The sequence below is a fragment of the Manis pentadactyla genome, chromosome 2 (assembly GCF_030020395.1).
Source record: "Manis pentadactyla isolate mManPen7 chromosome 2, mManPen7.hap1, whole genome shotgun sequence".
Taxonomy (NCBI): Eukaryota; Metazoa; Chordata; class Mammalia; order Pholidota; family Manidae; genus Manis; species Manis pentadactyla.
This window is the reverse complement of record NC_080020.1, coordinates 166,345,853-166,417,941: the sequence shown is the minus strand read 5'-3', so window position 1 is coordinate 166,417,941 and position 72,089 is coordinate 166,345,853.

Sequence of the window (72,089 nt, the reverse complement as noted above, 5' to 3'; positions counted from 1 at the left end):
TGAACTCTGCTGTGGAAACAGTAGGCATTTCATACTGATATGCCAAGCTTTCTACTTTTATAAAGTGCCTTGGGTTTGCTCTGACCTTTCTGCATGGGAGAGAACCTTGCATTCCTAATTCTCTTGGATTCTTTTTTTAATCTAGGGAAATGTGTTTCTTGATTAAGTGCAAGATCAAGTGTATCTTCTTCCTAAATTAATGGTTCTCTCGACCAGAGTGCTCACTCATTTGTTAATGCTCCAAAAGGAAATGTGCATTTCTCAGACTCCATAAATCATATAAACAGGATTTTATATTCACCATTTAAATGGGGATAAATCATAACTTATCTGCAGTATCTTTGGTTTGTACTGAAAATACATGTCTGTGGATGTGCCCAGGACTTTAGGTAACTCTATCAACTCCTCAGGACCTCAGTCCTTTGTTTCATCCTTTACCCTAATCAGGGCCATCAATTGTTAATGCAGGTATCATAATTTAGAATATCAACATCTTCAAAAAATATATCCAAATATTCCAGTCATCCAATTCCTCTCTAACTCATTGCCTATATTTTGTGAGTCCTTCCAAACTTGATTAAAGTTAACATTAACTTTTCATATTTAGTTTACTTACAAATTAAAATCAATTAGCATTTAATTCTCTTTTGTCATCCTAGCAAAATACTGTGTTTACCTCACAATTAATGTGTATTTGTGAATGTGTATAAGCATATATCATGCATCTGTGTTGTGCTGTCACTCTCATTCTGTGCTGTGTGCCCTTTTTCGTTGTACAATTTTTAACTCCTAATTGATGAAGACTAAAATAAAAAGGTCAAATATGCATTATAATATAAAAGAATGTGCTGTGTCTCCAGAATTAACTATAGGTAAAACTAGCATATCTCTGTTATCATTAATATGAATTCAAGCCTTTCTCATGAGAATCTAATAAAAGGTTACAAATGTGCTTTAACTCTTATGCCAGTTTTGGCTGTATTCCAAGATTCTGTCATACTCAGTAGGAAGGAGTATGGCAATTGATAATTGATTGGTGAGGTTGTGATTTTATAATAAAAAATATATATTTTGTCTTTGTCCTGTTTCTGATACTGAGCTCCTAAGACCCTTGGAATTTTTCTAAGTGATGAGAGCAATAAGGGTGTTTTTTTTTTGTTGTTAGGTTAATGAGGCAACCTTAGGATGCAGGGCTGGTTGCCAGAAAAAATAACCATATGATGATTAGAGGATTGAGAGTGAAAGTTCCAACCCTGACCTCCAGGAAGGGGTGAGGTGCCAAATAAAAAAAAAAGGACAGGGTTCAGAGAGCTTCCAGGTTGGTCAGAGAGAGTGGCACACTTAGAGAGGGCATGGAAGCTCCAAGCCCTTTTCCCATATCTTGCCCTATGCACCTCTTCTATCTGTTCCTGAGTTATATCATTTTATAATTAACTGATAATCTAATAAATAGAATATTTCTGTGAATTCAGTGAGTCAGTCTAGCAAATTAATGGAAACCAAGGAGAGGGTCATTGAAACTTCCAATCTATAGCCAATCAGTTAGAAATCCAATCTATTACCTAGACTTGTGATTAGCATCTGCAGTGGAGGGCAGTTTTTTGGAACTGAACACTTATCCTGTGGAATCTGATGCTATCTGTGAATAGGTAGTGTCAGAATTGAGTTGAATTACAGAACACCCAGCTGGTGTCAGAGAATTGCTTGGTTATGTGGAGAAGACTCCTGCACACATTGTTATTAGAATCAGAATTGTCAGAGGTCTACTGTGGGCTCCAGAGTGATGAGCACATGAATGCCCTGCATTGGTTGTAGCTTGGTTAGTCCATCACTGCAGCTGGATGAGTGCTGCAGATCAGAGTGTTACTGCAGTAAATGTTTCAGTTGTAGAAATGAGGTTATTAAAACAGGGAAAAAAGAAACAAGCAATTCTGGGCATATTATAGACTCTCCAAATGTATACTGCCTTGTATTTCATATTCACAAAAGCCCTTTGAGATCAATCATTATTGACATTTGAACAATGAGAGAAAACAAGCTTTGAAGAACAGATAGTTATTCAGCTAGTAAGGGCAGGTCTTCAATTTAAACCTGAATTTAATTGTCTTTAAACATTATGCTCTCCTAATGTTAACAGGGCTTTGGGCAACCACAGATCTTTTAAGATTTATGTTCAGTTGTGAATGAAGACAAAATTGAGAATTATGGGCTGAGAAAAAAGTCCTTGGGTCTGCAAAAAGTTTTGAGATATGGGGCATCTGTAATCATTACCACAATCAATCTCATAGAGTATTTTGGTTATCCCAAAAAGAAACACTACCCATTAGCAATCATTCCCTATTTTCCCCCAACTCTCCAATCTTAGGCAACCACTAATCTACTCTCCTTCTCTGTAGATTTGCATATTTTGGGCATTTGATCTAAGCAAAATCATAGTATAGGTTGTTCTTTTGTGATTAGCATCCTTCGCTTAGCATGTTTTTAAGGTTCATGCATATCACACCATCTATCAGTGCTTCATTCCATTTTATAAATAAATAATACTCCATTGTATGAGTATGCTACATTATTTTTCATCCATTATCATCCATTATTGATGGACATCAGGGTTGTTTGTACTTTTTGGCTTTTGTGAATAATGTTATTATGAACATTTGTGTATAAATTTTTTTATGCATGAAAGAATATAGTTTCAATTATATTGGATGTATATAACAAGGAACAGAATTGCCAGTTCATATGGTAACTCTTTGTTTAATCTTTTGAGGAATTGCCAGATCATTTTCCAAAACAACTGTGCAGTTTTACATTTCTGCTAGTAGTGTGTGAGGTTTCCAAGTTTTCCATATTCTCATCTGAGCTAGAAAATAATCATTCTAGTTTGTCTGAAGTATTGTGTTACTGTGATTTTGACTTAAATTTTCCTATTGGCTAACATTATTGAGCATCTTTGTACATATTTATTGAAATATGTAGCTTTAGATTATAGCTTACTATTGAAATTTTTATATAACAATGTACATAAAGGACTTAGGGCAATGGGTTTCTGGTATACAGTAGCCTTCCAATGAAAAAAAAGCTACTCTATTTTTCCTGTCTCCTTAGCTGTGATATTTCTCTTCAGCAGTCACTTTAAGACTAGGAATTATTTAAGTCTTCAGACTTAATAATTTATTAGAAATTGCTTAACTTTCAATAGGATATGCTTACACTTAAGCTTTGTTTAATCTAATATGCTCAATTTTAAGCTCTGTTAACTATATAGCATAAACAGTAATTAAAGATGGGCATAAGTATCAATTGTTCACGTCTGCATTCAGTTACATAATTGGTATTTTTGTAAAATTTTGCATTACTATTTTATATATTGAGATAAAACAGTAGTAGTTATCATCCACATAGATTGCAGTACAATTTTGCCCAGAAACCATTTGAAAACCTCAGCTCACCCCCTTTAAAACCTTCCAGAGAATGGATACTCTTTGTATAATAGTAAAGATGATCATATTTTATTGTTTATTCAATATGTTCCTAGTATTATGCTAAAGCCCTTTACTTCTGCTCTTGCAATTAATATTTACAAAGACTCTATAAGGCTGATATTATTATCTTAACTTAGAGTTGATGGAATTGAGATTCAGAGAGGCTAATTTACTTCTTACTGTCCCACAAGCCTTTAAATAGCACTTGCCCCCATTCTATGGTGTCTTCCTTTCTTCTAAAAATCCAAATTAACTATTTTAGCACCCCCCAGATTCAGTATCTCATATAAACTTCTTTAACAATTTAACCCACAGAATCATAAAACTTCTTCATTCAATAAAAGCTTCATTGAGCCTTTTATTAGGTACTAGATGCCACTTATATGCTATGGACAAGAAGGCAAATAAAACATTATGACTGTCATACTGGTATAAGATACAAACTTGGAAGAAGTGTGAAAATAGAGAAGATGTATTACAGAAAATGGAGGGTCACTTTAAGCTCCAGGAAGGCAAGAATCTATACCTGCTTTACTCAGTCTCATATCAGTACCTGAGCAATGTCTGGCAGGTAGTGGGTGTGATAAACTCATAGTGACTTGAATTAAGTATTTTTAAAATCTCTAGGGCTAAGAGAGAGAGATTGATGCTGGTGATTTTGAATTCATTACTAAAGGATAGATTTGGGGCAGTGAATGGCAGAAATAGGGAATGGCACTTCAAAAAAAAGTCAGAGGCTCAGAGGCATAAATGTGTTATGTTATGCTATGTACATTTGAATGTCTGCAGCAAAAAACTGGAATGAATAGCCAGAAATTAGACTGCCAAAGTGTCTGTTCAGGAAAGGTCTTGCATATCAATTTTGGGAGCTTGGGTTTTATCTTAAAAGCATTAGGGAATCACTGAAGTGTTTTAAACAGAAAATTGAAAGATGATATTTATAATTTAATGGATCATCTCAACAGTCCTGTGTAAGACAGATTAAAATGGGAAAACAATTCAGGGAAACTGAATGGCAATTAGCTTAGCTGCTACAAGAAAATACTATTGATTGGGCGGCTTAAACAACAGACATTTTTTCTCACAGTTCATGAGGCTGAGAAGTCCAAGAAGACTAAGAGCAAGACCAAAAACAGCTTTAGTTTTCTAAAGCTCTCCCATCCTGCAGTTGGTCACCTTCTTGCCATGTCCTCCAGTGGCAGAAGGAGGAACTCTGGAGTCTCTTCCTCTTTCTGTCAGAGCACTAAACCCAGTTAGGGCTCCACCTTCATGACCTCATCTACAACTAATTAACTCCCAAAGGTCTTACCTCCTAATACCATTGCATTGGCGGTTAGGCCTCCAACACAGGAATTTGGGGAGGACACAAATATTCACTCCACAACAGGAAATTTTTACACTACTTTTGATTAAAATTAATAAGGACCAAAGCAGGTAAGATGAATTAAAGACTGATAAAGGGGCATGAACTTAAGAGAAATTGGTAACTGATCAGATGTTTTTGTAAGGTTTCTAGCTAACTTGTTATTGTCACTAACATTTACCAAGGTAGATCATAATAAGGAATTAGATGTTTTATTTTTTCTTCTTGTTTTCTGAGGGTAAGGATTCATGTGAATATGATGAGCTTAACTTTAAGTTTGAGTTTAAGCTTGCTGAGGGTCATTATTATAGATAGGCAATAGAACTTTCTATTTGTCTAATCAATCAGTGAACAGATACATATCTAAGACCTGAAGTCATCCTCTTAATCAAATGTTTTTCTCAGAATACTATCCATTTTATGATGACATATATTGAGTTTTGAAATAGGGTGAAAATACCTTAAGGACAAATATACTTCATTTCTTCATTTCTTTTGGTTTCCATATTACAAATAGAAATCAATATATCTTCTGAATACCTGCTGAATTGGAGAAGTCTGTGCTTTCCAGGATAAATGATAGTAAGATATTAACTGGTCACATTTGTACAATGCCCTGTGGTTATAAAACACCTTCTACATTTATTATCACATTTGGAATTCAATCTTTGCAACAGTGTCATGTACAACAATAGGTGGACCTGGTATTATCCCCTTATTGCAACAAACCAAATAAACAAACAGCAACAAAAGAACAAAAGGCATTGAAAATTTAAGGGTTTTATTGTTAAAGAAGCAGAACAAAACTTAAGACCATGTCTTATGCTTCCCCTGTATTTCCTTCATTAGCTTTTGCCTTACTTACATTCCTGAAATATATTTTTTCTCCATTCTTTCACCACATTCAAATGTTCTTTCACCCATCTATTGTCATCCTGTTGCTTCCAATACATTAAATAAGTTTGAACCTCAAGTAAGACTCAAGCCTTAAATTCAAAGCTGTTGATTTTAGAAGGCTGGACCTTCATAACTTATATAAAACATTATAACAGGTTTTTTTTCCCCTTGACTACAAATGAGAGAGAAAACTTTGTTCTTTGAGAGAGACATAGTAATGACATCTATCTATAAGAGTTGTACCCTGACTTAACCTATAGATTTCCATTTGTAAGAAGAGTAGAAGCTGTGATAATTACAGACAATAGATTGATGTTTTTTCTGTTTTTTTGTCATCAACAGTAAAGTGCCTCTTTTCCAGTAATATAACCAAATGTTGGCATTTTAACCTTTTTAATTCTTAAACCGATCAACAATTTCTTTTATTTATTTATTTATTTATTTTTATTAAAGGGTAGTTGACACACAGTATTACATTAGTTTCAGGTGTACAACACAGTGATTCAACATTTATATACATGATAATTCTAGGTACCAGCTATCACCATACAAAGTTGTTACAATATTTTGACTATATTCCTTATGCTATACATTACATCCCGGTTACTTATTTATTTTACAATTGGAAGTGTGTTTATATATATATATTTTTGAGAGGGCATCTCTCATATTTATTGATCAAATGGTTGTTAACAACAATAAAATTCTGTATAGGGGGGTCAATACTCAATGCACAATCATTAATCCACCCCAAGCCTAATTTTAGTCAGTCTCCAATCTTCTGATGCATAACGAACAAGTTCTTACATGGAGTACAAATTCTTACATGGTGAATAAGTTACATGGTGAACAGTACAAGGGCAGCAGTCATCACAGAAGCTTTCGGTTTTGTTCATGCATTATGAACTATAAACAGTTCAAATATGAATATTCGTTTGATTTTTAAACTTGATTTATATGTGGATACCACATTTCTCTCTTTATTATTATTATTTTTAATAAAATGCTGAAGTGGTAGGTAGATACGAGATAAAGGTAGAAAACAGAGTTTAGTGTTGTAAGAGAGCAAATGTAGATGATCAGGTGTGTGCCTGTAGACTATGTGTTAATCTGAGCTAGACAAGGGCAATAAAACATCCATGTATGCAGAAGATTTCTCTCAGAACATGAGGGGGGAGGTTCTAAGCCTCACCTCTGCTGATCCCCATTTTCTCACCTGATGGCCCCCTGCGACTGTGCCTGTCTTAGGTTGTTCCTCCCTTGAGGAATCTTACCCGTCTCTGGCTAACCAGTCAACTTCCGGGGCCATACAGGGAAATGTTAAGTTGGTAAGTGAGAGAGAAGCCTTATTGTTTGAAAAGGTTAGCTTTTTACTTCTTTGCATATTTATGCCCTGTGGCTTCTATGCCCAGCATTTGTCTTGAGGTGTCTTTACCACTTGGAAGAATTATGATACTCGGTAAATTTGACATGTGGCATGACTTCTATTTAAAGGTTGTAATTAGGTAGGAAGAAGAAAAGCTATAGAAGTAGCAGGCAGAAGAAAACCTGGGAAGATTGATTATTTCTTTGACATATCTTCTTGTAGAGTAACTTCAGCATGGATAGGTTTTAAACTACTAATTAAATTGTGCACACACATTAACATAATAGGAGTACAGTTATGTAACCAAAGCATACCTGTAATTACCAGCCATCTCCAGTGAAACCAAGAAAACCAGTTAGGCACCTTAGGCATTTGTGAAAACTTATCTATGATATGGTGGATATTGTCCGAATGAACTTAAACAGTCTGAGAGAATTCAGATAAACTAGAACAACCCATTCCTGGGGACTGTTCATATCCCATATGTTCTTTTAACAATAAATAGTTTGTGGTTGTAAGATTTTGGAGTGCTACAATTTGCACTTCTCCTAATTCTTGGTTGAGTTCCAACAGTATAGATCCAGTCAAATTTGTTGTTTTACTGTATGCACAGGCCAGCTTAGATATCTCCTTCATCATTCCCATGGCAAGTCCAGGAACTGGTGGGATGAGTGCATCTACACCTGTGGCAGTGCGTGGATCTTTGTTGGGGTTTTTTTTTTGCTGATCATCTTCTGTCATGAGTCTTCTAGAGAGTGCTGATGTTGGAAGTTCTTTTTCATATCGTATCTTAGTTCATTTTCGGGGTAGCCAAATTAGGTTTTGATCCTCTGTATAAACACAAACAGACCCTTTGCCTACACTTTTATATGCCCTTTATATCATTGTGTAGAACTCATTGGAGGTCACCACACAGGAACTGCTTTTTCTTTTTTTTCTTTTTCTTTTTTTTTTTATCATTAATCTACACTTACATGACGAATACATTGTTTACTAGGCTCTCCCCTATACCAGGTCCCCCCTATATGCTCCTTTACAGTCACTGTCCATCAGCGTAGCAAAATGTTGTAGAATCACTACTTGTCTTCTCTGTGTTGTACAGCCCTCCCCTTTCTCCCACCCCCCTATGGATGCTAATCTTAAAACCCCTCTTTTTCTACTCCCACTTATCCCTCCCTACCCACCCATCCTCCCCAGTCTCTTTCCCTTTGGTACCTGTTGGTCCATTCTTGAGTTCTGTGATTCTGCTGCTGTTTTGTTCCTTCAGTTTTTTCTTTGTTCTTATACTCCACAGATGAGTGAAATCATTTGGTATTTCTCTTTCTCTGCTTGGCTTGTTTCACTGAGCATAATACCCTCCAGCTCCATCCATGTTGCTGCAAATGGTAGGATTTGCCCTTTTCTTATGGCTGAGTAGTATTCCATTGTGTATATGTACCACATCTTCTTTATCCATTCATCTATAGATGGACATTTAGGTTGCTTCCAGTTCTTGGCTATTGTAAATAGTGCTGAAATAAACAGGGGTACATTGGTCTTTCTCATACTTGATTGCTGCAATCTTAGGGTAAATTCCTAGGAGTGCAATTCTTGGGTCAAATGGTAGGTCTCTTTTGAGCATTTTGATGTACCTCCATACTGCTTTCCACAATGGTTGAACTATTTTACATTCCCAACAGCAGGGTAGGAAGGTTCCCCTTTCTCCACAGCCTCACCAATATTTGTTGTTGTTTGTCTTTTGGATGGCAGCCATCCTTACTGGTGTGAAGTGATACCTCATTGTAGTTTTAATTTGCATTTCTCTGATAATTAGGAATGTGGAGCATCTTTTCATGTGTCTGTAGGCCATCTGTATTTCTTTTTTGGAGAACTGTCTGTTCAGTTCCTCTGCCCATTTTTTAATTGGGTTATTTGTTTTTTGTTTGTTGAGGCGTGTGAGCTCTTTATATATTCCGGACGTCAAGCCTTTATCGGATGTGTCATTTTCAAATATATTCTCCCATACTGTAGGGTTCCTTTTTGTTCTATTGATGGTGTCTTTTGCTGTACAGAAGCTTTTCAGCTTAATATAGTCCCACTTGTTCATTTTTGCTGTTGTTTTCCTTCCCAGGGAGATATGTTCAAGAAGAGGTCACTCATGTTTATGTCTAAGAGGTTTTTGCCTATGTTTTCTTCCAAGAGTTTAATGGTTTCATGACTTACATTCAGGTCTTTGATCCATTTTGAGTTTACTTTTGTATATGGGGTTAGACAATGGTCCAGTTTCATTCTCCTACATGTAGCTGTCCAGTTTTGCCAGCACCATCTGTTGAAGAGACTGTCATTTCGCCATTGTATGTCCATGGCTCCTTTATCAAATATTAATTGACCATATATGTCTGGGTTAATGTCTGGATTGTCTAGTCTGTTCCATTGTTCTGTGGCTCTGTTCTTGTGCCAGTACCAAATTGTCTTGATTACTATGGATTTATAATAGAGCTTGAAGTTGGGGAGTGAGATCCCCCCTACGTTATTCTTCTTTCTCAGGATTGCTTTGGCTATTCGGGGTCTTTTGTGTTTCCATATGAATTTTTGAATTATTTGTTCCAGTTCGTTGAAGAATGTTGCTGGTAGTTTCATAAAGATTGCATCAAATCTGTATATTGCATTGGGCAGGATGGCCATTTTGACGATATTAATTCTTCCTAGCCACGAGCATGGGATGCATTTCCATCTGTTAGTGTCCACTTTAATTTCTCTTAAGAGTGACTTGTAGTTTTCAGAGTATAAGTCTTTCACTTCTTTGGTTAGGTTTATTCCTAGGTATTTGATTTCTTTTGATGCAATTGTGAATGGAGTTGTTTTCCTGATTTCTCTTTCTGTTGGTTCATTGTTGGTATATAGGAAAGCCACAGATTTCTGTGTGTTGATTTTGTATCCTGCAACTTTGCTGTATTCCGATATCAGTTCTAGTTGTTCTGGGGTGGAGTCTTAGGGTTTTTTTATGTACAGTATCAAGTCATCTGCAAATAGTGACAGTTTAACTTCTTCTTTACCAATCTGGATTCCTTGTATTTTTTTGTTTAGTCTGATTGCCGTGGCTAGGACTGCCAGTACTATGTTAAATAACAGTCAGGAGAGTGGGCATCCCTGTCTAGTTCCCGATCTCAGCGGAAATGATTTCAGCTTCTCGCTGCTCAATATAATGTTGGCTGTGGGTTTTTCATAGATGGCCTTTATTATGTTGAGGTACTTGCCCTCTATTCCCATTTTGCTGAGAGTTTTTATCATGAATGGATGTTGAACTCTGTCAGATGCTTTTTCAGAATCTATGGAGATGATCATGTGGTTTTTGTCTTTCTTTTTGTTGATGTGGTGGATGATGATGATGGACTTTCGAATGTTGTGCCATCCTTGCATCCCTGGGATGAATCCTACTTGGTCATGTTGTACGATCCTTTTGATTTATTTTTGAATTCGGTTTGCTAAAATTTTGTTGAGTATTTTTGCGTCTACGTTCATCAGGGATATTGGTCTCTGGTTTTCTTTTTTGGTGGTGTCTTTGCCTGGTTTTGGTGTTAGGGTGATGTTAGCTTCATAGAATGAGTTTGGGAGTATCCCCTCCTCTTCTATTTCTTGGAAAACTTTAAGGAGAATGGGTATTATGTCTTCTCTGTATGTCTGATAAAATTCCGAGGTAAATCCATCTGGCCCGGGGGTTTTGTTCTTTGGTAGTTTTTTGATTACCGCTTCAATTTCGTTTTGGTAATTGGTCTGTTTAGATTTTCTGTTTCTTTTTGGGTCAGTCTTGGAAGGTTGTATTTTTCTAGGAAGTTGTCCATTTCTCCTAGGTTTCCCAGCTTGTTAGCATATAGGTTTTCATAGTAGTCTCTAATAATTCTTTGTATTTCTGCGAGGTCCATCGTGACTTTTCCTTTCTCGTTTCTGATACTGTTGATTTGTGTTGACTCTCTTTTCCTCTTAATAAGTCTGGCTAGAGGCTTATCTATTTTGTTTACTTTCTCGAAGAACCAGTTCTTGGTTTCATTGATTTTTGCTTTTGTTTTATTCTTCTCAATTTTTTAAATTTCTTCTCTGATCTTTGTTATGTCCCTCCTTCTGCTGACCTTAGGCCTCATTTGTTCTTCTTTTTCCAATTTCGATAATTGTGACATTAGACTGTTCATTTGGGCTTGTTCTTCCTTTTTTAAATATGCTTGGATTGCTGTATACTTTCCTCTTAAGACTGCTTTTGCTGTGTCCCAAAGATGTTGGGGCTTAGTGTTGTTGTTGTCATTTGTTTCCATATATTGCTGGATCTCCATTTTGATTTGGTCATTGATCCATTGATTATTTAGGAGCGTATTGTTTAGCCTTCATGTGTTTGTGAGCCTTTTTGCTTTCTTTGAACAGTTTATTTCTAGTTTTATGCCTTTGTGGTCTGAAAAGTTGGTTGGTAGGATTTCAATCTTTTAGAATTTACTGAGGCTCTTTTTGTGGCCTAGTATGTGGTCTACTCTGGAGAATGTTCCATGTGCACTTGAGAAGAATGTGTATCCTATTGCTTTTGGATGTAGAGTTCTGTAGATGTCTATTACGTCTATCTGTTCTAGTATGTTGTTCAGTGCCTCTGTGTCCTTACTTATTTTTCTTTCTGGTGGATCTGTCCTTTGGAGTGAGTGGTGTGTTGAAGTCTCCTAGAATGAATGCATTGCATTCTATTTCCTCCTTTAGTTCTATTAATATTTGTTTCAGGTATGTTGGTGCTCCTGTATTGGGTGCATATATATTTATAATGGTTATATCCTCTTGTTGGACTGAGCCCTTTATCATTATGTAATGTCCTTCTTTGTCTTTTGTTACTTTCTTTATTTTGAAGTCTGTTTTGTCTGATACCAGAATTGCAACACCTGCTTTCTTCTCTCTGTTGTTTGCTTGAAATATCTTTTTCCATCCCTTGACTTTAAGTCTGTGCGCGTCTTTGGGTTTGAGGTGAGTCTCTTGTAAGCAGCATATGGATGGATCATGCTTTTTTATCCATTCTATTACTCTGTGACTTTTGATTGGTGCATTCAGTCCATTTACATTTAGGGTGATTATTGAAAGGTTTGAATTTATTGCCATTGCAGGCTTTAAATTTGTGGTGACCAAAGGTTTAGGGTTAGCTTCTTTACTATCTCACTGTCTAACTTAACTCGCTTGTTGAGCTATTATGAACACGGTCTGATGATTCTTTATTTCTCTCCCTTCTTATTCTTCCTCCTCCCTTCTTCATATGTTGGGTGTTTTGTTCTGTGCTCTTTCTAGGAGTGCTCCCATCTAGAGCAGTCCCTGTAAGATGCCCTGTAGAGGTGGTTTGTGGGAGGCAAATTCCCTCAACTTTTGCTTGTCTGAGAATTGTTTAATCCCTCCTTCATATTTAAAAGATATTCGTGCTGAATACAGTAGTCTTGGTTCAAGGCCCTTCTGTTTCATTGCATTAAGTATATCATGCCATTCTCTTCTGGCCTGTAGGGTTTCTGTTGAGAAGTCTGATCATAGCCTGATGGGTTTTCCTTTGTAGATAAACTTTTTTTTCTCTCTGGCTGCCTTTAATCCTTTGTCTTTGTCTTTGATCTTTGCCATTTTAATTATTATGTGTCTTGGTTTTGCCCTCCTTGGATCCCTTGTCATTGGATTTCTGTGTACCTCTGTCGTCTGAGAGGCCATTTCTTCCCCTAGTTTGGGCAATTATTTCTTCAAGGACATTTTCTATCCATTTTTCTCTCTCTACTTCTTCTGGTATACCTATAATTCGTATATTGTTCCTTTTCGATTGGTCACTCAGCTCTCTTAAAATTCTTTCATTCCTGGAGATCCTTTTATCTCTCTCTGCATCAGCTTCTCTGCGTTCCTGTTCTCTGTTTTCTAGTCCATTAATGGTCTCTTGCATCTTGTCAATTCTGTTTTGAAGTCCTTCCAGAGCTTGTTTTATTTCTGTATTCTCCTTCCTTAGTTCTTGCATATTTCTCTGCAAGTCCATCAGCATGGTTATGACTTTTGTTTTGAATTCTTTTTCAGGAAGACTGGCTAAATCTATCTCCCAGGTTCCTTCTCAGGGGAAGATGTAGCAGATGCCAAAGCTGTCTGGGTTAGTCTTGTCTGGATCATATTTTTTTGCCTTTTCATGTTGACAGGTGCTATTGACTGTCAGCTGGGAGGGCCAAACTTTTCACTTGCTACTGGCCTTTCTTTACTGGGACAACTGCGACCCGTAGTGGCTTGTGTTGGGTAATTGCGTGTAGACTGGGTCTTTGTGTCTTGCCTGGCCGGAATGGAGGAATTTCCCTTTCTGTGGGCGGGGTTTGTCTCAGGCTTCTTCTCTGCTTTCGCAGCCCCGGAGGGGTAATGAATGGGGGGGCTGTTTGGCTGTTTACCTCCGTGAGGGGTCTCAGAGCTGTTGCCCAGGGGGTTAGTGCACCCGGTTTTCCCTGTAATTTCCAGCTGCTGGACTATGACCTGTGTTGTTTCCGTCAAGCTGTTAAGTCCCTGTCCCTTTAAGACTTTCAAAAAGCCCCCGCTTTTCTTTGTCACAGGGGCATCAGCTTCGGCACCCACTCAGAGGTCTTGTTGCCCTGTTCCCCCAGTATCCAGGGCCCCCCGCCCACGCACTGTGTCTGTGCTCTGGCCCGGATGGCTGGGGCTGGGTGTTCGGCAGTCCTGGGCTCTGTCTCCCTCCCGCTCTGCCTATTCTTCTCCCGCCGGGAGCTGGGGGGAGGGGCGCTCGGGTCCCGCCGGGCCGGGGCTTGTATCTTACCCCCTTCGCGAGGCGCTGGGTTCTCACTGGTGTAGCTGCAGTCTGGCCACTGTCCTGCGTCTTCTGGTCTCTCTTTTAGGGCTAGTTGTGTTTGTTGTATTTTCAAAAGTATATATGTTTTTGGGAGGAGATTCCCACTGTCCTACTCATGCCGCCATGTTGGCTCCGCCTCCCCGATCAACAATTTTATTGTTTTTGCAAGTACATTATTTTCATCTGATTATTGGAGATTTTGTGTCTGCTGTTGAAATTTTCCAAATGATATCATGCCCTATTTATCTATGGGTATAAACCATTCTTTGATATGTACAAGTACCTCATATTTGTTAGAGCAACATTTTCACATACAGAAGTGTCTCTTCCTTGTTTTCTTGTGTTTTAATTTTGTTTCTTCTTTGGACACATGCAAATTTTATATTTTCTTTGTTTCTTTTTGGTTTTCATGACATCTTAAAAACACATCAAACTCTAATATTATAAAAATATTTATGCAAAGTACCTGTAATACCTTTTTGCTTTATTTTACATTTTTCTTGAATAAAGATGATAGAGAAAACTTTATTCCTTGAGAGAGATAGGGATATTGTATGGCATCTATTCTATGAGAATTGTACCCTGTATTACCCTATAGATTCTCATTTGAAAGAAGGGTAGAAGCTGTCATAATTACAGAGTCTAGATAATTACAAGCAGCCCAAAGTATTTTCTAAATGATGAATTTATTTTATCAAATCCAATGACTAAATACATTTTTACCACCCTGCTTTATAATTCCATCCTAAAAGGCTATTTTTATTTTTATGGAGCCATTCATATTTTCATTTACTTCTTAAAGATCTTGGTATCTTATAAAGGCTCCATCAATGTCTAGTAATTTTAATAAAACAGTGGGGAAATTCACTGATGAGCAAAATTGAGCAAGAAAAGTTGTACAAGCAACATCCAGCCTTTCCCAGACTGAATCCAGAATAAAGATTCACAAGCATGAGAATTCATCATTAAAGTTTTTGTGGCCAACAGCTCTTATTTACAGTTATATACACTAAGGTGCATACAGACAGCGACTTGACCAAGGACAGTTAAAGTAACAGAGCTGATATCATATCAACTATTGGAATAAATTTTCCAAAAATTCTGATAAAATGACAAATTGGGGGTGCAGTATTGGCATACAGGAAGTGTGAGGCAAAATCTTATAAATGAAAAAAGGATACCAGTAGCTTTTTATTGATACTTACTTTAGAATCTTAAATTTCATCAAGAAAATTGAGCTCAACCAGCCCTCAACTTTCAGTTATTTCCTTAGCAACCTTCATGTGCATGACAGCTTGACAGACTGGTGACAATCTTTGTTACAGTAGGATGCCTTGTCTCTGTTCATCTAGTTTCTTGTTTTAAACTATTTTTTTTTTCTATTGGCCAGGGTGTCAGCATTATATTCCTTTAATTACATAGTCAAAGCCATTCACAAGTTCTTCACATCAAGCTAATAAAACATTTTTTAACTAATAAATAAAGTACATCTGTATAAATTAATTCTCAACATTTTCTACTTTCTCTCTGAACTGTCCTCTTTTCTATATCACATTTACTTGGGTTTCTCCATTTCCGATGTTCTTGTGAAGAAATTTTGGTTTATCTTAAAATGTCCATTTTTTTACTCTCTAAGGTATCTTGTTTTAGTGATAATTTTTATATCCATAATTGTATAACACATACCTCTTTAATACTAGCTCATCCAATTAGGTGTATGCACACATATGAAACCTTGCTAGAATAATAGCTTACTGTCGAATGGATGATAAGACAATGAGATAGGCTATTGGTCAGTTCTTCCCAAAGTAAACATAAGTGAATCAATTGAATCTCAGCGAGAGGTCTAGTTATTGCCTCACAATATGAACTTTGTCAATTATTTCCATCAACAACTTGGGTGAAAACACTCTTTATTTGGTGATTAATTTTATTAATGGGAAAAGTAAGGTAAGGATATAAAAAAGGCATAACAGAAAATATAGATGAGGAAAAAAGGGAATGCATATGGTAAATATGAACAGTTGTTAACTTTCAGAAAGATCAGTTTTCTAAAATGTAGAAAAAATAATATATAACCTAAGAAACAGAAAGAATTCACACAAAAATAAAAGTGAGAAAGGAGAAAACACTATGGACTATCATGGAATCCAATTTTTAGTTTTTGGTTCTGTTTATATTATTTGTACGCTCAGTTGGGTTGATTTTTTCTGAACTGAAATTATAAAAGGTATAATGGTAGAGAAACGTACACCACTTTAGTATAAATGTAAATGAGGTAATGATTTCTATAGCCAACAACTGGGGACACTTTTATAAAATTGTTGCTCTTGTGTAATTCCTGGGAGAAGAGAAAATATGATGATCTACACGTTCATGTTTGTACTGAAAGTTTTATTTTCCTAAAGTCAGTCAACATGAGCTTGCCACTTCAAAGTTGCTTTTGGATGTATACAGCATTTTATCAATTCTGCTACTCAGTTGATTGTAAGACCTGTCATTAGTTTATGTATGATTGGGAATGAAGAAAAGTTTCTTAATTTCATCATAAATCAATGCCTCAAAATATTTCAAACAACCCTCCTGCTACTTTGAAATTTCTTTAATGTAGTCTAGGAGATTTGTCAATTCTACCTACATTTAGTTGCATTACTTTTCATGTGATTATTAACTCTTTGCATGTATGTCAGAAATCAGACTTAATTTTGTTTCATCTACTTGTGGGCATTGTCTATTCTAAGGTACTGCAAAGTATTTGACAGTTGCTTTACAACAAAATGTGAAATTACTGATTTTTCCAACAACAGATTTGCTGGATGACATTAAATGTATGTTTCTGAAACTTCCTGAATAATCAGACATTTCATCTTAAGAATGACTTACTGTACTGTTAGTTTTGTGATGCCATTTTAAATGGCAATTAAACTCAATGCATGCAGTAATAATGAAGCACATAAAACAACTGTTTGAAAAATAAAATAGGAATGACCAAGTCTGTCTATGCGCAGGCATTAATGACTACTTCACAGTTCTTGATTGGCTGACAAGATTGTAAGACACTATTAATAATGAGATAAAAATCACTTTTATGTTTTGTGCTGCTTGTGAGAGAATATGCATTTTAAAATTAGTGAAACACAGTATATCAAGTTTTTCTTCTAGCCCACTGCCATTTTCAAGATTTAATCCATCCAGGTAAAAAAGTTGGTTTATAAAAAGGGGAAAACAAACAAAGAGAAGATTATATCTGTGCTGTGCTTGGTCAAAGAGTATATTTGTATAAGTACAATAATGTTGATTTCTAGTGGCATTATCAAGTTGGGGCCATAGGTCATTCTTGACTTCATCCTTTTCACAAATAGACCAACTAACATTTATGTATAGACAAAACACTTCTGTGAAAACCTCAGAATTTATGTGTATGGCTGAAACACCCCCTGGACAACAGAGATCAAGGACCACTTTCGAAGTGTAGAGGAGTGATTACACACTAATGCATTACCCATCCACCAGGATGGCACAGAGCTCCAATTGGTCTGTGATTTTCAGTGGGAAAAGGGAGCCCAAGGTGGACATACAAATCTCCCAGTGTTCTATGATGCTTCCTGACAAGCCCACTTGTATCTCATCTTATAGAGATCAATATTGGAGAATCTCTGGGGCTTGACCACTGGGGATCTGATACAGATGAAGAGGGGGCAGGGTTTGTAGCAAATTCAACTAGTCATTAAAGGGATTATACACCATGATCAAGTAGGATTTATTATTGACATACAAGGATGGTTCAAAATACACAAATCAATAAATGTGATAAGCCATGTAAGTAGAATGAAAAATAAGAATCATACTATCATCTCAATAAATTCAGAAAAAGCATTTGATGAAATTCAACATCCATTCATAGTATAACTCTCAACAAATTGGATCTAGAAGGAACATACCTCAACATAATAAAAGTTATATATGGCAAGTCCAGAGGTAACAGCACAATCAATGGTGAAAGGTTGAAAACATGTTTTTCCTCTAAGATCAGAAACAAAAGAAGATACCCACTCTCACCGCTCCTGTTCAAGACACTACTAGAAATCCTAGCCAGAGTGGTCAGGCAAGAAAAAAGAAATAAAGGGGATCCATATAGGAAAGGAAGAAATAAAATTATATCTGATTAGAGATTATGTGATCTTATATGTAGAAAATCCTAAAGATCCCACCAATGTCTCTTAGGACTGCTGAACATATTCAGTAAAGTTTCAGGATACAACTTCATTATACTATAATCATTTGTGCTTCTATACACTAACAACAAATTCTCTGAAAAAAAATAAAACAATTACATCTAAAATAGCATCAAAAACAGTAAAATTCTTAGAAATATTTCTAACCAAGGAGATGAAAGATCTGTACACTGAAAACAATAATATAGTGTTGTCAGAAATTGTAAAAGACATAAATAAATTAAAGATATCCCATGCTCATGGATTGGAATAAATATTATTGATATAATATCTATTGATTTAATCTAATTTCTATCATGATTCCCATGATATTTTTATAGAAATAGAGAGAAAAATATAGAACTATAAAAGATTAAATAGCCAAAACAATCCTGAGAAAGAACTAAGCTGGAGGCATCACACCCCCTAATTAAGCCATTATTGCAAAACCAGAGTAACCAAAATAATATGGTACTATAATAACAACAGACAAAAAGGCCTGTAACAGAACAAGGAGCTTACATCCCATGCATTTGTGGTCAACTAATATTTCACAAGGTGGTCAATACTATTCATTGGAGAAAAGATAGTCTCTTTAATAAATGGTGCTGGGACAAAACTGAAGGAACTAAACAGCAGCAAACTCACCGACTCCAAAAAGGAACTAATGGTTACCAAAGGGGAGAGGTAAGGGAGGGTGGGTGGGGAAGGAGGGAGAAGGGGATTGAAGGGTATTTTAATAGGCCCACATGGTGTGTGTGGGGGGATCATGGGGAAGACAGTGTAGCACAGAGAAGGCAAATAGTGACTCTGTGGCAACCTTCTACAGTGATGGGCAGTGACTGCAATGGGGTGTGGGAGGGGAATTGATAATATGGGTGAATGTAGTACCATATTGCTTTTCATGTGAAACCTTCATAAGAGTGTATATCAGTAATACCTTAATAAAAATATATAAAAATAAAAATAAATGGTGCTGGGAAAACTGGATATTTGATGCACAAGAATGAATCTAGAACCCTATCTTATACCATTCATGAAAACTAACTTGAAAAGGATTAAGTCTTAAATGTAAGACCTGTAACCATGAAAATCATAAAGAAAACATAGAATAAAAGTTCTTTCACCTTGGTCTTCACAGATTTTTTTCAATTGGCCATGAAATCAAAAGAAATGCAAGCAAATATTAATAAGCAGGTCTGCATCAAACTAAAAAGTTGTTATACAGAAGAAGAAGCAGTCAGCATATGAAATACAACCTATGAAACGTGAAAAAAATATTTCAAAATCACATATACAGCAAGGGATTAGTATCCAAAATATAGAAGTAAATCATACAGGTCAATAGCAATAAAACAATCTGATTAAAAAATGGTCAAAGAACCTGGGTATTCAAAATGACCAACAGGTACATGAAAAGGTATTCAACATTCCTATTCATCAAAACACAATGAGATGTCAACTCATACCTATTAAAATGACTATCATTAAAAAAACAAGATATAGAGTACACTCTTGGCCAAAATGGCGGCGTGAGTAGGACAGTGGGAATCTCCTCCCAAAAACATATATATTTTTGAAAATACAACAAATACAACTAATCCTAAAAGAGAGACCAGAAGACACAGGACAACAGCCAGACTACATCCATACCTGCGAGAACCCAGCGCCTGGTGAAGGAGGTAAGATACAAGCCCCGGCCCGGCGGGACCCGAGGCCCCTCACCTCAGCTCCCAGAAGGAGGAGAGGAGTCGGAGCAGGAAGGGAGAGGGAGCCCAGCACTGCTGAACACCCAGCCCCAGCCATCCACACCAGAGCACAGACACAGTGCATGCGTGGATCCTGGATACTAGGGAAACAGGACTGTAAGACCTCTGAGCGGGTCCCCAAGCCGATGCCCCAGTGACAAAGAAAAGCGAGTGCTTTTTGAAAGTCTTAAAGGGACAGGGACACCACAGCTGGATGGAAACAACCCAGGTAACAGTCTAGCAGCTGGAAATTCCAGAGCACTCTGGGCACATTAACTCCCTGGGCAACAGCTCTGAGACCCCTCATGGAGGTAAAGAGCCAAACAGCCCCCCGTCCATTACCCCTCTGGGGCCCTGCCATAGCAGATTAGCACAGCAAGGGAGCTTCCTCCATACCAGCCGGGCAAAATACAAAGACCCAGTCTACACGCAATTGCCCAACACAAGCCACTAGGGGTCGTGGTTGTCCCAGTAAAGAAAGGCCAGGAGACAAGTGGAAAGCTGATAGATGCGTCAATAGCATTCCACTGCACCGATCAACATGAAAAGACAAAAAAATTTGATCCAGACAAGAAGAACCCAGACAACTTCAGCATCTGCTACATCTTCCCTTGAGAAGGAACCTGGGGAGATAGATTTAACCAGTCTTCCTGAAAAAGAATTCAAAACAAAAGTCATAACCATGCTGATGGACTTGCAGAGAAATATGCAAGAACTAAGGAAGGAGAATACAGAAATTAAACAAGCTCCAGAAGGACGTCAAAACAGAATGGACGAGATGCAAGAGACCATTAATGGACTAGAAAACAGAGAACAGGAATGCAGAGAAGCTGATGCAGAGAGTGATAAAAGGATCTCCAGGAATGAAAGAATTCTAAGAGAGCTGAGGGACCAATTTAAAAGGAACAATATCCGCATTATAGGTATACCAGAAGAAGAAGAGAGAGAAAAAGGGATAGAAAGTGCCCTTGAAGAAATAATTGCTGAAAATTTCCCCAAACTAGGGGAGGAAATGGCCTCTCAGACCACAGAGGTACACAGAACTCCCATGACAAGGGAACCAAGGAGGGCAACACCAAGACACATAATAATTAAAATGGCAAAGATCAAAGACAAGGACAAAGTATTAAAGGCAGCCAGAGAGAAAAAAAAGTTTATCTACAAAGGAAAACCCATCAGGCTATGATCAGACTTCTCAACAGAAACCCTACAGGCCAGAAGAGAATGGCATGATATACTTAATGCAATGAAACAGAAAGGCCTCGAACCAAGACTACTGTATCCAGCACGATTAACATTTAAATATGAAGGAGGGATTAAACAATTCTCAGACAAGCAAAAGTTGAGGGAATTTGCCTCCCACAAACCACCTCTACAGGGCATCTTACAGGGACTGCTCTAGATGGGAGCACTCCTAGAAAGAGCACAGAACAAAACACCCAACATATGAAGAAGGGAGGAGGAGGAATAAGAAGGGAGAGAAATAAAGAATCATCAGACCGTGTTCATAATAGCTCAACAAGCGAGTTAAGTTAGACAGCAAAATAGTAAAGACGCTAACCCAGAACCTTTGGTAACCACAAACTTAAAGCCTGCTATGGCAATAAGTACATACCTTTCAGTAATCACCCTAAATGTAAGTAGACTGAATGCACCAATCAAAAGACACAGAGTAATAGAATGGATAAAAAGGCAAGATCCATCCATATGCTGATTACAAGACACTCACCTCAAACCCAAAGACATGCACAGACTTAAAGTCAAGGGAAGGAAAAAGATATTTCACGCAAACAACAAAGAGAAGAAAGCAGGGGTTGCAATTCTGGTATCAGACAAAACAGACTTCAAAATAAAGAAAGTAACAAAAGACAAAGAAGGATATTACATAATGATAAAGGGCTCAGTCCAACAAGAGGATATAACCAATATAAATATATATGCACCAATAGAGGAGCACCAACATACCTGAAACAAATATTAACAGAACTAAAGGAGGAAACAGAATGCAATGCATTCATTCTGGGAGACTTCAACATACCACTCACTCCAAAGGACAGATCCAACAGACAGAAAATAAGTAAGGACACAGAGGCACTGAACAACACACTAGAACAGATGGACCTAATAGACGTCTACAGAACTGTACATCCAAAAGGAACAGGATACACATTCTTCTCAAGTGCACATGGAACATTCTCCAGAATAGACCACATACTAGGCCACAAAAAGAGCCTCAGTAAATTCCAAAAGATTGAAATCCTACCAACCAACTTTTCAGACCACAAAGGCATAAAACTAGAAATAAACTGTTCAAAGGAAGCAAAAAGGCTCACAAACACATGGAGGCTTAACAACACGCTCCTAAATAATCAATGGATCAATGACCAAATTAAAATGGAGATCCAGCAATATATGGAAACAAATGACAACAACAACACTAAGCCCCAACTTCTGTGGGACACAGCAAAAGCAGTCTTAAGAGGAAAGTATATAGCAATCCAAGCATATTTAAAAAAGGAAGAGCAATCCCAAATGAACGGTCTAATGTCACAACTATCGAAATTGGAAAAAGAAGAACAAATGAGGCCTAAGGTCAGCAGAAGGAGGGACATGATAAAGATCAGAGAAGAAATAAATAAAATTGAGAAGAATAAAACAATAGCAAAATTCAATGAAACCAAGAGCTGGTTCTTCGAGAAAATAAACAAAATAGATAAGCCTCTAGCCAGACTTATTAAGAGGAAAAGAGAGTCAACACAAATCAACAGAATCAGAAACGAGAAAGGAAAAATCACGATGGACCCCACAGAAATACAAAGAATTATTGAGAGTATTATGAAAACCTATATGCTAACAAGCTGGGAAACCTAGGAGAAATGGACAACTTCCTAGAAAAATACAACCTTCCAAGACTGACCCAGAAAGGGACAGAAAATCTAAACAGACCAATTACCAGCAACGAAATTGAAGCGGTAATCAAAAAACTACCAAGGAACAGAACCCCCGGGCCAGATGGATTTACCTCGGAATTTTATCAGACATACAGAGAAGACACAATACCCATTCTCCTTAAAGTTTTCCAAAACATAGAAGAGGAAGGAATACTCCCAAACTCATTCTATGAAGACAACATCACCCTAATACCAAAACCAGGCAAAGACCCCACCAAAAAAGAAAACTACAGACCAATATCCCTGATGAACGTAGGTGCAAAAATACTCAACAAAATATTAGCAAACCGAATTCAAAAATACATCAAAAGGATCATACACCATGACCAAGTGGGATTCATCCCAGGGATTCAAGGATGTTACAACATTCAAAAGTCCATCAACACCATCCACCACATCAACAAAAAGAAATACAAAAACCACATGATCATCTCCATAGACACTGAAAAAGCATTCAAGAAAATTCAACATCTGTTCATGATAAAAACTCTCAATAAAATGGGTATAGAGGGCAAGTACCTCAACATATTAAAGGCCATATATGATAAACCCACAGCCAACATCATACTGAACAGCGAAAAGCTGAAAGCTTTTCCTCTGCATTCGGGAACAAGGCAGGGATGCCCACTATCCCCACTGTTATTCAGCATAGTACTGGAGGTCCTAGCCACAGCAATTAGACAACACAAGGAAATACAAGGAATCCAGATTGGTAAAGAAGAAGTTAAACTGTCACTATTTGCAGATGACATGATATTGTACATAAAAAACCCTAAAGACTCCACTCCGAAACTACTAGAGCTAATATCGGAATTCAACAAAGTTGCAGGATACAAAATTAACACACAGAAATTTGTGGCTTTCATATACACTAACAATAAACTAATAGAAAAAGAAGTCAAGAAGACAATTCCATTCACAATAGCATCAAAAAGAATAAAATACCTAGGAATAAACCTACCCAAGGAAGTGAAAGACCTGTACCCTGAAAACTATAAGCCACTCTTAAGAGAAATTAAAGAAGTCACTAACAAATGGAAACTCATCCCATGCTCTTGGCTAGGAAGAATTAATATTGTCAAAATGGCCATCCTGCCCAAAGCAATATACAGATTCGATGCAATCCCTATCAAATTATCAACAGCTTTCTTCAATGAACTGGAACAAATAGTTCAAAAATTCATATGGAAACACCATAGACCCCAAATAGCTAAAGCAATCCTGAGAAGGAAGAATAAAGTGGGGGGGATCTTACTTCCCAACTTCAAGCTCTACTATAAAGCCACAGTAATCAAGACAATTTGGTACTGGCACAAGAACAGAGCCACAGGCCAATGGAACAGAATAGAGACTCCAAACATTAACCCAAACATATATGGTCAACTAAGATTCGATAAAGGGGCCATGGACATACAATGGGGAAATGACAGTCTCTTCAACAGATGGTGCTGGCAAAACTGGACAGCTACATGTAAGAGAAAGAAACTGGATCACTGTCTAACCCCATACACAAAAGTAAATTCGAAATGGATCAAAGAATTGAATGGAAGTCATGAAACCATAAAACTCTTAGAAAAAAACTTAGGCAAAAATCTCTTAGACATAAACATGAGTGACCTCTTCTTGAACATATCTCCCCAGGCAAGGGAAAGAAATGCAAAAATGAACAAATGGGACATCAAGCTGAATAGCTTCTATACAGCAAAGCACACCATCAGTAGAACAAAATGGTATCCTACAGTATGGGAGAATATATTGGAAAATGACAGGTCCGATAAAGGGTTGACATCCAAACTATATAAAGAGCTCACACACCTCAACAAACAAAAAGCAAATAATCCAATTAAAAAATGGGCAGAGGAGCTGAATAGACAGTTCTCTAAAGAAGAAATTCAGATGGCCAATAGACACATGAAAAGATGCTCCACATTGCTTGTCATCAGAGAAATGCAAATCAAATCCACAGTGAGATACCATCTCACACCAGTAAGGATGGCTGCCATCCAAAAGACAAACAACAATAAATGTTGACGAGGTGGTGGAGAAAGGGGGACTCTCCTACACTGCTGGTGGGAATGTAAATTAGTTCAACCATTATGGAAAGCAGTATGGAGGTTCCTCAAAATGCTCAAAATAGAAATACCATTTGACCCAGGAATTCCACTTGTAGGCATTTACCCTAAGAATGCAGCACTCCAGTTTGAGAAAGACAGATGCACCACTATGTTTATTGCTGCACTATTTACAATAGCCAAGATATGGAAGCAACCTAAATGTCCATCAGTAGATGAATGGATAAAGAAGAAGTGGTACATATACACAATGGAATATTACGCAGCCCTAAGAAAAAAACAAATCCTACGATTCGCAACAACATGGATGGAGCTAGAGGGTATTATGCTCAGTGAAATAAGCCGGCGGATAAAGACAAGTACCAAATGATCTCACTCATATGTGGAGTATAAGAACAAAAGAAAACTGAAGGAACAAAACAGCAGCAGAAGCACAGAACCCAAGAATGGACTAATAGTTACCATAGGGAAAGGGACTGGGGAGGATGGGTGGGAAGGGAGGGATAAGGGCGGGAAGAAAAGAAAGGGGGTATTACGATTAGCATATATAGTGTTGGGGGGCACGGTGAGGGCTGTGCAACACAGAGAAGACAAGTAGTGATTCGACAGCATATTACTATGTTGAAGGACAGTGATTGTGAACTTGGTGACAATTAGTGAATTTACAGCATCTTACTATGTTGATGGACAGTGACTTTGAACGGGATGTGGGGGGGACTTGGTGCAGGGGGGAGCCTAGTAAACATAATGTCCTTCATGTAATTGTAGATTAATGATACCAAAAAAAAAAAAAAAAAGATAATGTACTCCACCTTTGGATAGGATTTAAGCAAAATTAAGGATAAAAGTTATTTGGTAATCATAATGAATGTATATAATCATACTTTCATTTAACATATATAAATTTATAATCATATATAATTATAAATTTATAATCATATATAAATTCAAAATAAGATTTGAAAAAAGGAAAAATAAGTATAATATTTTGTCAAGTATACATTTACAAAATTCAAATATTACTATCCACTAGTAAAGTTTATTTGAAACAGAGCCCCATACATTTACCTACTTATTGTCAATGACTTCATTTACACTATATAGCAGCGTTCAGTTGCTGCCTTAAGGAGCTGTGAAAACTTAATCTGATCCTTTCCAGAAAGAGTTTGTGAATATCTGCTGCATGTCAATTTCTTGTAATCTTTTTTGATTTGGTCCAAATAACATTGTATCTGGATGATAATTTGGAAGATTTTCAGTTTTCTGTTTTCAATTGAGGGAAATTAACCCCTTTCAAATTTTTATTTATTTGTGTTCAATTTTCTTCATTTCATTATGACGAAATATGTCATTGTTCTTTTTCTTTTCTTTCTTGGAAGTTAAACTTGTGATTTTCTAAATAGACTAAAATTATTATAATCGCACTCTCTCTGGCCCTAGAGATATTTAGGAGAAATTTTACCTTTCTGGTATTTCAGATGGTTTGATTATTTTTTCGGCTTTTTATTCTTTTGTTATTAATCTGACATATTTTGCACTGAATTTAGAAAACGTGGCATGTATAATTTATAATCTTGTAAAAGTAATATATGATCCTTTTTTGGAAAGAACTCATGAATTTGAAAAGAATATGCACTTTTAGAAATGTATGTTAGGTTTATGTATTCATTATATACATTCATTAAATTACCAAATACCATTTATCCTTAATTTTTACTTAATTCTTTCACAAAGGTAGAGGGTGTTGTCTTAATGTTTCTGTGTAAACTTATTTTAATAATAGATGTTTAAATACATAAATCATTTAAAAATTCATTCAGCATACACTTTAGGAGCACTTAATCCTTACTGGATAGAAGAAGAGAGAGTCCCTGTTCTCATGAAGCCCTCATGATGGGAAATATTTTATGGCCATTAAAGCAAACTAAAACAAAAGCAACTTTTAATACACTGTAAAACTTAATTTAAGTTCTTGGAAGTACTAAGAAGAAGTATAAGATGCTATAGATACACAATAAGGGGTTTTACTCTATCTGGAAAGCCAGGAATTCTTTTCCCTGTATTTCTGTTTTAGATGATATTTAACATGTGGTGTTAAAAAAAAAATTTAACTGAGTGAATTTGAAGATCTAATTGGCTTTTTTAAAAATGATCCCATATGAATTGGGCAGCATCCATCTAGCAAGTAGAGAGGTACTCCAACATATTATAGGAAAAGAAGATTTTTTAAAGAGCATTTAAAAAAAGGGAAGTAATTTATTAGCAAGCAATGCATTGTTTAGACAAGCTTGCCCTCCCAAGGGGGTAAGAACTTCTAGGGATTACCTTCAGGAAATTTGAGTTTGGCTAGTTAAGAGGAGTTAAAACTGTAATTAGTTTAGGTATTAAATCTTGGTTTATCGTGGGCCTAATTTTAAGTAATCCCATTATGATCCTGCAATTGTTTTCTTTTCAACAATGGTTTCCTACAAGTATGTGTGCTGGGGAGGAGATGGTAGTGCAGTGAGGACTACAGGCAAGGAAAAAGCAAAAGTGAAGGCCTTGAATGAGGATGGAGTAGGAACAGAAGTGAAAGGTCAGTATTGTTGGGTTAAAGAGAAAGCGAAGACAATGACAGGAAGCACAGAATCTGGTCCTCTGCTTTAGAAGACAAACTAAGGATTCTGGATTGTTTCCTAGGAGCAAGGGAAGAATTTTAAGCAAGAAACAGCATGATCCTTTTTTTTTTTTTCATTTTAAATAGATATTTTTTTCTTCAGTGTGGGAGATGGTTTGGAGAGGATAGGAAAGATTGAATATCGGAACAGAATGACAAACTCTACCACCACTGTTTACAAATGGGAGGTTTTTACCACTTCTGTTTGTGAGCTTGAAATCTACCCATTTTTAAAGTTAATATTACAGATTCTTTTGTTTGTTTTTCTGTGCATCCCTAGTGAGTTTGCCCTGATTTTTCTGTCCATTTGTCTATACCTCCAGATACTTCATGATTTCTTTTTATTTTTTAATTATTATTTTTATACTGAAGTACATACAGTATAATGTACAAATCTTAGAGTACAAGCGTAATGAAGTTTAGCATGTGTACACACTTATGTAACCATTGCTCAAATCAAGGTATCAAACATTCTCACAAAATTTTTCCCTTTTCTCCTATTTCACCTATGCTGGCACACTCTTCCCCTGTGGCAACCACCAGTCTGTTCTCTGTGACTGAGTGTATTTCTGTACCTTTTTGTTGTTTATTATAGTTTTTTTAGATTTCACATATAAGTGAAATCATATGGTATTTTTCTTTTTCTGTCTGGCTTTTTAAAAAGTTTGTTTGTAGGTATACAATTTTATTTTATGTAAACAGCATTGCTCTATTTATCTCATTCTGTTTTGCTAATTCTAACCACTGCCCAACTCTACATGATACACGTTTCTAATTAGGTACAACCATGGTACTTCAAAGCCCAACCCCCAACCCCATGTCACAAATAATGCCACAGGAACCATAGTCATGTGTTCTTTAGTGGAGCTATATAACTTCTCTTTGTGATACATATGCAGAGTGGATTTCTCTCATGTAGTATATTTGCCTATCTACAGACTTTCTGCTCTGGCCTATCTTCCATGAGAAATGAATCGGATTTTTATATTGTCACAGTTCACCAACACTTCACATTATTCAGTTTTCTAATGTTTAAAATATATTTGGTATAAGTGATAACTAGAAAAATTTAGTTATAAAATTTTCAAACATGCCTAGAATTACAGAAAAGAACAAAATGAATTTCCTTCAGTTAATGATTGTTCACATTTGCTTTATTTGATTTAATTAATTTTATTGTTTTGCTGAACTTTTTAATTCACATCTTAGTATACTACTTTCCTTTTATTGCTGCACAAATTACCACGAATGTAGAGTGATTAAAATAGCACAGATTTATTACCTTGTAGTTTGGGAGGTCTGAAGTCCAAACTGGTACTTACTTAGATAAAAATCAAGGTTTTGGCAGGATTGCTTTCCTCTTTGAATGCTCTGGGGAGTATCTGATTTCTTGCTTTTTTCAGTGACTATAGGCTGCCTCTGTTCCTTAGCTATGGTCTTTCCACTTTCAAAGCAGCTTTGGCTCCTTGAGGCTTTCTTGCACGACATCACTGAAAATGAATACTCTACATCCCTCTTATACATTTAAAGCACACTTGTGATTACGTTGTGCCCATCTAAATAATACAGGATGACTGCTTTATTTTAAGGTCACCTGAATTAAGCCATCCTAATTCCATCTGCGATCTTCATTCCCTTTTGCAAAGTAACATAACATTCCCAGATTCTAGGATTAGGATGTAGACACCTTTGAGGCTGAGAAGGGGGTCATTATTCTGTCTACTACACTTAGATATCATCTGTAAATGATTCATCTCTAAAATTAAGGACATTTTGTTATATAGCCACAATATCAGAATCATTTCTAACAAATGTTTGTCTGTTCTGTTTGGCTTTTTAATTAGGATCCAAAAAAGATTTATCCTCTGTATATGTTTGTTATTACATCACTTAAGTATTTTTTAATGTAGACAAACCTTACTACACCCACTTTTTTCCCCATACAATTTATTTGTTGATAATATCTAATCCATTGTCTTGCAGAATATCCCACTGTATGGGTTCATTCTTATATTTCCTGATATTGAGGTTTTCATTTCATTTTCTTAAAACCTTAAGCTAGATCTAAAGGCCAAAAGAGACTCAAGTTCAACATATTTGGTCAGCTAATCCTATATATTTCACATTGTATCACATTAGAAGGCCCTTAATATATTCCTGCTCTGTTGTACTGAAGTGAGGTTTTGACATGCATTCTTGGGGTTGAGATTTGCCTATTGCCAACTGCCTCTGAATTTCATTGACCACTCTGCCACTGTTGGAAATCTTGGTGGATTTCTAAAGAATGATTCACCCAGCTGTTATCTGTGGGGTATATATTTATTTTTACCACATTCAATGTGGCCATAATTCAGTGAGGCCATTAGTCCTTGTATTAATTTGGTCTTGGCTACACTATATTTTTATAAGGCTTATTTTTCAGTTGGTGGATGGTGGCCTTTACTGTTTCCTAATGCTGTTACAGAATCTTCTATTTATTTATGTACTGCTTTTGACATTTCAGTAGGAATTTTAGAGGGAGTAAGACTAGGTTGGATATAAGACATCATTTTTTTTCATTCTCAATGATTTTATTTGTAGAGACATGGATGATATAGACTGATTTTAGTATCTACTGATTAAGAAAATATAGAAAAATGACATGATTTTAATAATTCTTAATACATGTGAAACTTATTACTGAAAATATGGAATTCATAATATTTTTTAAATTGTGGTTCAAATATGTACTAGATATCTGTTTTCATATTCTGATAATGTCTAGTGCATGCATGGATTCACGAATTTCTTGCAATTTATAGCCCCAACCCAGGAGGCTATAAACTTTAGAGTAGAAATCATGGCATTAAGGAATATGTCTTCCAATTTGGAGTTTCAGAGGGACTTATTATATGAATTAATGTTTAATCCCTAGGCTATGGAAGTGCAATAGAAAATTAGCACTTTAATGCTTAAGTGATTCATAGAATGAATTACCTTTTCAACAGCTAAATGTTACTCTAGGGGTATAAAATATTTACCAGGGTTTCCCAAATTATCCATGTTTTATCCATAAAGGACTCTCTGTTCAAAAGGGATTCATTTCATTATTCCATAAATATTATTTTTCTTAGACTCTATGTCTTTTTATTGTTATTGTTATTTGTAGGGGATACAGCAATATGAAGAAAAATAGATATTGTTATTTTGTTCTTGAATTTGGCATTTGTAGTCAATTCTATGAAATTGGATCTGATTTTGATTTTAATCTTATTAACTAGGATAATATAGGGATAATTCTGGCACTGTGGGCAATTTTACTATTTGGAATAAGTATAGAAAGCTCATAGATTTGTTATGATTTTGTTATCTGTGAATAATAGAAAACACTAAATAAACAGTGGCTTAAACAAAAAAGGGGTTTAATTTTGTCATCTCCAGGTAATCAGTCCAGTTGCTGGTATGATTCTCTTCCATTTCAGAGATTTTACTGCTATTGAACCAAGGAAGCAGAAATGCTATCAATTTTGATCAAGGGCTCTATAATAGGAATTAGATATCAAATAATTTTGGAAAGAGCTGTTAATTAAAAGTCCAGGAAAAAGTGGAGAATCATGGAATTTTCCTCCAACCAGTCAATCTGGATGCCAAGCATGTCCAGAGTTTATTTCTGTGTGTTACTTTCTTTGTGTGTCTACTGCCTAACTTCTCTTGGACGGCCTACAGCTGCTAGTGGTTAACATGGTCAACATTTGGAAAGAAGATCTGGACCCAGAGCAGATGAGGGTGGGGGCAGGAACCCACTGGCCCCTCCATATCTGCCTGTCATGGCATCTGACCTTGTTGACTGTCAGAGAGTAAAGTCTGTTGCCTGAATGCCATTCTCCAAGTGTCTTGCAGATTTATCTTCTGGAAAACTCTAACCAGAACCTTACAGAGATGATGATTCAGTGAAACTCAGCTAAGTCTATATAGTCCAAACCACCAGAGGTTAAAGAAAAAAAAGCCCAGTCAGGTACTCAAAAGCAAAGCAGGCTGATAGAGAATATGCATTTGGATGGTAAAGAGTCCCTTAAGCTTATAGTCCACATAGGCACAATATTTTGAAGGAACTTTCGGAAGTAAGACTACAAAGGCAAATTGGTAAAAACTGGGTGAAATATTAGTGAAAACCAACAACTACCTGAATTCAGTACTGTTTTGCCTTTTTTAGACACATGGTTTCTGGATGAGTTTAGGGAATGAGCACTGAAGTATACTGGGCAGTGATAGAGTGTGTGTTCCTAATACATTTGGCAAGGGCTCTGAGGGAAATTACTTTGTTTCTATTCAGACAAGTACAATCGTGTTTTCCCTAAATAAAATGCCTATAACCAGTCATTTCTGTTTGAGAAAAAGGTATGGTCAGTATTGAATAAGAAACAAACATTGTTGAGATTTATTAAGATGAGGGTTAAGCTGTGAAGAGATGTACATTGGTACATTTTTTTTTTCCTGGTAGCTCAGGTAAATTTTGCCTTTAGAGGACCAATTGGCTGTATTATGTCTATCTAAAGATGCCACATCATTAGGAAAATGCCTATGGCTCCTAGAAGAGCCATAGAAGAAGAAGCTTCCAATCCAAGAACTAGGGCTGAAAAAAAAAGCAGGTTTTCATAGGAAATGCCACTAAAAGAAAATATTCTCCAGTATAGCTGCCTGGCAGAATTTCATATTCCACATTCTACAGAATATCCTGCAGGATAGACAGGAATAAAATAAACACCGCTTCTATCTGTAAATGTTAGGAAAATATATGATTTAAACACTACTAAGTTTTGTGCTAGGGACTTCTAGTTGTCTCACAATTCCTTTTCCTCTTCTTTAGTAGGAAAAGAACCCCTGCTTCTTGGGGTTTTGATAGCTGGGCACATGCCAACCTGAAGACATTTATTTTCTAGCTTCCCATAGAGCTGAGTGTGGTCATGTGACTAGTAGAAAAAGAACCCAGCTTCTTGGAGTTTTGATACCTGGGCACATGCCTACCTGAAGACATATATTTTCTAGCTTCCCATAGAGCTGAATGTGGTCATGTAACTAAAGTCAGCTAAGAAAATGAAAGCAGAAGTGGTAAGGGCAATGTTCAGTATGTGCCCTCTAAGGGAAATGGTGTAAACTTTTCTCTTCATCCCACTTTCTGTTCAGGTACGAATACAGGTATTTTAGACCAAGAAAATATGTTAGGAATGTGTGCCAATTGCACAGGTAATCATAAGTTTAAAAGATCCTGGCATCTTGTGGTAGGTGGCCACATATATATTACCACTGCTCCCTTCAATAGATGGAGTGCATTTTTCTTCTCCTTGAGTGTGGGCTAGGGCTATATTTTCCTATAAGCAAAACAATGTGGCCAAAGTGACTCTGTATAACTTATAATACCAAGCTCTAGAAGAGTTGCAAGTTTCAGCATTTGTACTTTTGTGAAGCTCCTTCTTGGAAGCTAGTTGCCATGTAAGAAATTTTACTACTATGAAATCATTTTTCTTTTATTTAGAGAGCTTAAGATGGCCATGTTAGAAGCTACATAGAAAGAGAGATGACTAGCCAACTCCAGGCTGTTTGAGCTATCTTAGTAGAGGAACAAGACATGTGAGTGAGGAGGAACACTTGGACATCTTATCCCTAGCATGCACCATAAGAAACAGAAGAACCATCTAGTGAACTGAAATTGGATCTGATTTTCATTTTAAAGAATTAAGAGAAATAATAAAATGTCCATTGTTTTAAGCCAGTAAATGTTGGAATAGTTTATTATGCAGCATAGAAGACTGAAACACTCTTATTTCATTCTGGTCATATGATATAACCACACTGCTGCCTCTTTGGAAACTACTCAGAACAGCTCTGCCTGGATCACAATGTTTGAGTATCATGGATTAATCTGTTAAATTGCCAAGACCTGTTTTACCACAGATGATGAGAAAAACCCTTTCTTTTTCCCTCCTGACCTCAGATCTCAGGTCTTTTCTCCTTGATGAAATTTTATTGATTTAAAATACTATATGAGGGGCAGAGAAAAAGATGGCAGAATAGAAAAGCAAGGTGGAAACTCATTCCCAAGACACATAAAACACAAAGATACAGCAAATAAAATTAAACCTGAAAATGACCTGAAGACAGCAGAACAGTCTATCTACAACTGGGGAAGAAGAGAAGACCTCACAGAAAAGGGTAAAGTGGCACAGCCAGATCAAGTGGGACCCAAAACCTCCCCACACCCCAACCCACAGGCAGGAGAAAGAGGAATGGAGCAGGGAGAGGGTAGGAGCCCAGGATTGCTGAACACTTGGCCCTGGAGATCTGCCCTGGGAGCATGAGCCCACCTAACATAGTGTTCTGGTGATTAGCGGGACTGGGGAACAAAGACAGATGGAACATTAGGGGAGGCTGAGATCCCAGCCACTCATGGAGAACAGGCATACTCCACTGGTCTCCCTGAGGCAAAAGCAAAGTGGACAGTTTGAAATACTTCCCAGCAGTGGGAGAGGTGCCTGAGGGGCAACTGTTGGATGGAGCTCTCTTTTCAGGGGAAAGGACAGGACCTCCCAGCCTGCCATTGGACCAACAGTTCAGGATATCTCTGGAGACTCAGATGCTCCATCCCCCCTTGATGTCAGTATAGCCCCAAGGCTCCTCCCTGCACACTAGGCCAGCAGACAACCCACTTGATCCAGCAGTAGTATCAGAACTACTGGCTGCATGATAAACAGAGAGAGACCCTTCTTGTTTTCTTGTCTCCATTTCAGCCCAACCATAGAGTTACCTGCAGGAGTCAGTCCCAAGAGCTCCTTCATCCCACGGGTGTCCAAGCTGGGCGCTTCTCACTGGCCCTGGGCAGGGCTGTGCATCAGCCCACCCACCCCATTAACCCCGCAGCCCTGTCATTGCTGCAGGCCAGACAGTGTGTGACCCTGCCCACAGCAACTCCAGCAGAGACTTCTGCACTGAACACAAAGGCATAGCTGAAGCAAACTGCCTGCCTAGAATCAAACCACTGCAGGCCAGAAGGAGAGGCAGCCCCACCCACTGCATTACAACAAGTGGGGCTCCTGTACTGGAAAGTAAAGAATCTTCAGCTTCTGGGCACTAGAGGGTGACTCCTTCACAAAGCTATTATCCCAAAGGTCAGAAAGCAGCGGAGCCATATAATACAAAGGAAGAAACATGAAACCCGGACAAAATGAGGAGGCAGAGGAATATGTTCCAAACAACACTACAAGACAAGACACCAGAAAGAGGGCTAAGTAAAAGAGAAACCACCAATCTTCTTGATAAAGACTTCAAAGTAAAAGTTGTAAACATGCTCATGGATCTACAGAAAAATATTCAAGATCTCATGGAGGACTTGAGCAAAAGATAAAAGACCTACAAAAGAGCCACTCAGAACTGAAGAATACAGTATCTGAAATGAAACATACAATGGAGGGATTTAACAGTAGATTATTATAGGTTGAAGAATCTGTATATGAAATGGAAATTAGGGAACAGGAAAACAATGAAGGTATAAAACAGGAAAAAAAGGATCTCTAGGAATCAAGAATAATAAGAGAGCTGTGTGATCAATCTGAATGGAACAATATTCACATAATAAGGCTACTGGAAGGAGAAGAGAGAGACAAAGCAATAGAAAATGTCTTTGAATAAATAATTATTGAAGACCTCCCCAATCTGGGTAAGGAAATAGACACTAGACACTCAGGTCAAAGAAGCACAAAAAGCTCCTAACAAATGAACCCCAGGAAGACAACACCAAGACATATAATAATTAAAGTGGAAAGAGCAAGAATAAGGAGACAGTATTAAAAGCACCAAGTAAGAGAAAGAAGGTTACTTACAAAGGAAATCCCATCAGGCTATCAGCAGACTTCTCAGCAGAAACTCTACAAGTTAGGAGGGAATGGCATGATATATTCAATGTAATGAAATAGAATTACCTCCAACCAAGAATCCTTTACCAGGAAAGATTATCATTTAAATTAGAAGCAGGGTTTAAACAATTTTCCAATAAAGAAAAGTTGAAAGAATTCACCACCACTAAGCCAGCCCTACAGGGTATGTTTGACTGCTGTAGTTGAGAATGCTCCTAAGGTTAGATAGCTTTCAACAGTGAAAATAAACCCACAGTAAAGGCAGTAAACCAATTAATCACCAAACAAGTATGAAATTAAAACAAAAGAAGTAAAATCAGCTACTCACAAAATCAGTCAAGAGATACAAAAAAGTGCAAATTATGACATCTAACACATAAAGTGTGGAGGAAGAAGAAGGGGAAAAAAAGTAACTTTAGATTGTGTTTGAAATAGAGTAATCATCAATTTAAGATAGACTGTTACATAGTAAGGTAGCTATCCTTGAAACCTTGGTAACCACAACACTAAAGCCTACATGAGAGACACAAAAGAAAAGAGAGAGAGAAAGAAAGAAAGAGAGAGAGAAAGAGAGAAAGAAAGAAAGAAAGAAAGAAAGAAAGAAAGAAAGAAAGAAAGAAAGAAAGAAAGAAAGAAAGAAAGAAAGAAAGAAAGAAAGGAAGAAAGAGAGAGAGACAGGAAGGAAGAAAGAAAGAGAGACAGGAAGGAAGAGAGAGAGACAGGAAGGAAGGAGGGAGGGAGAGAGGGAAGGAGGGAGGGAGAGAGGGAAGGAGGAAGGGAGGTCCAATCACAACACTAAAGAAATCTGTCAAATAACAGGACAAGAGTATAAGGGAAGAAGAAAGGAACACAGAGGAGCTATAAATACAACCAGAAAACAATTAATAAAATGGCAATATGTACATATCTAACAATAATCATCTTAAATGTAAATGGATTGAATGCAACAGTCAAAAGACATAGAGTGGCAGAATGGATAAACAAGACCTGTCTATATGCTGCCTACAAGAGACTCACTTCAAACCCAAAGACATACACAGACTAAAAGTGAAAGAAATGGAAAAAGATATTTCATGCAAATAATAGGGAGAACAAAGCAGGAGTAGCAGTACTTGTATCAGACAAAATTGATTTCAAAACAAGGAAAGTAACAAAAGACAAGGACATTGCATAATGATAAAGAAATCAGTCTTACAAAAGGTTTTAACCATTATAAATATCTATGCACCCAATATAGGAGCACTAATACATGTGAAACAAATATTAACAGAATTAAAGGGGGAAATTGACTGCAACATGTTCATTTTAGGAGACTTTAAAACATCATTCACATCAATACATAGATAAACCACACAGAAAATAAGTAAGAAAGCAGAGGCACTGAACAATACATTAGATCAAATGGATTTAACAGGTATCTATACAACATTCCACCCAAAAACAGAAGGATACATATTCTTCTCGGTCGTGCATTGAATGTTTTCCAGAATAGATCACCTAATAGGCCACAAAAAGAGTCTAAGTAATTCAATAAGATTGAAATTTTTTTTTTTTTTGTAGTTAATTATTTTTTATTGAAGGGTAGTTGACACACAGCATTACATTACATTAGTTTCAGGTGTACAACACAGTGATTCGACATTTATATACGTGATAATTCTAGTTACCAGCTATCACCATACCAAGTTGTAACCATATTTTGACTATATTCCTTATGCTATACATTACATTTCTGTTACTTATTTATTTTACAATTGGAAGTGTGTACATTTGTTTGTTTTTGTGAGGGCATCTCTCATATTTATTCATCAAATGGTTGTTAACAACAATAAAATTCTGTATAGGGGAGTCAATGCTCAATTCACAATCATTAATCCACCCCAAGCCTAATTTTCGTCAGTCTCCAATCTTCTGAAGCATAATGAACAAGTTCTTATATGGAGAACAAATTCTTACATAGTGAATAAGTTACATGGTGAACAGTACAAGGGCAGTCATCACAGAAACTTTTGGTTTTGCTCATGCATTATGAACTATAAACAGTCAGTTCAAATATGAATACTCATTTGATTTTTATACTTGATTTATATGTGGATACCACATTTCTCTCTTTATTATTATTATTTTTAATAAAATGCTGAAGTGGTAGGTAGATACAAGATAAAGGTAGAAAACATAGTTTAGTGTTGTAAGAGAGCAAATGTAGATGATCAGGTGTGTGCCTGTAGACTATGTGTTAATCTGAGCTAGACAAGGGAAATAAAACATCCATGTATGCAGTAGATTTCTCTCAGAACAGGGGAGGGGGGGGTGAGGTTCTAAGCCTCACCTCTGTAGATCCCCAATTTCTCACCTGATGGCCCCCCTGCGACTGTGCCTGTCTTAGGTTGTTCCTCCCTTGAGGAATCTTACCCGTCTCTGGCTAACCAGTCAGCTTCCGGGGCCATACAGGGAAACGTAAAGTTGGTAAGTGAGAGAGAAGCCTTATTGTTTGAAAAGGTTAGCTTTTTACTTCTTTGCATATTTATGCCCTGTGGCTTCTATGCCCAGCATTTGTTTTGAGGTATCTTTACCACTTGGAAGAATTATGATACTCGGTAATTTTGATATGAGGCACGAATTCTATTTAAGGGTTGTAATTAGGAAGGAAGAAGAAAAGTTATAGAAGTAGCAGACAGAAGAAAACATGGGAAGATTGATTATTTCTTTGACATATCTTCTTGTAGAGTAACTTCAGCATGTATAGGTTTTAAACTACTAATTAAATTGCACACACACATTAACATAATAGTATAGTTGCATAACCAAGGCAACCTGTAATTACCAGCCATCTCCAGTGAAACCAAGAAAACCATTTAGGCACCTTAGGAATTTGTGAAAACTTATCTATGATATGGTGGATATTGTCCAACTGAACTTGAACAGTCTGAGAGAAATCAGGCAAATTAAAAAAACCCATTCCTGGGGACTGTTCACATCCCATATGTTCTTTTAACAGTAAATAGTCTGTAGTTGTAAGATTTTGAAGCGCTACAATTTGCACTTCTCCTGATTCTTAGTTGAGTTCCAACAGTATAGATCCAGTCAAATTTGTTGTTTTACTGTATGCACAGGCCAGCTTAGATATCTCCTTCATCATTCCCATGGCAAGTCCAGGAACTGGTGGGATGAGTGCATCTACACCTGTAGCAGTGCGTGGTTCCTTGTTGGGCTTTTTTGATGATCATCTTCTGGCATGAGTCTTCCAGAGAGTGCTGATGTTGGAAGTTCTTTTCATATCGTATCTTAGTTCATTTTCTGGGTAGCCCAATTAGGCTTTGATCCTCTGTATAAACACAAACAGACGCTTTGCCTACACTTTTATATGCCCTTTATACTCTTGTGTAGAACTCATTGGACGTCCCCACACAGGAACTGCCTTTTTTTTTCTGGTATCATTAATCTACACTTACATGACGAATATTATGTTCACTAGGTTCTCCCCTATACCAGGTCCCCCCTATAAACCCCTTTAGAGTCACTGTCCATCAACATAGCAAAATGTTGTAGAATCACTACTTGCCTTATCTGTGTTGTACAGCCCTCCCCTTTCTCCACCCCCCATGCATGCTAATCTTAATACCCCCCTTCTTCTTCCCCCCCATTATCCCTCCCTACCCACCCATCCTCCCCAGTCCCTTTCCCTTTGGTACCTGTTAGTCCATTCTTGAGTTCTGTAATTCTGCTGCTGTTTTGTTCCTCAGTTTTTCCTTTGTTCTTATATTCCACAGATGAGTGAAATCATTTGGTATTTCTCTTTCTCCACTTGGCTTGTTTCACTGAGCATAATACTCTCCAGCTCCATCCATGTTGCTGCAAATGGTAGGATTTGCCTTTTTCTTATGGCTGAGTAGTATTCCTTTGCGTATATGTACCACATCTTCTTTATCCATTCATCTATCGATGGACATTTAGGTTGCTTCCAATTCTTGGCTATTGTAAATAGTGCTGCAATAAACATAGGGGTGCACTGGTCTTTCTCATACTTGATTGCTGCATTCTTAGGGTAAATTCCTAGAAGTGCAATTCCTGGGTCAAATGGTAAGTCTGTTTTGAGCATTTTGATGTACCTCCATACTGCTTTCCACAATGGTTGAACTAACTTACATTCCCACCAGCAGTGTAGGGGGGTTCCCCTTTCTCCACAGCCTCGCCAACATTTGTTGTTGTTTGTCTTTTGGATGGCAACCATCCTTACTGGTGTGATGTGATACCTCATTGTAGTTTTAATTTGCATTTCTCTGATAATTAGTGATGTGGAGCATCTTTTCATGTGTCTGTTGGCCATCTGTATTTCTTTTTTGGAGAACTGTCTGTTCAGTTCCTCTGCCCATTTTTTAATTTGATTATTTGTTTTTTGTTTGTTGAGGCATGTGAGCTCTTTATATATTTTGGACGTCAAGCCTTTATCGGATCTGTCATTTACAAATATATTCTCCCATACTGTAGGGTTCCTTTTTGTTCTATTGATGGTGTCTTTTGCTGTACAGAAGCTTTTCAGCTTAATATAGTCCCACTTGTTCATTTTTGCTGTTGTTTTCCTTCCCAGGGAGATATGTTCAAGAAGAGGTCACTCATGTTTATGTCTAAGAGGTTTTTGCCTATGTTTTCTTCCAAGAGTTTAATGGTTTCATGATTTACATTCAGGTCTTTGATCCATTTTGAGTTTACTTTTGTATATGGGGTTAGACAATGGTCCAGTTTCATTCTCCTACATGTAGCTGTCCAGTTTTGCCAGCACCATCTGTTGAAGAGACTGTCATTTCCCCATTGTATGTCCATGGCTCCTTTATCAAATATTAATTGACCATATATGTCTGGGTTAATGTCTGGATTGTCTAGTCTGTTCCATTGTTCTGTGGCTCTGTTCTTGTGCCAGTACCAAATTGTCTTGATTACTATGGCTTTATAGTAGAGCTTGAAGTTGGGGAGTGAGATCCCTCCTACTTTATTCTTCTTTCTTAGGATTGCTTTGGCTATTTGGGGTCTTTGGTGTTTCCATATGAATTTTTGAATTATTTGTTCCAGTTCATTGAAGAATGTTGCTGGTAGTTTCATAGGGATTGTATAAAATCTGTATATTGCTTTGGGCAGGATGGCCATTTTGACGATATTAATTCTTCCTAGCCATGAGCATGGGATGAGTTTCCATCTGTCAGTGTCCCCTTTAATTTCTCTTAACAGTGACTTGTAGTTTTCAGAGTATAAGTCTTTCACTTCTTTGGTTAGGTTTATTCCTACGTATTTTGTTTTTTTTATGCAATTGTGAATGGAGTTGTTTTCCTGATTTCTCTTTCTGTTGGTTCATTGTTAGTGGATAGGAAAGCCACAGATTTCTGTGTGTTAATTTTGTATCCTGCAACATTGCTGTATTCCGATGTCAGTTCTAGTAGTTTTGGGGTGGAGTATTTAGGGTTTTCTATGTACATTATAATGTCATCTGCAAATAGAGACGGTTTAACTTCTTGTTTACCAATCTGGATTTCTTGTATTTTTTTGTTTTGTCTGATTGCCATGGCTAGGACCTCCAGTACAATGTTAAATAACTGTGGGGAGAGTGGGCTTCCTTGTCTAGTTCCCGATCTCAGAGGAAATGCTTTCAGCTTCTCGCTGTTCAATATAATGTGGGCTGTGGGTTTATCATAGATGGCCTTTATTATGTTGAGGTCCTAGCCCTCTATTCCCATTTTGCTGAGAATTTTTGTCATGAATGGATGTTGAACTTTGTCAAATGCTTTTTCAGCATCTATGGAGATGATCATGTGGTTTTTGCTTTTCTTTTTGTTTATGTGGTGGATGATGTTGATGGATTTTCGAATGTTGTGCCATCCTTGCATCCCTGGGATGAATCCCACTTGGTCATAGTGTATGATCCTTTTGATGTATTTTTGAATTCGGTTTGATAATATTTTGTTGAGTATTTTTGCATCTACGTTCATCAGGGATATTGGTCTGTAATTTTCTTTTTTGGTGGGGTCTTTGCCTGGTTTTGGTATTAGGGTGATGTTAGCTTCATAGAATGAGTTTGGAAGTATCCCCACCTCCTCTGTTTTTTGGAAAACTTTAAGGAGAATGGGTATTATGTCTTCCCTGTATGTTTGATAAAATTCCGAGGTAAATCCATCTGACCCGGGGGTTTTGTTCTTTGGTAGTGTTTTGATTACCGCTTCAATTTTGTTGCTGGTAATTGGTCTGTTTAGATTTTCTGTTTCTTTATATGTCAGTCTTGGAAGGTTGTATTTTTCTAGGAAGTTGTCCACTTCTAGGTTTCCCAGCTTGTTAGCATATAGGTTCTCATAGTATTCTCTAATAATTCTTTGTATTTCTGTGAGTCCATCGTGATTTTTCCTTTCTCGTTTTTGTTATTGTTGATTTGTGTTGACTCTCTTTTCCTCTTAATAAGTCTGGCTAGAGGCTTATCTATTTTGTTTATTTTCTCGAAGAACCAGCTCTTGGTTTCATTGATTTTTGCTATTGTTTCATTCTTCTCAATTTTATTTATTTCTTCTCTGATCTTTATTATATCCCTCCTTCTGCTGACCTTAGGCCTCATTTGTTCTTTTTTTTCCAATTTCGATAATTTTGACATTAGACCATTCATTTGGGATTATTCTTCCTTTTTTAAATATGCTTGGATTGCTATATACATTCCTCTTAAGACTGCTTTTGCTAAATTGAGGCTTAGTGTTGTTGTCATTTGTTTCCATATATTGCTGGATCTCCATTTTGATTTGGTCATTGTTCCATTGATTATTTAGGAGCGTGCTGTTAAGCCTCCATGTGTTTGTGAGCCTTTTTGCTTTCTTTGTACAGTTTTTTTCTAGTTTTATGCCTTTGTAGTCTGAAAAGTTGGTTGGTAGGATTTCAATCTTTTGGAATTTACTTTGGCTCTTTTTGTGGCCTAGTATGTGGTCTATTCTGGAGAATGTTCCATGTGCACTTGAGAAGAATGTGTATCCTGTTGCATTTGGATGTAGAGTTCTGTAGATGTCTATTAGGTCCATCTGCTTTACTGTGTTGTTCAGTGCCTCTGTGTCCTTACTTATTTTCTGCCCAGTGGATCTATCCTTTGGGGTGAGTGGTGTGTTGAAGTCTGTTAGAATGAATGCATTGCAGTCTGTTTCCCCCTTTAGTTCTGTTAGTATTTGTTTCACATATGCTGCTGCTCCTGTGTTGGGTGCACATATATTTAGAATGGTTATATCTTCTCTTTGGACTGAGCCCTTTACCATTATGTTTTGTCCTTCTTTATCTCTTGTTACTTTCTTTGTTTTGAAGTCTATTTTGTCTGATATTTGTACTGCAACCCCTGCTTTCTTCTCGCTGTTGTTTTCCTGCAATATGTTTTTTCATCCCTTAACTTTTAGTCTGTGCATGTCTTTGGGTTTGAGGTGAGTTTCTTCTAAGCAGCCTATAGATGGGTCTTTCTTTTTTATCAATTCTATTACTCTGTGTCTTTTTATAGGTGCATTCAGTCCATTTACATTTAGGGTTATTATTGAAGTTTATGTACTTATTGCCATTTCAGGCTTTAAATTCATGGTTACTAAAGGTTCAAGTTTAGCCTCTTTAGTATCTTACTGCCTAACTTAGATCGCTTATTGAGCTGTTATATACACTGTCTGGAGATTCTTTTCTTCTCTCCCTTCTTATTCCTCCTCCTCCCTTCTTCATATGTTGGGTGTTTTGTTCTGTGCTCTTTCTAGGAGTGCTCCCATCTAGAGCATCCCCTGTAAGATGCCCTGTAGAGGTGGTTTGTGGGAAGCAAATTCCCTCAGCTTTTGTTTGTCTGGGAATTGTTCAGTCCCACCATCATATTTGAATGATAGTCGTGCTGGATACAGTATCCTTGGTTCGAGGCCCTTCTGTTTCATTACATTAAATATATCATGCCATTCTCTTCTGGCCTGTATGGTTTCTGTCGAGAAGTCTGTTGTTAACCTGATGGGTTTTCCTTTATAGGCGACCTTTTTCTACCTAGCTGCCTTTAAAACTCTTTCCTTGTCTTTGTTCTTTGCCATTTTAATTATTATGTGTCTTGGTGTTGTCCTCCTTGGATCCTTTCTGTTGGGGGTTCTGTGTATTTCCGTGGTCTCTTCAATTATTTCCCCCCCCAGTTTGGGGAAGTTTTCAGCAATTATTTCTTCCAAGATACTTTCCATCTCTTTTCCTCTCTCTTCTTCTTCTGGTACCCCTTTAATACAGATATTGTTCCTTTTGGATTGGTCACACAGTTCTGTTACTATTGTTTCATTCCTAGAGATCCTTTTATCTCTCTCTATGTCAGCTTCTATGCGTTCCTGTTCTCTGGTTTCAATTCCATCAATGGCCTCTTGCATCCTATGCATTCTGCTTATAAACCCTTCCAGAGTTTGTTTCATTTCTGTAATCTCCTTTCTGGCATCTGTGATCTCCCTCTGGACTTCATCCCATATCTCCGGCGTATTTCTCTGCATCTCTGTTTGCATGTTTCTGATTTTTATTTTGAATTCTTTGTCAGGAAGACTGGTTAGGTCTGTCTCTTTCTCTGGTGTTGTCTCTGTGATCTTTGTCTGCCTGTATTTTTGCCTTTTCATGGTGATAGGAATATTTTGCAGAGCTGTGACGAGTGACTGCTGGAAGAACTTCCCTTCTTGTTGGTTTGTGGCCCTCCTCTCCTGGGAGAACAGTGACCTCTAGTGGCTTGTGCTGGGCAGCTGCGCACAGACAGGGTTTCTGCTTCCTGCCCGGCTGCTATGGAGTTCATCTCCGCTGTTGCTGTGGGCGTGGCCTGGCTCGGGCAGCTGCTCCAAAGTGGTGGAGTCGCATTGGAGGTGGAGCGGCCAGGATGCTATTTATCTCCGTAAGGGGCCTCCCTGCTCCCTGCAGCCCAGGGGATTAGGGTGCCCAGAGATCCCCGGATTCCCTACCCCTGGATTAATTGTCCCACCCTGCCCCTTTAAGACTTTCAAAAAGCACCCAAAACAAAACAACAAGCACAAAAAAAAATAAAAATAATAAAAATAAATTTTTTAATTAAAAAAGTAAATAAATAAAAAAATAATGGCCGCTCATTTTTCTTTATTCTCCAGCGCCAGCCTCATGCATCTGCTCACTTGTCTTTCTGCTCTCTTTCCCTAGTATTGGGTTCCCTATCCCTTTAAGACTTCCAAAATCGCTCGCGAAAACAAAACAGCAAAATATAAAATAAAATAAAAAATGGCCGCTCGCTTTTCTTGTGTCCTCCGGTGCCAGGCCTCCGGTACCCTCTCTCCATTCTTGCTGCCCTGTTTCCCTAGTATCCTGGCCCCGCGCACGCACTGTGTCTGCGCTCTGGTCCGAATGGCCGGAGCTGGGTGTTCAGCAGTCCTGGGCTCCGTCTCCCTCCCGCTCTGCCTGCTCTTCTCCCGCCGGGAGGTTGGGGGAGGGGCACTCGTATCCTGCCGGGCCGGGGCTTGTATCTTACCCCCTTTACGAGGCACTGGGTTCTCGCAGGTGTGGATGTGGTCTGGATGTTGTCCTGTGTCCTCTGGTCTCTATTCTAGGAAGAGTTGTCTTTGTTATATTTTCGTAGATATATGTGGTTTTGGGAGGAGATTTCCGCTACTCTACTTACGCCGCCATCTTGGCTCCCCTATCTCAAGATTGAAATTTTATCATGCATCTCCTCAGACCACAATGGTATGAAACTATAAATAAATTACACAAAGAGAACAAAAAAACCTACAAACACATGGAGGCCAAACAACTTGCTTCTAAATAATCAATGGATCAATGACCAAATTAACACAGAAATAAAGCAATATATGGAGACAAATGAAAACAGAATTCAGCAGTCCAATATTTATTTACAGGATGCCTCAAAGGCCATTCAAGGAGGAAAATACATAGTAATACAGGCCTACCTCAAGAAATAAGAACAATCCCAAATAAACAATCTAAACTCAAATTTAAAGAAACTATTAAAAGAAGAAGAAATGAAACAAAAAGTTAGTAGAATGAGGGACATAATAAAGATCAGAGAAGAAATAAATAAAATAGAGAAGAGTAAAACAGTAGAAAGAATCAATGAACTCAGGAGCTCTATGTATATATATAAACAAAATCAGAAATGAAGAAGGAATAATCACAATGGACATCACAGATACACAAAGTATTATTAGAGAATATTGTGAAAAATTATATGCCAATAAATTGGACAACCTACAAGAAATGGACACCTTTCCTGAAGGATACAACCTTCCAAGACTGACCCAGGAAGCAGCCCAAAATCTGAACAGACCAATTCCCAGTAATTGAATTCAATGGGTAATCAATAAACTACCTAAAAACAAAATGACTCTACTAGATAGCTTCATGGCTGAATTCTACCAAACATTTAAAAAAGAGCTCATACCTGTCCTTCTTAAAGTATTCCAAAAAGTAAGAGGAGGAAATACTACCAAACTCATTCTATGAGACCAGCATCACTCTAATACCAAAACCAGACTAAGACACCACAAAGAGAGGAAATTATAGACTAATATCCCTGAAGAACATAGATGCAAAAATCCTCAGCAAAATATTAGCAAAGCAAATTAAAAAAAACATCAAAAAGGTCATCCATCATGACCAAGAGGGATTTATTTCAGGGATGCAAGGATGGTACAATATTTATAAATCAGTCAATATCATGCATCACATTAACAAAAAGAAGGATAAAAGTCACATGATCATCTTGTTAGATATTGATAAAGGATTTGACAAAATTCAACATCCACTCATGATAAAAACTCTTACCAAAATGGGTTCAGAGGGTACATACATCAATATAATAAAGCCCATATATAACAAACCCATAGCCAACATCATACTTAATAGCAGAAATCTGAAAGTTTTCCTCTAAGATTGAGAATAACACAAGGATGTCCACTCTACCCACTTTTATTCAGCATAGTACTGGAAGTTCTAGCCACAGCAATTGTACAACTCAAAGAGATAAAAGCATCTAAATTGGTAAGGAAACATTAAAATGTCACTATTTGAAGATGACACAATATTATACATACAAAACCCTAAAGACAGCACCAAAAACTGTTAGAACTAATAACTGAATTCAGCAAAGCTTCAGAATACAAAATTAATACACAGAAATCTGTCACATTCCTATATACTGAAAGTGAACTAACAGAAAGAGAAATCAGGAAAACAATTCCATTTACAATTGCATCAAAAAGAATAAAATACCTAGGAATAAACCTAACCAAGTAGGTGAGAAAGATCTGTACATGAAAATGACAAGATACTCGTGAAAGAAATTAGAGAAGACACCAATAAATTGAAATACATCCTGTGCTCATGTATAGGAAGAATTAATATTGTCAAAATGGCCATCCTGCCCAAATCAATTTACAGATTCAATGTAATCCCTATCAAAATACCAATAGCATTCTTTAATGAACTAGAACAAATAGTTCCAAAATTCATATAGAACCACAAAAGACCCCAAATAACCAAAGTGATCCTGAGAAAGAAGAACAAAGCTGGGGGGATTACAGTCCCTGACTTCAAGCTCTACTACAAAGCCACAGTAATCAAAACAATTTGGTACTGGCACAAGAAGAGACCCATAGATAAATAGAGCATAAAAGAGAGTCCAGATATAAGCCCACACATACATGGCCAATTATATGATAAAGGAGCCATGAATATACAATGGGGAAAAGACAGCCCCTTCAACAACTGGTGTTAGGAAAACTGGACAGCTACATGTAAGGGAATGAAACTGGATTATTGTCTAACTCCATACACAAAAGTAAACTCGAAATGGATTAAAAACCTGAATGTAAGATAGGAAACCATAAGACTCTTAGAAAAGATAGGTAAAAATCTCTTGAATATAAGCATGAGCGATTTTTTTTCTGAATACATCTCCTCAGGCAGGGAAACAAAATAAAAAATGAGCAAGTGGTACTGCATCAAACTAAAAAGCTTTTGTACAGCAAAGGACACCATCAGCAGAACAAAAAGGCATCCCATAGTATGGGAGAATATATATATATATATATATATATATATATAAATGTCTCATCTTATAAAGGGTTGACATCCAAAATATATAAAGAACTCACATGCCTCAACATCCAAAAAAGAAATAACCCCATTAAAAAATGGGTGGGGCATCTGAACAGACACCTTTACAAAGAAGAAATACAAATGGCCAACAGGCACATGCCTCACACCAGTTAGGATGGCCAAGACCCAAAAAACAAGAAATAACAATTGCCAGTGAGGATGAGGAGAAATAGGAACCCTCCTACATTGTTGGTGGGAATGTAAATTGGCACAACTGTTGGGGAAAGCAAAATTCCATTTGATTCAGGAATTCCACTCCTAGGAATTTACCCTAAGAAAACAAAATCTCTAATTCAAAAAGACATATGCGCACCTATGTTTAATGATGCACTATTTGCAATAGCTAAGATATGGAAGCAACCTAAGTGTCCATCAGTAGATGAATGGATAAAGAAGATGTGGTACATATACACAATGGAATATTATCTAGCCATAAAAAGAAAAGAAATCCTCCCATTTGCAACAACATGGATGGATCTAGAGGGTATGTGCTTATTGAAATAAGCCCAGTGGAGAAAGACAAATACCATATAATTTCACTTATTTGTGGAATACAAAAACAAAGCAAAACAGAAGGAACAAAATAGCAGTAGACTAATAGACACTAAGAAGAAACTAGTGGTTACAAATGGGGGACTAGTATGGGTGGGCGAGGGGGAAACGTGAAAGGGATAAAAAGGCACAATAATTTGCAATCACAATATAAGTTGATCACTGGGCAGTAGTACATCATGGAGAATATAGCCAATAATTCTGTAACATCTTACTTACTACATTGAGAAATGGTAATTGCACTAGAGGGGATGAGGATTTAATAATATGGGTAACTGCTGAACCACTGTGTTGTATATTTAGCACCAAAATTAGATTGTATATCAACAATACTTGAATAAAAAAAACAACTACATGTTATACCCCAATTCAGGTATATGTCAGCCAATGCTTTTTTGTTTTTTACAAAGCCTAAATGATTATCCTGATGATCTTTACAGCTTATGATTTTAAATTTGAGCACATTTAAAAATATTGTATTGGTAATTTTAAATAGTGTTTTTACTGTTAATGATTTCACAGTTTTTATTTAATATATTCCCACTGAGAAACAAACATATTGAATATGTTAGCTTTTTTAATGGTTCTGACATATACTGTAGAAATATCCAAAATATAACATTGGGAAGTCTGATATTTTATGTCTTAAAGCTTCAAATTATGTTTTTTCTTAAATATTGGATGAATGAATCTCATAGTGTTATTATTGCTAGGTCATCCTTATTTTAGCCTTTGCTATTGCATTCTTTTATTTCATCTTATAAATTCTTTATTGTGATCGTCCGAGTAGTCTGATATCTTGATAATTCTGCCGCATTTTATGTGCAGTCTCTGCATGTGTGAACTTTTCTATTCACCCTTTGGAAAAGCAAGGATATTAAGGCATCAATGGTGATTTTTTCCTTAGTTCTATAAGGAGGTATGAAAACATCACATAAAGAGAAAGGAACCATATATCAAGTCAATGATCAGCAGTGTACCACAGAGAAATGCAACCAGTGTCTTCAAGGAAAGAATATCCACGTTTTAAAAATGAAATAATACAATATTTAATGGCTCAAGTTTTGGGATCCTACCAATCTGATTCTAAATGTCCTCTTCTGTCTTCTTCACTGAAATTTAAAAAATTTTCCAAACTGTTTATTCAAATGGAATTTAAGAGTCATCTGCTATATGCAATATTTCCTATGTTGCACTACTGAATAAATTTCTTTTATGTAGATTTAAGAGTATTAACACTTAAAAGTTTACAGGGACTATTATATTTGAATTTCTTAATTTGTAACCCTAAATACATTCATAGCCTGGCAAAAATGGCAATCTTTCAGACAAAGAAATCTATTCAGCTTCTAAAGAAGTGCAGATTCTCATTAGCTAATTTTTAAAATGTTCTATTGCAATTAATTGCCTTTTAACTGCCTCTCCTTAGTATCATATTTGTCATATCACATGTGCCCCACATAACTGCTGGAATCACTCTCTCAGAATCCTATATTCATTATATTGTGCACCACTCCCAAACTAATTCCCTAATACCAATATGATCAAGATCATAAGTACTGATATGATATTAAAGATCATGTAATAACTAATCTCATTTTAAAACATTGTTTCTACTAATTTAAAAAAAGTATCTGATCCAGAGTGGTTAAAAAAATGCTTTGTATATTCACATCATTTTTAACTTGTAACTTTTAAAATTCACAAAACAATGCTTTGTGTATTCACATCATTTTTAACTTCTAAAATTTAAAATTCCTTTAAAGACCTGTATTATCCTTGTCTTTGCCTATGAATATGCCTAATGATTATTGATTATTAAATAATACTCTTTTTATACCAGTGCAAATGACAACTCTCATTTGAAATCCAACTAATGATAAACCCTTCATCATAAAGCTCTCATTGACCATGATAACTCCATTGACTTTCCCTCCTCTCAACATCTAGAGAACTTGGAACTTACTTCATACTGCCTTGATCTGTGATTTTTTTTCTCACTTATTCTAAGCTTATGTCCTTAACTAGAATTCAGACTTTTTTTTTGGAAAGGTTATTACAAAGCCACGTCTCTATTTTCCATTACAGGGTCTAAAACACTTTTAAATAAATTAATAAATATCCTACCTTTCAAAAAAGAAAAATTTCAGGTAGAAAACCAAACCAAAACAAACAGCTGATCATTTAACCTGGGTCCAAAACTAGTTTAAATTAAAAATAATAACTGATGTTTCCTTAGCACATACTCTGAACTGAATTTTTTGCAAAGTATTATACATACACTTTCTCATTCAGCTAATTATTAATTTTTGCTTGAAATGAAAGGAATGCATTCAAAATAGCTTGGAATCTTGATAAATCGGAATGTATGAAACAGATTTTTAACTTCTCAGGTGCTCATACCTATGGAAAGGAGTTACTTTTTTTACTTATCTGAAAATAATTTCTTTAAGTAGAGCCTCTTTGCAATGTCAGAGAATATACTAAAAAGAGGAAGGAGGACACCATGGAGAGATGAATAGCCAAATGATGCAAAAATCATGATACTCAGATTTTGATGTCAGACATGGAAACATGACTGTTAAATTCCATTTGCTTGTTGTGGTCTAAGAACCAAGTGAAAATAGAGTCTGTTTATTTTTTTTTTATTAAGCTATCATTGATATACACTCTTTTGAAGGTTTCATAAGAAAAACAATATTGTTATTACATTCACCCTTATTATCAAGTCCTCCCCATACCCCATTGCAGTCACTGTCCATAAGTGTATTAAGATGCCACAGAGTCCCTATTTGTCTCTTCTGAGCTACATTGTCTTCCCCGTGACCACACACACACCATGTGCACAAATCATGATACCCCAAAATCCCCTTCTCCCTCCCTCCTCCCCCACCCTCCCCCACCACTTCCCTTTGGTAACCACTAGTCCCTTCTTGGAGTCTGTGAGTCTGCTGCTATTTTGTTCCTTCAGTTTTGCTTCATTGTTATACTCCACAGATGAGGGAAATCATTTGGTATTTGTCTTTCTCCACTTGACTTATTTCACTGCGCAAAGTATCCTCTAGCTCCATCCATGTTGTTGCAAATGGTAGGATTTGTTTCTTTCTTATGGCTGAATAGTATTCCATTGTATATATGTACTTAAATGCCTCAACACCCAAAAAGCAAATAACCCAATTAACAAATGGGCAGAGGGTATGATATGAACAGACATTTCTCCAAAGAAGAAATTCAGATAGCCAAAAGGCACATGAAAAGATGCTCCACATCGCTAATTATCAGGGAAATGCAAATAAAAACCACAATGAGATATCACCTCACACCAGTTAGGATGGCTAGAAAAGACTAGGAACAACAAATGCTGGCAAGGATGCAGAGTAAGGGGAACCCTCCTACCCTGCTGGTGGGAATGTAAACTAGTTCAACCATTGTGGAAAGCAATATGGAGGTTCCTCAAAAAACTAAAAATAGAAACACCTTGACTTTAGAATTCCAATCCTAGGAATTTACCCAAAGGAAACAACTTCTCCGATTCAAAGACATATGCATCCCTTGTTTATCGCAGCACTATTTACAATAGCCAATATACGGAAGCAACCTAAGTGTCCATCAGTAGATGAATGAAATCTGTTTAATTTGCTTTTCTTGCAGAGCCGACTCATCTCTAAATCTTGCCAAGAAGGACTCAATGCAGTAACAGTGCCCTCATCTCCCTTGTTTCTTGGCTTCCATGTCTCCTGATCAAACTCTAAAGTTATTTTAATGTAATTTTATGTCATGCTTTTTGCTTCCTTTAAATCCACTTTGGTTCCCTAGTAGTCAGCACTTCTACATCCTTAGGCAATATATTTTCCTAAAAGAGCGCAATAGCCAACATTTTCTAACCCTTTTGTGAGTTCCTCAGGGCTATAAATTCATTATAATGGAGTAAGTGAACTCTTGTATCTCATGTCCATATATATCCCACCAAAATATAGATGCACTGATTAACACATAATACAAATGCTTTATGTTCCAAATAGCCACCCAGAGGAGAAAATGTGCATTTGATTTTATTGCTCAGCATTATGCAAGATAAAAGGGGCATGTGTGTATAATTAAAAAGCTGCAAATGTCACTGACTCTGTGGTCAGGAGGCTAGCATAAAAAAATCAGGCAATTGTGTATTTTGTGACCTTGTCTGTCTGCCAAAATAGAAAGGATTCAAAATGAAACTGCTAAGCTGGGAACAGAAAAATGAATCTTAAGCATAGTGATTTCTTTTTGGCATCTAAAGATCAACACAGTACAATTTTAGGAGTGTGGAATGGTTGTACTCCAATTTTGTCTATTTTTCTGTTGATGTACTAGTTTCTGAGAAGACTGTCAACTAGAAGAGTAAAAGTCTGAGGTCTGGTTCCTTTTGACAGTTAGTGTTGTTTCTGATTCCTTTTGACAGTGATACTAGTATAGTGTCTCAAGTCACAGGCATAGATGCCATTCTGCATGTTTTCAAATTTTAGCTCCACCACTTCCTAGTTGTGTAACCTTGGGAAGATCCTTAATCTCTCTGTACTTCATTTTCCTCATATTTAAACTAGAAATGATAATGGCATCTACCTCCTAGGACTGTTGCGAGGATGAAATGAGTTAATATATAAAAAGGGTTTAGAAAAGTGTCAGACATATAGTAAACCAGTATGTTTAAGCTATTCTTATTCAGTGTGTCCACCCAACCCCAGAATCTTTGTTCCTCAGTATTTATATTAATTTTTTCTTCATTTACTTTCCCCATCAAAACTTTCTCTAGTCTTTCTGCACATTAACAGGAGAAAGCCAGATAAAGAATTAGTACCATATATAACAGGCATTATATTAGGTACTTTAAATATGCTTTCAAAGTAATGCTATAATAAAAGTTCCTTATGTGAGAATAGTGTCAGCCTTTTTACAGGTGAGGAAACTGAGTTTTGAAAAGAGAACACTGCTTTTACAAAATCACACAACCAGCATGAGGCAAAACCCAACACTTAGAGCAAGTTTATTTAAATGCAAACAACACAGTCTTTCCAAAATATGATGCTCAAATCATTTCCCCTCAAAATCATTTGAATTTCAACCTATAGTTTATAAAATATTTTTATAAAATCTCAGTTGATTCCTACAAGAAATCTAAGAAATGCATATTGGTAATACATCATCTTACAAAAATTCCATAAGTAAGGTAAACTGAAAAAGCAAGTTTACTAACCTTATACAGACAATAAGTAATAAAAAACAATTAGGTTATCTTAATTTTTCTGCTTGTTTCCATCCAAGTGCTATATAATGACAGACATCATTCAAGTACTAACTTCTCTGGAAGAATGTACATTTTTAGCAAGTGGCTAGTGGTTGAGGCATAAAAATCCAATAGAAAACTCAAGTAGCAGTCAGTGGAGCTAAGTGAGAAAGAGAATTTCTGAAATCACACCTAATAGGTCACACAGTCTATCTCCTATTCCACCTCTGTGTTAACTTGTCCTATATCTTGGCATATATGCCAGTTTAAGATGAACCACCTTTAACAGGAATAAAACCTGCTTCTGCTGATAGTGGAGGGAACAAATTACAGAACTGAAAGAACCAGAAATTCCAGGTCAACTCTGAAATTTTTCTAGACAGAGAACTAAAGAATATCGGGGTACAGGTGATATATTTACATCTTTCTGTTTGAAGTTTTCCACTTCTTAATCTCTGAGTATGATAGAAATTGTTTTCTTCTATCATATGAATGTCCTAACCAGAATGAGGGACTCTTTAAAAGAGCCAAGTTTCATTTCTCCAGAAGAAAGGTTTTGTTTTGCCTATGACTTGATGATATAACTAAGCACAAACAATCTCCATGGATGTGTTTAAAAGACAGCTGACAACCAAAACATACATCTCTAAAATGAATATAGTGTCTACATAGAAGCAAGACTTGTAGTAATGAGTAAAGTCGAACCTTCCATATATATTTACTGCAAAACACATTTATCACTGCACCTCAACTAAAGTTGTTGGCAAATTCACCTCTCAGAATGAAAGAATAGGTAGAGAACTTATCAGGATTCAATTCTGTAGATGGAAACACAGGAATGAGAGAAAATTATTATGTTAATGGTATGGACTGAATATTTATGTCCTTTCCCTCCCAAATGCATATCGTAAGTCCAAATCCCCAATACGACAGTATTTGGAGGTGGGACGTTAGGAAGGTAATTAGGTCATGAAGATGGGGCCTTCATGAATGAAATTAATGACTTGAAGAAGAGACATGAGAGAGAGAATTGCTCTCTGCCCTTTGTCACGTTAGGAAGCAAGAGAAACAGCCATCTGCAAACTAAGAGTCATAGTCTGACTAGACAACGAATTTGTTGCCACCTTGATCTTGGACTTTTCAGCCTCTAGAACTGTGAAAAATAAGTATCTGTTGTTTAATCCATTTGTCTATGGTACTTTGTTATATAGCAGGCCACACTGACCGAGACAGCCGCTTTGAAGTTCTCAATAGCAAAACAGAAAATAACACAAAATAAACAGGGATAATAAAGTCATATTGCACATGTACTTCCATCACGGAGAATTTAAAAATCATAAATAAAAATATAATCTAAAGATAGTATTTATATAATCAACAACTATTTATTGAATATCTAGTTTGAACAAGATATTTAAAAAATATTGGTTCAAACAAAAATACTAAAAAAAAAAAACCTGTATAAGTTATTTTCCCCATTTTGCAGAAAAATAATCTAAGCTTCACAGAGATTATGCAGCATGTTCAAGTTTAAATGCATAAGAGCTGGGAATTGAACCCAGGTTGAAAGCCTTCATCTTTGTACTGTAACAGAGCATGAGCTTGTTAAATGGATGACTGACTAAGAGGGATACTGAAAGTACCAAAGAATGAAATTTGTGTTATATAACAGTAAATTATTCCAAGAAAAAATGGAAAAGTTGGTCAACACCCACATTCAAATACTGTGGCACCCCTGAAAACCATGATGGATTTTATCCATTAAAGGAGGTGTAGAGAAAGAATGCCAAAAGCCTGGAGTAAAACCAGAACCAGAATGAACTGAAGTTAGCAAAATATTGCAAATATACTTCACAGAAGTTCTTTTTTTCTTTTTGATTAATAATAAGGTCGAGGTGATAGGCCAGTTGCTTAGAAAGAATATGCAACAATGTAGCATAACTAAAATAAGGGAGGAAGGCAGAATGATTGAACCCCAGCTTAATCACCTCTTGAAAGAGAATATACTGAAAGTTCAAAAGTTTAAGAAACATGATAAATAGTGAATTTAAATATGATATTTGTATAAGAAAATTCCAACTTTGTTTTAGTATGCAGACTCAGACAAAGGTTTGCCAGACTGCTAAATGAATTTAAAGAAGAGAAACTGAAAATACTCTTTTCATTTAGAAGTGATAGGTGGAAAAAGTCAAATATGACAATATATTTTATGTCTAACTTTACAGAAATGGAAAAGAGTAAAAAATGGGATATTTATTTTAGAGAAGAGAAAATAAACTGTGGACAAAAATAACCTCATTTGTCTTCTCTGAGCAATCCTGTCTTTCCCATGACCCCACACACACCATGAGCACCAATCATGATACCCCAGAATCCCCTTCTCCCTCCCTCCCCACCCACCATCCCCCACCCCTCCAATTTGGTAAGCACAAGGCCCTTCTTGGAGTCTGTGAGTCTGCTGCTATTTTGTTCCTTCAGTTTTGCTTCATTGTTATACTCCACAAATGAGGGAAATCATTTGGTATTTGTCTTTATCTACCTGACTTATTTCACTGAGCATAATACCCTCTAGCTCCATCCATGCTGTTGTAAATGGTAGGATTTGTTTTCTTCTTAAGGCTGAATAATATTCCATTGTGTATATGTACCATATCTTCTTTATCCATTCATCTACTGATAAACACTTAGGTTGCTTCCGTTTCTTGGCTATTGTGAAGAGTGCTGCGATAAACATAGGGGTGCATATGTCTTTCTGAATTTGAGAAGTTGTTTTCTTTGGGTAAATGCCTAGAAGTGGAATTCCATGGTCAAATGGTATTTCTATTTTTATTTTTTTGAGGAACTGCCATATTGCTTTCCAGAATGATTGAACTAGTTTACCTTCCCACCAGCAGTGTAGGAGGGTTCCCCTTTACGCATCCTCACCAGCATTTGTTGTTCCTACTCTTTTCTATTTGGCTATCCTAATTGGTGTGAGGTGATATCTCATTGTGGTTTTAATCCACATTTCTCTGATAATTAGCAATGTGGAGCACCTTTTCATGTGCCTGTGAATGTCTGAATTTCTTCTTTGGAGAAGTGTCTGTTCATATCCTCTGCCCATTTTTTAATAGGGTTATTTGCTTTTTGGGGGTGTGAGTTCTTTATATATTTTGGATGTTAACCCCTTGTTGATATGTCATTTACACATATATTCTCCCACACTGTAGGATGCATTTTTATTCTGCTGATGGTGCCCTGTGCTGTACAGAAGGTTTTTAGCATAACGTAGTCACATTTGTGCATTTTTAAATTTTCTTTCCCTTGCCTGAAGAGATTTGTTCAGGAAAAAGTTGCTCATGTTTATATTCAAGAGATTTTTGCCTATGTTTTTCTTTAAGAGTTTTATGGCTTCATGACTTACATTCAGGTCTTTGATCCATTTTGAATTTACTTTTGTGTATGGGGTTAGACAGTGATCCAGTTTCATTCTCTTACATGTAGCTGTCCAGTTTTGCCAGCACCATCTGTTGAAGAGACTGTCATTTCCTCATTGTATGTCCATGGCTCCTTTATCGTATATTAATTGACCATATACGTTTGGGTTAATGTCTGCAATCTCTATTCTGTTCCACTGGTCTGTGGCTCTGTTCTTGTGCCAGTACCAAATTGTCTTGATTACTGTGGCTTTGTAGTATAGCTTGAAGTTGGGGAGCAAGATCCCCCCACTTTATTCTTCTTTCTCAGGATTGCTTTGGCTATTCGGGGTCTTTTGTGTTTCCATATGAATTTTTGAACTATTTGTTCCAGTTCATTGAAGAATGCTGTTGGTAATTTGATAGGGATTGCATCAAATCTGTATATTGCTTTGGGCAGGATGGCCATTTTGACGATATTAATTCTTCCTAGCCAAGAGCATGGGATGAGTTTCCATTTGTCAGTGTCCTCTTTAATTTATCTTAAGAGTTTTCAGGGTATAGGTCTTTCAGTTCTTTGGTTAGGTTTATTCTTAGGTATTTTATTCTTTTTGATGCAATTGTGAATGGAATTGTTTTCCTTATTTCTCTTTCCATTGGTTCATTGTTAGTGTATAGGAAACCCACAGATTTCTGTGTGTTAATTTTGTATCCTGCAACTTTGCCACATTCTGATATCAGTTCTAGTAGTTTTGGAGTGGATTCTTCAGGGTTTTTTATGTACAGTATCATGTCATCTCCAAATAGTGACAGTTTAACTTCTTCTTTACCAATCTGGATTCCTTGTATTTCTTTGTTTTGTCTGATTGCCGTGGCTAGGACCTCCAGTACTATGTTAAATAGCAGTGGGGAGAATGGGCATCCCTGTCTTGTTCCCGATTGCAGAGGAAATGTTTTCAGCTTCTTGCTTTTCAGTATGATGTTAGCTGTGGGTTTATCATATAAGGCCTTTATTGTGTTGAGGTACTTGCCCTCTATAACCATTCTGTTGAGAGTTTTTATCATGAATGGACGTTGAATTTTGTAGAATGCTTTTTCAGCATCTATGGAGATGATCATTTGATTTTTGTCCTTCTTTTTGTTTATGTGGTGGATGATGTTGATGGATTTTCAAATGTTGTACCATCCTTGCATCCCTGGGATGAATCCCACTTGGTCATGCTGTGTGATTCTTTTGATGTATTTTTTAATTCGATTTGCTAATATTTTGTTGAATATTTTTGCATCTACGTTCATCAGGGATATTGGTCTGTAATTTTCTTTTTTGGTGGGGTCTGTGCCTGGTTTTGGTATTAGAGTGATGTTGACTTCATAGAATGAGTTTGGGAGTGTTCCCTCCTCTTCTATTTTTTGGAAAACTTTAAGGAGAATGGGTATCACGTCTTCTCTGTATGTCTGATAAAACTCCGAGGTAAATCCATCTGGCCCTGGGGGTTTTGTTCTTGGGTAGTTTTTTGATTACTGCTTCAATTTCTTTGCTCCTAATTGGTTTGTTTAAAGTTTGTGTTTCTTCCTTGGTCAGTCTTGGAAGGTTGTATTTTTCTAGGAAGTTGTCCATTTCTCCTAGGTTTTCCCGCTTGTTAGCATATAGGTTTTCATAATATTCTCTAATAATTCTTTGTATTTCTGTGGGGTCTGTCATGATTTTTCCTTTCTCATTTCTGATTCTGTTGATGTGTGTTGATTCTCTTTTTCTCTTAATAAGTTTGGCTAGAGGCTTATTCATTTTGTTTATTTTCTCAAAGAACCAGCTCTTGGTTTCATTGATTTTTTCTATTGTTTTATTCTTCTCAATTTTATTTATTTCTTCTCTGATCTTTATTATGTCCTATCTTCTGCTGACTTTAGGCCTCATTTGCTCTTCTTTTTCCAATTTTGATAATTGGGATGTTAGACTATTCACTTGGCATTTTTCTTCCTTCTTTAAGTGTGCCTGGATTGCTATATACTTTCCTCTTAAGACTGCTTTCACTGCGTCCCACAGAAGTTGGGGCTTTGTGTTGTTGTTGTCATTTATTTTCATATATTCATTGATCTCTATTTTAATTTGTTCATTGATTCATTGATTATTTAGGAGCATGTTGTTAAGCCTCCATGTGTTTATGAGCCTTTTTGTTTTCTTTGTACAATTTATTTCTAGTTTTATCCCTTTGTGGTCTGAAAAGTTGGTTGGAAGAAGTTCAATCTTTTGGAATTTACTTTGGCTCTTTTTGTGGCCTAGTATGTGGTCTATTCTGGAGAATGTTCCATGGGCACTTGAGAAGAATGAGTATCCTGTTTCTTTTGGATGTAGAGTTCTGTAGATGTCTATTAGGTCCATCTGTTCTAGTGTGTTGTTCATTGCCTCTGTGTCCTTACTTATTTTCTGTCTGGTGGATCTATCTGTTGGAGTGAGTGGCGTGTTGAAGTCTCTTAAAATGAATGCATTGCATTCTATTTCCTCTTTTAGTTCTGTTAGTATTTGCTTCACATTTGTTGGTGCTCCTGTGTTGGGTGCATATATATTTATAATGGTTATATCCTCTTGTTGTACTGAGGCCTTTATCATTATGTAATGTCCTTCTCTATCTCTTGTTACTTTCTTTGTTTTGAAGTCTATTTTGTCTGAACTAGTAATGCAACACCTGCTTTTTTCTCTCTGTTGTTTGCCTGAAATATGTTTTTCCATCCCTTGACTTTTGGTCTGTGCATGTCTTTGGTTTGAGGTGAGTCGCTTGAAAGCAGCATATAGATGGGTCTTGCTTTTTTATCCATTCTATTACTCTGTGTCTTTTTATAGGTGCATTCAGTCCATTTACATTTAGGGTGATTATTGAAGTTTATGTACTTATTGCCATTGCATGCTTTAGATTCATGGTTACCAAAAGTTCAAGGGTAGCTTCTTTAGTATCTTACTGTCTAGTTTAACTTGCTTATTGAGCTGTTATGAACACTGTCTGGTGATTCTTTATTTCTCTCCCTTCTCATTCCTCCTCCTCCATTCTTTATATGTTGGTTGTTTTATTCTGTGCTCTTTTGTGTTTCCTTTAACTGCTTTTGTGGGTATTTGATTTTACTTTTTGCCTTTACTTAGAATTTGGTTGGTCTTCTTTCTTTGCTGTTGTTTTATTTTTTCTGGTGATATCTATTTAGTCTTAGGGGTGCTCCCATCTAGAGCAGTCCCTCTAAAATACCCTGTAGAGGTAGTTTGTGGGAGGCAAATTCCCTCAACTTTTGCTTGTCTTGGAATTGTTTAATTCCTCCTTTATATTTAAATGATAATCGTGCTGAATACAGTATTCTTGGTTCAAGGCCCTTCTTTTTCATTGCATTAAATATATCATGTCATTCTCTTCTGGCCTGTAATGTTTTTGTTGAGAAATCTGATGATAGCCTGATGGGTTTTCCTTTGTAGGTGACCTTTATCCTCTCTCTGGCTGCCTTTAAAACTCTGTCCTTGTCCTTGATCTTTGCCATTTTAATTATTATGTGTCTTGGTGTTGTCCTCCTTGGGTCCCTTCTGTTGGGAATTCTGTTTACTTCCATGGTCTAATCGATTATTTCCTCCCCCATTTTGGGGAAGTTTTCAGCAATTATTTCTTCAAATACACTTTCTGTCCCTTTTTCTCTCTCTTATTCTTCTGGTACCCCTATAATGCAGATATTGTTCCTTTTGGGTTGGTCACACCATTCTCTTAATATTGTTTCATTCCTAGAGATCCTTTTATCTCTCTCTGCATCAGCTTCTCCATGTTCCTGTTCTCTGATTTCTATTCCATTAACATCCTTTTGCACCTCATCCATTCTGCTCTTAAGTTCTTCCAGAGATTGTTTCATTTCTGTAATCTCCCTCTGGACTTCATCCCTTAGCTCTTGCATATTTCTCTGAAGATCCATCAGCTTGGTTATGACTTTTATTTTGATTTCTTTTTCAGGAAAATTGGTTAGGTCTATCTCCCCAGATTTCTTCTCAGGGGAGGATGTCTGGGTTGGTCTGGTCCGTATCAAATTCTTCTGCCTTTTCCTGGCAATAGAGGTAGTTGTGAGGAGCTGGTGCATGTGTCGGCTGGGAGAATGTCCCTTCTTGCTGGTTTGTGGCCTTCCTCTCCTGGGAGAACAGTGATCCCTGGTGGCTTGTGCTGGGCAGATGCACGCAGATGGGGTGTCTGATTCTTGCCTGGCCACTGTGAAGTTAAGCTCCATGGTTGCTGTGGGCGTGGCTGGCCTCAGGCTGCTGCTCCAATATGGCGGAACTGCAATGGAGGGGAAATGGGCAGGAAGCTATTTATCGCTGTGAGGGGCCTCCAAGCTGCACTGCCGCCCAGGGGGTTAGGGAGCCTGGAGTTCCCTGGGATTCCCAGCTGCTGGGCTAAGGGTCCCAGGACACTTCTGTCCAGCTGTGGGGTCCCTGTCCCTTTAGGGCTTTCAAAAAGCACTAGCTTTTATTTGTCCCAGAGTCACAGGCTGTGGGGACCCACTCGCAGGTTTTACTGTCCTGTTTCCCTAGTATCCAGCACACCACACACTGTGTGTCTGCGCTCCAGTGCTGATGGCTAGGGCTGGCTACTTAGTAGTCCTGGGCTCCCTCTCCCTCCCTGCTCTGGGGTGAGGGGTACTAGGGTCCCCCCGGTCTTCAGCTTGTATCTTACCCCCTTCGTGAGGTGCTGGGTTCTTGCAGGTGTAGATGTAGTCTGGCTATTGTCCTGTGTCTTCTGGTCTCTCTTTTAGGAATAGTTGTATTTGTTGTATTTTCAAAAATATATAAGGTTTTGGGAGAAGATTTTTGCTGCTTTACTCATGCTGCCATCTTGGCTCAACCTCCTTCTTTAGGGTTTTTTATATACAATATTATGTCATCTGCAAACAGGGACAGTAAAACATCTTCCTTACCAATCTGGATGCATTTTCTTTCTTTGTGTTGTCTGATTGCTATGACTAGGACCTCCAAAACTATGTTGAATAAAAGTGGGGAGAGTGGGTATCCCTGTCTTATTCCTGATCTTAGAGGAAAAGCTTTCAGCTTCTCTCTGTTTACTATGATTTTGGGTGTGGGTTTGTCATATACGGCCTTTATTATGTTGAAGTACTTGCCATTTATTCCCATTTTGTTGAGAGTTTTTATCATGAATTTATGTTGAATTTTGTAGAATGCTTTTTCAGCATCTATGGAGATGATCATGCAGTTTTTGTCCTTCCTTTTGTTGATGTGGCGGGTGATGTTGATGGACTTTTGAATGGTGTACCATCCTTACATCCCTGGTATAAATCATACTTGATCATGATGGATGATTTTTTTGCTGTTTTTTTTAAATTCAGTTTGCTATTATTTTGTTGAGTATTTTTACATGTATGTTCTTCAGGGATATTGGTCTGTAAATTTCTTTTCTTGTATTTTATTCATCTGGTTTTGATATTAGAGTGATACTGGCCTCATAGAATAACTTTGGATGTATTCCCTCCTCTTCTACTTTTTGGAAAACTTTAAGGAGGATGGGTATTAGCACTTCACTAAATGTTTGATAAAATTCAGTGGTGAAGCCATCTGCTCTAGGAGTTTTGTTCTTAGGTAGTTTTTTTGATTTCCAGCTCAATTTCCTTGCTGGTAATTGGTCTATTTATCAGATATCCTGTTTCTTCCTGGGTCAGCCTTGGAAGGTTGTATTTTCTAGAAAATTTTCCATTTCTTCTAGGTTATCCAGTTTGTTAGCATATAATTTTTTCTTTCTCATTTCTGATTCTGTTTATGTGTGTAGACTCTCTTTTTTTCTTGTTAGGTCTGGCTAGGTGTTTTTCTACATAGTTTATTTTCTTGAAGAACCAGCTCTTGATTTCATTAATTCTTTCTATTGTTTTTTTCTTCTCTATGTCATTTATCTCTACTCTGATCTTTTATTATGTCCCTCCTTCTACTGACTTTGGTCCTCATTTGTTCTTCTTTTTCCAGTTTCATTAATTGTCAGTTTAGACTGTTCATTTGGGATTGTTCTTTCCTGAGGTAGGCCTGTATTGCAATATGCTTCCTTCTTAGCACGATCTTTGCGACATCCCACAGATTTTGCCATGTTGAATAATTGTCATATGCCTCCATATATTGCTTGATCTCTGTTTCTATTTAGTCATTGATCCATTCATTATTTAGTAGCATGTTATTAAGTCTCCATGAGTTTGTGGGATCTTTTGTTTTCTTTGTGTTATTTATTTCTAGCTTCATACCTTTGTGGTCTGAGAAGCTGGTTGCTACAATTTCAGTCTTTTTGAACTTACTGAGGCTCTTTTCATGGCCTAGTATATGATATATTCTTGAAAATGTTCCATGTATACTTGAGAAGAATGTATAACCAGTTGTTAGGTCCCTCTGTTCTTATACATTGTTCAGTGCCTCTGACTCGTTACTTATTTTCGGTCTGGTTCATCTGTCCTTTGGAGTGAGTGGTGTGTTGAAGTCTCCTAAAATGAATGCATTGCATTCTATTTATCCCTTTAATTCTGTTAATATCTGTTTCACATATGTAGGTGATCCTGTGTTGGGTGCATAGTTATTTATAATAGTTATATCCTCTTGTTGGAATGACCCCTTTATCGTTATGTAATGTCCTCCTTAGTCTCTTGTGACTTTCTTTGTTTGGAAGTCGATTTTGTCTGATACAAGTCCTGCAACTCCAGCTTTTTTCTCCCTATTAGTTGCATGAAATATCTTTTTCCATCCCTTTACTTTCAGCCTGTATGTCTGTATGTCTGGGTTTATAGTGATTCTCTTGTAGGCAGCATATAGTTGGGTCTTGTTTTTTTTTTAATCCATTCAATGACTCTATATCTTTTGACTGGTGCATTCAGACTATTTACATTTGGGCTTAGTTGATTTGATTTTGCATCTGCTTAGTAATTCATTATTCTACTTTCTTTGCTGTGATTTTATTTCCTCTGGTGACAGCTCTTTAGCCTTAGGAATACTTCCATCTATAGCAATCCCTCCAAAATGCACTGTAGAGTTGGTTTGTGGGAGGTAAATTCTCTCAGCTTTCGCTTATCTGAAAATTGTTTAATCCCTCCTTCAAATTTAAACAATAATCTTTCCAGGTAGAGTATTCTTTGTTTCAGGTCCTTCTGCTTCAATGAATTAAATATATCATGCCACTAAATTCTGGCTGTAAGGTTTCTGTTGAGAAGTCTGATAGCCTGATGGGTTTTCCTTTGTAGGTGATCTTTTTTCTCTCACTAGCTGCTTTTAAAAGTCTGTCCTTATCCTTGATATTTGCCATTTTATTATATGTCTTGGTGTTGTCTTCTTTGGGTTACTTGTGTTGGGAGATCTGTACACCTCCATGGCCTCAGAGACTATCTCCTTCCCAAGATTGGGGAAGTTTTCAGCAATTACCTCCTCAAAGACATTTTCTATCCCTTTTCCTCTCTCTTCTTCTTCTGATACCCCTATAATGTGAATATTGTTCCATTTTTATTGGTCACACACTTCTCTCAATATTCTTTCATTCTTAGAGATCCTTTTCTCTCTCTGTGCCTCAGCTTCTTTGTACTCCTCTTCTCTAATTTGTATTCCATTTACCATCTCTTCTACTACATCTAATCTGCTTTTAAATCCCTCTATTGTATGGTTCATTTCAGATATGGAATTTCTTAATGATTGAATCTCCATCCTAAATTCATCCCTGAGTTCTTGAATATTTTTCTGTGCCTCCATGAGCATGTTTATGATTTTTATTTTAAACTGTCTTTCAGGAAGATTGATGAGATTGGTTTCTTTTGTCCTTTTTATCTGGTGCTTGTAAGATTTTTGTTTGAACCAGGTTCGTTTGATGTTTCATAGTTTTATGTGGTGCCTTCTAGTACCCATAAGCTCTAATCTCGAGCTGCTCAGTCCCTGAAGTGATGTTGGGGGTTGCAGTGGCTGGCACTGGTGTCTCGGGAGAGAAGAGCTGTTCCCTGCTTCCCAGTTGCAGTGCCTGTCTCCACTGTCAGTATGGGGCAATACCTTAAACAATTTTATTTTATCAACTTAGTGTCATATGCATTTAAATATAAGAGCTAAAGAAAAACTAGCAGAACACAATGAATAGTTGTTTTTTCTAGTTTGTACTTACATATTTATAGTAATATGGGTATGTTTCTATTTCTTGTTTTATCAAATACAAATATATCATTTTACTTTATTTTATAGTAGAAGATATTCATCTCTTAAATATACCCTGCATACTATAATCCCCCTCCCATTTTCACAATGCAATTATGTTTTTCCCTCCTATGTGTGATAATTTTGTCTTTCAAATCTTATTGGAGGAGCCACATGTTTAAGCAGACCATGTTGATGGTGGACCTAATTTCTCTGGAGCCATTCAGTCTTCCACAGAAGTCTCCCTCAATTTCCTGTCTGGGGGATTGACATGTTTACCTGAGTTCTATGGAGTATGGGAAAGAAGCCTGAGACCCTACAGCATTCAGACTCTCACATACCCACCACAATGTCTTATAGCTTTGAGGTTTAAACTTTGCTAACTGTTGGGCTTTGAGACTCCCGAGTTCAGAGTATTTCCCATTCACATTCCCTTGAAAATAAACCTTTTTTTCTCTTTGGTGTGATTTTTGGATATTAAAACCAGGTATATCTCCAGTTTGGGTCCTGATAGATCTGAAATACTCAGTCCTTCCTGTCCTCAAATTTTCAGGTAGTCTCCATCTCTAAGAATTTTAGTGCATAGTTTCCTGTACCTGCTAAGTCAGTTATCTTAATTTATCTGATTTCGGTCTTCCAAAAATTATTGAAATGTTTGCTTGTTGAAATTTTCCTTCTCATATTCTTTGTCTTCATTCCCTTTTTTTGTAAATTTTTAAAAGAGGGAAGAGATAAAAGTTTGTGGGACATACACAATTGTAATCTAAACTAATTTTTAAAGATTTTTCTATGCATTACACTAAAGGCAAATTCTATAAAGTACAAGATTCATAGACTATATTAGTTAAGAATTAAAACAATTTATAAATTTAAAAAATTAAATAATAAAATTAAAGAGACGTGTAAGGACAAATATTGTAACTTACATGAGAGAAAAGTGAATGCTTTTATATGAATAATCCTAGAGAATATGAGTAACCGTATAGAAAACAGTAGGCAAGTGTATATGAGTAGTCAGTTGACAGAAGAAAAAAATATAGCTGAAATCAGATAAGAAAGATGGCCAGATAATTAATGAGAGGCAAATTTATAGCATAGGATTCTGCTTTTATCCATCTGTCACATTTGCTAGGCTGAAATGTTTGGTAACTTTCAGTATAAATATGTTTGGAGAAATAGCCATTCTCATGTGCCACTGGTAGAAGTAAATTAGCTCAACATGTATAGAGAGTTATACGGTAGCATTTGTCAAAAATCTGAAATTTCCAAACATTTCTATCCAGCAACTCCATTTCTGTAAAGCAACCTTAATATATTTACATAAGAGCAGGCAAAATTGCATGCACAGGGTTATTATTGGCAACATTTTGGTAGTGCAACATAAGCACCTAAATACTAAAAGAATGATAAATAATCTATCCATACAATGTAGTTAATCAGTAATTGAAAATAAAGGATAATCTATATACTAATATGGCAAATATTTAGGATTTTAAAAAAATGTAAACGTCATAATGTGTATATTATGCACCAATTTGTTCAAGCAAAAGAATGTGCATTTATATATGCATGAATATGCATTTAAAAGTACTGGATGATACATAAGGAATTGTTATAATTCATTGAAGAATAGAACTAGATGATAGTAAATTTTGTTTTTTACTTTATGTCTTTTATACTTTTGAGTTACATATGATTTAGTAGAAAATGTACTTACAGTGTTTTAAAAATATTATTTTAAAAATAGGAAAAGTGTGATATTTTGCTGTCTGAAAAAATAAATCTCTAATCATTAACCCATTTTTTTAAAACTATGTACATATATGAAAGTGGTAAAATGTTGGTGGATATGTGTATGTGTATAAATATAGAGAGGAATATACAGAAAAATATTTCATTCAATTTATTTACTTCCATTTTCTTGAAGTATTTCATTGCTTCATTGTATAAAGCAGTAAAACCAAAAAAATGAAAATGATTTAAAAATAAAAAGGAGGAGAAGAAAGAAAGAGAATGGAGAAGGGAAGGAGCACCTTTTCTTTTGCCAATAAGGCTAAATAAGAATTCCCTGCATTGGAATGGCGAGCTGAAGTAAATAACCTCTAAAATGTGATTATACCCTAAATTGTTATGCTTTACTCCTTGAATTATTGCTTACCTTCACAGATACTCTCCTCTAGGATCCATTCCACGTTCTGGGGTATGATAGGCACAGAGCATCACAACTGCCTCTGCTGACTCTCTCTGCTGTCTGCTGTCTGATCTTCTGTTCGGCATCCCAGTGCTCCACCAGGACCACCAGTTATGGAGCACCAAGGCACAAGTTCTGCCTTGTACCCTTTCTGCCTTTGATCAGTGCTATGTTGGCCATCAGTGCCTCTCCCCTCTTCTTACACTGCCTTTACTTCACCCTGTTTTATCCAGTGAGATCCTTTTCCTTATTCCAAACTTTACAAAATTGTCATTTTTGATAAGACTCTCACTTACATCAGTTCACTTCTCATGACTAGGAAAAAAAGTTAATAACCATCCTTGACCTCTTCTCAATGTTGTACATTTCAAATATCTATAAATATATACATTTTTTCTTGAAAAGCATATTAAATTAGAGTCTGTATTTATTCATCATTATATCCAGTTTTTTAAAGCATACTAGTAAGTAAAAAACAGGCTTTTCTAAATATTAGCACATTTAATAGTGTAGAATTTAGTGTTTAGTTAGCATGCATGCAAATAAAGCCATTAGCTCAAATTTATATCCTTGTTTCCACTATATATATATATATTATACTTTTTTTTCTGTTTATTAGCTTATGTTTTCATTTTATTCCCTGTAAATAAAAGAATCTTGTTTGGGAATTTTATATGAGCCACCAGGACAATTTGGACTGAATGGTATATTAAATCCTCTGAAATCTGGGAATATAAAATATAACATTCGTTTTTTGGTACTACCACTTGTGTTACTGCAGCCAGCTTTAACTAGCACGCTGGAACTATTCTGATCATTTATTTTTAATGGGTAGCAGTGTCTCTTAAAATGTTTCAGATACCATCTGAAATTAAATGTGAGATATTAAATACAGTCCTTCTGGGAGATAAAAATATTTTACTTAATTTCTATGCTTATCACACTAGGAAAATAACACATGGCAGAAGGACATGCATCCACAGAATATGCTAAAGAAGGAGTAACATTTTTATTGCAGGGGTATATTTTTCCCACTTTGAAAATAGGTAAAGGTAAGAAACAATTCTTCCCAGGTACCAGCAATGAAAACTGTGCAGAAACGAATTGCCTTCTGATTAGGGACTAAAGGGAGATGCAAGAATATTTTTCCTTAAGGAAAGAATCTAGCTCTCCTAGCAGTGATTTGCTTGCCCATAAGGGGTTTCACAAATGTTGAGATCATTCACCCATTCACCTGTGTCTATTCTAAAGCAGATAGAATAAAATGAGGCTGTTCTAACAGGCTGTGACATAGCAGACAGCATCAAAGGTCATCTTGAATAACTCTTGTTTGGATCATAACGCAAATGGAAACTTATTTCCTCCCCAAAGCTCCAGTGGAATTACCCTGATTGGTTAAAACAAACAAACAAATCCCAATTGATTTCAGATATTAGAATTTACTCATAAACAGTTTGTTTCTTTATAAAACAATAGACAAAAAAAAGGGTCTGTTACGGTGAGTTACTTTTATTTCTTTTCAATTAATTACCCATTCCTCCATTATAGTAGTAATTATTATCTAGCAGATTATTTAATAACTATGGTTGTTTATGTCTCATATGTCTCTGTAGATACTGTAAGATTCTTGATAATACGTTATAATTACCTGTCTATACTAGAGACAGACTACAGATATTCTATGAACATTGACTTGTACATGTGGAGACTGCCTGGGCCAACAGGTGTGGCAAGGAAATGGCTAAAAAATTAAGATAAATCCCAGTGTACATACAGACAGTTCTTTGAAACATGTACTAATTTTAGTTCTCATTGTTTACTTAAATAAAGCCAGTCCTCAGAAGTCAGAGTTCAAATTTCAGTTACCAAGGCATATTAGCTGCAAGTAATTACATAAAGTACAAAGTTTTCTACTAGCTCTTCAGGTGACAAATCACTACATAAAAAAACATAGAAACATCATGTTCCAAGACCAATCACCTCACTTCTTTCTAAGTCCGTTGGTTACTGGGACACTGTACATGTGTTACTCAGTCAACTCACAGAATGTACAGGTGTGTCCTTGTCTCCCAGTTATAAACTTATCTGCCATTTTACAAAAGTGATAATCAAAAGATGATGCATGCCAACAAAATGAAAGTGTGGAGAAGTAAAGAGTGATGACATTGTAAGTGAAATTCAAATCAAATATAAAAGCAGTTATAAAAGAAATAGCTAACCATGAAAATGTTGTCATTGCTGCCATTGGACACAAATTAGATATGGGCTATAGGAACTTAATGAAGATAACTTCATCAGCATAAATGCAATGATTATGACAAAAAGGTGGAGATATCCCCAAAGAAGTTACACTGCCAAAAAAAAAATTGAACAAACAAAACTCTAATAAACAAACAAAGAAATACTTCACATTAAAGGAACTCTTGGAAGCTGATCCAAATTTGGAAAGGAACATGACTACTCACCAAGGCATAGAAAACTTCTCACTCCATGTTAGATGTTATACAATGCAAAGAAGGTAATCATTATTCAAACTATTCTTGAAACATTTTTTACAAAGAATTAAACATTATTTTTCATTATATGTTATGTTTTAAATTACAGTGCACTAAATAAATACCAGTTTTTGTTTTAAAAAATGTATAAGAGTAAGAAAGTTTTTTAATATTTTGGCAAACATTTTTGGAGGACACAAAATAATTATAGTTCTTCCCACTGATTAAGATCACCTTGCACACTTTCACTTGCATTGGCATTTTTATTAGCTATATCTACTATAGAAACATTAACATGTATGTTTTCAGCATTACTCTTTGGAACATTCATATGTGAAAGAAATTATGCTACACCATACAAATTAAACAGAAAGTATCATTAGTCTTCTCAATGAATCACTTATAATTATTTTAATGTTTATGAGGTTGGAAGAATATAGAATATAGAATTTTATACTTTGTGGTGACATTTGTGGTCATATAAGACAACAAAAGCAGGGAAAATTTTTTTGGAAATCCTTTCAAAAATATAATTCTATTAGTGATGTAACATTATATGTTTACTATATTGCTGCAGATTTAACTCAGAAACCTATCATGATGTTCTTGTTGTGATTGTATTACGTTCCCATGAAGAACTAGTTTTGTCACTACTTTCTAGTTGATATTTGATAAAAATGCCATGACTCTGAAATGTCTAGGTCTCTCTTGATCTCTTAATCTCCTATCATATTACAGTTCCCCACAACCTCCACCACTATCGCCAGCTCCTTCACAACGATCTGTAGATAAGATCCATGTTCAGCAGACTGAGGTTGACATCTAACCTTACCACAATGGCTCTATATAACTTCTGCAGCAGCAGTTTCATAGAAATGGCTTCAAATGCACAAAGCTACAGAAGCCGCCTCAGTATTCTCTCCATTTCATATTTTGACAACAGTGAGTGTACTGTGTGTGTGTGTGTGTGTATGTGTGGTATGAAATGAGAAGGTAATTATTTTATACACACACACACACATTGTGTGTATACAATGAGAAGGCAGTCTTTTTATACACACACAGAAACACACACACACAAACACACTCATTGATTCATCCCAAGGGCATAGGTCATTAAAAAGAAAGGAGAGGAGATTAAGTTTAAGAAAATATTTAAAATAATTAGGGGAAATTTTCAGTTGGAATGTGGAGAACGGCATTTCAGTTATACATGAAAGTGTCAGGTTGAAGTAAGAAAAGTTGTGAAAGTCAAATCAAAGCAAGCACTCCTCACTTTCAGGAGAGTGAAATGTGGAAAGTATGGGGTGGTCATACTAGGCTCTTTGTTGACTATGACAGCATCACCAATGATAATAAAATGATCATTAGCAACAGCAGTAACATTTAATGAGAATTTGCTATGTCCCTGACAATATTCTTCGCAGATGAGTGACTCATTTAATGCTTCCAATAACTATGAGGTAAGAAATAATTAATAACCCAGTTTTAAAATGGGAAAATAGTAAGTAAATTCCTTGACATACACAGTAGAAATCAGGTCACACCGATCAGAATCAGGAGTCAAACTCTTAGACTACAGGACACATACCATAACTACTACACTACACTTCAAGTACGGATTCAGAAGTGGGGCCAAGTGCATGAAATCTACTTTAGCTACTGTTGTAGTCTAACTAGGGATGGTAAAGATAGTAATGAAATAAGATGAGTATCTATATTTTGAATAAATGAGTGGTAGAAATGGAGTAAAATAACATTTAGGATTCAAGACTTGAGTATTGGCACAGTAGTGGCAGATTTCACTCCTTTTGCCTGGGTATTTTAAGGTAATTTTTACAGAATTCATGTAAATGTGTCAATGTGTCATTATTGCTGGCTGAAAAGAAATACTTGTTCCATTAGAGTTTTAGTCATATTTCCAGTGATAGAATTATGAGATTTTAATATTAAAAAATCTGAATAATCCATGATCTCACTCTAGTTTTTCAAGCTTAATATTGGGTAAGCAAAGCCAGTAGAGATCATAGAGTACATTGCATGTGGCATTTTGTTCCATCTTAGTCCACCGAAGCAAACAAAAGTGACTCAGTTGTATAGTACCAAAATGCCTGCTGAAAATTTTGTCCTGAGTTTGTCTTAACAAAGAATCTTCCTTGTTCAGCCAGTTTGAATTGATTGATTGACAACCATTTAGAGCATCCATTTATCTATTTCATAGAATCCTAAAGTTATAGACTTTAATGAAAGGATATACTTTGGAGTGAGCAGTTACTTCTGCTTTCAAACTTGATTAAAAGATCAAAATGTGTAGACAATTTCATTTGTAAAATACATGGCCATAATTGCTTTCATTTTGAAAAAAATGGGACAAATTATTGACTCTTGCATTATTTAGACATTATCACAATTAACCTGCCCCAAAGCCTAATAAATGTCATATTCATTGGTAAAACA